The sequence below is a fragment of the Stegostoma tigrinum genome, unplaced genomic scaffold (genome assembly GCF_030684315.1).
Source record: "Stegostoma tigrinum isolate sSteTig4 unplaced genomic scaffold, sSteTig4.hap1 scaffold_70, whole genome shotgun sequence".
Taxonomy (NCBI): domain Eukaryota; kingdom Metazoa; phylum Chordata; class Chondrichthyes; order Orectolobiformes; family Stegostomatidae; genus Stegostoma; species Stegostoma tigrinum.
Window position 1 is genome coordinate 1,909,791 of NW_026728643.1, and position 57,414 is coordinate 1,967,204.

A 57,414-nucleotide genomic window follows, 5' to 3' on the forward strand; every position below is an offset into this window, starting at 1 on the left:
CAGAACCAACATTTGCAGAGTAGGCACCCTCCCTGGATTCAATCCCTCTCCCTTCCTTTGCTGCAAGTGAACAGTTTCCCGACCCTACCACCCAGAAAGACTAAAGAAATGGAAAGGGAGGAGACATTGCTTTGCTCCCAGATGTTGCACAGAGGAGGAGGTTTCACTGGAAAGACAACATCTGCATTGTGAGCCCAGGACTGAAGCAGCCAATAGGAATTGCTGTGCTCCGTGGTGATGCCTCAGGTTTCAGGCACGTGGACACGGGAGCGCCGCCCCCACCTATTGTTCCCCTCCTGCTGCCAGGGTTGCCGGGGCAACCAGCGGGCGGCTCGAATCAGAGCGAGAAGCTGCTCGGGATCTGCCCCTCCCCCTCCCTCCGGCGGCAATTGCTGAATCAGAAGGTGACCATGATCAGCCTCTGACTGTTCTGTCTGTTTATGGTTTGCCTGTTCTGTCTGTGGGGAAAGGTATGGACCATGTGGAAACAAAAAGGAAAGACCATGGAGGAATTTGAAAATAAGGATGGGTCTGAACAGCAGGCCTTAGATTGTTTGTTATGAAATGTTTGTTGGTGAGATGTGGCCAGTGCTGCCTGGAGCAGCATTTATTGCCCATCTCAGGTGCTGTGGAGAACGAGCTGCCATGGGCCATGTCTATAATCTTTGACTGCCTATTATGCTGGGGACCAGGCAAGTCAGCGTTTCGACTGGACCTGAAGCCTGTCAATTTCGGATGGGTAAATCATGTTAGACAAATCTACAAAAGTTTTTTTTTGAAAATGTAACTGATAGAACCCGGTGGATGGGGTCATTTGGATTTTCTCAAAGCTGCTGATCAAGTTCCGCTTAAGAGGTTAGTGTGCAAAATCAAAGTTCATAAGATTGTTGGGAATTTACTGGTGTAGATTGTGAATTGGTTGGCAGACAGGAAACAGTAGAAATAAATGATCTTTTTTCAGTGTCTAAGGCTTTGACAATTGGGACGCCACAAAGACCCTTGGACCTCATGTGTTCAAAGTGTACATCAATGATTTGTATGTGCGAATCCAATGTACTATTTCTAGGTTTGTTGACACAAAAGAAGAGGGATTGTGAGTGAACGGGACATAAAGAGACTTCAGAGTAATTTAGATGATTTGAGTGAGTAGCAAATGCATAGCAGATGCAGTATCAGTGTGAAGTTATCCACTTTGGTACCAAATTCAGAATGGCAGAGTATAATTCAAGTGGTGGTCGATTTGGAAATGTTCATGTACAAAGGGACCTGGGTGTGCTTGTACACCAGTCATTCAATACAAGCTTGTAGGTGCAGCAAGCAGTTAGGAAGGCAAATGGAACTTTCTCCTTCATTTCAAAAAGGTTTGAGTATGGCAGCAAGGTGCTCTTACAGCAGCTGTGTTGGGTTTTGTGAGGCCGCATTGAAATCTATGAGCAAGTTTGGTCTCCAAAACAAAGAAACATTATTCTTGCTGCAGGCAAACAGCAATTTCTTGTGTTGCTGAGTGAGGGACAAAAGTTATCACTGACCATGAATCAAGAAGAAGCTCCAGTTGTTGTCTTGGTTTCAAGTCAGATTTGGAGATGATGTCACTTGTTGACAACACTTTAAAGCATTTCCCAAAGCGGGAAGTGGGTGATGTTCCCTCACTTTTGCTTCATTTCCCTCTTGCAAAACAAGACAGAGTCTGAGGCACTGTTTGGTTTAGGCATACCCACTGCAGGGCCCTGCTCCCCACACCACCACCTCCCCCTGCTACACACACTAAGAAAGGAATGATGTGGATAAAGTAATCCAAAAGGTGTGGTGGGAAATACAAGACAAAATAGAGAGAGGTAGTGTTAGAGGAGCTGGAATCATTGAAAGTGGATGAGTCACCAGGCCCAGATAGATAGTTCCCTGGCGTGTTGAAGGAAATAGCAGATGTTGTGAGGATTAATTTTCAATCTTCACTTGACTCAGGTGAGGTGCCAAGGGGCTGGAGGAATGCAAATGTGCTGTTGTTGTTTAAAACAAGTACAAAGGAAATGCCATACAACTATAGGCCAGTCAATCTTACTTTGGTGGTGGGCAAACTGTAAGAATCAATCCTGAGAGATCAGAGAAAATGTCAATTAGAAATGCATGAACTTGTCCGGGATAGTCAGCATTGCTTTGATGAGGGAAGGTCATACTTAAGCAATTTGACTGAATTCTTTGAGAAATTGGTAAGGAGTCTCAGTGTGGGTAGTGAAGTGGATATTGTTTTCATAGATTTTGTTAGGATATTTGACAAAATCCCACACGGCAAACTGGTCAAAAGTAAAAACCCATGGATAACAGGGTAATGTGTTGAATTAGATCCTCTGTTTACAGTGCTCTGACATATTTCCAGTCGCAAGTTCCAGCAGGAGACTGTAATATAGGAAGCAGTGAAATTGTTTCAGAGCTGAGCATTATGGACTATTCAGCAAATTTTGAGCTGGTACTGCTGTGTTCTGTTATCTGTGAGAGATTGCATGGTCCAGGGCTGATGTGACTCCTTTAATCTGGCTCTGAATTCATGTTCACCATTGCTGTATTTCATCTCTACCCTCCTAGATCTTCTCTCTGCGATTGTATAACTTCTGTCCCTGCATTTTAGCTCTGTTTTGTGTTTTACTGTTACATCTGCTAATTGTGCCTAAATTAGACTTCCACCACTGCCTATCCCCTGACCGTGTGCTTTTGCTTTACCAACTTGATATTCTCACAGAATTGTTAACAGTCAGAAATTGTTTTTAGTGCTCTGCTATCAACTTCTACTCTGCAAATTACAAGATTCATCCAGTTCACATTTTATAACCTACCATTTTGATTTTTTGGTTTCTGTCTCACTCTCCTTGTTTCGTCCAAATCAGCTGAACACGGTTTTCAGAAGAGGAGATTTTGCAGTTAACAAACTGAAACCAACCGTCACTCAGGATCTGAGAGAGTTACCAAACGTATCACAACCTGAATACAACAGAATATTGGACATGGAAGGAGAAAGCACTGTTCCCAGTGGGGAGAAACTGGTTCTGTTTTTGGGTAAGGCTTCAATCAATCAGCTGGCTTATCAGAATGTAAACACACTCATAATGATTAGAAGCCATGGAGATGAGGGGATTGTGGTAAAGACTTCTTTCATCCATCAATACTGAAAAATCATCAGTGTAGTTACACCAGGAAGAGGCCATTCACCTGTTCTGAGTGTGGAGAGAGACTCACTCAAATCATCCACCCTGCTGACACACCAGAGTGTGGCAAGAGGCTGTTCACCCCCACAGAGTGTGGAAAGAGATTTATCAATTCTTCAAACCTGGTGACACACCGGCAAGTTCACACTGATGAGTGACCTTTTAAATGCCCAGTCTGCAGGAAGTGCTATGAAAGGTCTGGGGAACTAATGCTCCATCAATGTGCTCACACTGAAAGAGACTGTTTGGGTGTTCTGACTGTGGGACAGCATTTCAGTGATCATCTCGGCTCACTGTATACCATTATGTTCACATTAGGGAGAAGCCCTTTACCTGCTCTGACCGTGGGAGGGAAGTCAGTCAGTCACCCCATCTGCTGAGGCACCAGCACATTCACACTGTGCAGTGACCATTCACCTGCCCCAGCTGTGGAAAGGGAATCACACAGGTGTCATATCTGCTGAGTGACCAGAGAGTTCACAAGAAACTGCAGTGATTGGGCTTTACTATTAACCGCGTTCAGGAATTAACCAGGTTCATTGTGATCTGTTTCTGCTGATATTAATAACCACCTGTTCAGGTATATGTTAATGTAGATACGTATCAAATAAACCAGTTTTGTGTAAAACACAGTGTTTCATCTTCTTATTGTCTCTAACACAGGGGATTCCCTTTCAATTGCTGTCCCACTCCCCTCCATCCTCACCTTTAACAAGAAGTATGAAAGCTCCATTGTCACTGAGATGAAGACCATCTGATCAGTTGCCTCTGCCCAGACTGGGAAAATTGCTCTGGAAAATGGGTCTGATTTTCGGCCAATGTATTTACTCACAGAGGAAAGACCATTCAGGTGCTCTTATTGCAGGACTGGCCTCAGGCAATCGTCTGTCTCACTGTGCATCAGTGTGTTCACAGAATAGGGAAGCTGTTCACTTGGTCTGAGCATGAGAAGATTCACTCAGACCTTCCACCTTCTGAGGCGCCAGTGAGTTCATTAGTGACTACAGGAGTTGGATTTCCTGTTAATCAGATGCTAGACACGTTCATTTTCTCATTTTGTCTTTTTTCTACTGGTGTTAATAAATTCCAGAAGTTTTAAATGCAAATATTCAGAATAAAAACACACATGAATTAGCTTAGTGTTAAACCCAGTGTGTTGAGTCTTTTTCGTAGCTCAAACACAAGTGAGTCCCTTTTGAAGGCTCTCCCTCTTTCTCCTCATGACGCGGGTAAGATGTTCAAGGAGCTGAGACCCCAGTACATTTGAGACAATCTGATTGCTGCCTCTGCTGCTCCCCTCCCTTCCACGAGCTCATTGGATCAAACTGCTTGTCGAGTGCTTCTAGCTTGACCCCGGATTCCCAGCTTTCTCCAGTTTCTCTCCTGTCAGAGCTTGTCTTGCCCACAAGGCCCATGTTTGTTCCACTGACCTATTCTCACTAAATATATTTGCTAATAATGTTAAAGTTCACTGTCCCTTAAAATTTCATCTTCCCAATTTTTTTTTTGAAAAGCCTGGATTTCATGGTATTTGCAAAGACTTGAACTTGGTGTTCACCAAAGAGCTGTTCTTGGTCCCTCCTATTTCTCACCTACACGCTGCTACTTTTTAACATCATCCAGAAGCATTTTGTTAGTTTTCACATGGTCACTGACAACTACCCGTTCTAACTCATCACCAGCCCTGTCCATTCCTCTATTGTTATTCAATGATCCCATACCTGATACTGGAAAAGCTGAAATGTCCTCCAGGGAAACATTTGGAAGAACAATCCATTGTCTTCAGTTACTGCTACACATTCCATTCTCAAAATCTGAACCTGTAACTCTTTCCTGAGAGTAAGGCTGAACTACACTGCTCATAGTCTCAGTCACAGATTTGACATGAAGATGAATTTTCAATCACAAAACCATCCTTTCACTCACATCAGATATTCTAATTTCCATAAAGTCAGCCATCTCCACCTCAGCCCAGCTCATCTGATCCTGAAATCCTTGTCTGTGCCCATGTTAAACTTGATAATTGCAATGCATTCCTGATCACCTTCTCACGTTCACCCCAGACCCGTGTGGAAATGTGAGGTCTCCCAAAATCTGTGTTCTGCAATTCCTGTTGACATTCCCACTAAACTGTGTGAGTGCAGTCACTCCAACCTTAAGTGGTCTGACTGAGGCATTGACTTCCAGTTTTGGAAGTCATGAGCGTGCACCATCCCTGGAGGCCTGCACAACCAGAATGAAAATGAGAGGGAATTCTGGTCCTGTTCACCCAACGCCCTCTTTGTTCCCTGAGAGTGTTGCTGCTCATTTCCCTTGCTGTGTTGAACTCTCAGGTCTGCATGCAGCAGCAGCAGTGTTTGCTTGTGGGACCTTGGTGCTCTGCTGGATCTTTTTTAAACCTGTTCTTGTAGTGAATCTGTTAATCTTGGCCCTCGTTGGCTGAAATCTAAATATTAGAGCATTTATACAATTTCATTTCTCCACTCCAGTCTCTTCCTTCCCTCTCCCTTGTCTACTTTGAATTCTCCACACATTGTGTGCAGGAACAGACTGAAATCAATGAGATAATGTTTTTAGTGGGGTTATGGGAACTATGAAGAATGTCGAAGAATTAACTGAATTACTGTTCATTTTCAACCTATTTAAAATAACCTTTCTTCAGTTTAAATGTGTTGAATATGGAAGGAACGCTTTAAAGTTTCAAAATTTGTACATGTGAAGGAAGAAAAATTGAATAAGTCCTTTTGCACTCTTGAAATGTCAGAACTGTCTGTCTCCTTGTTTGTTTGTGGTGCTGTGTGACCAAGTTAATCCCATTCTACAATTATTTGGTGGATTTCCTCCCCTGGTTTAATTACACCCATAATAAATAAGAAGAACATAAGTAGATGCAGTAAATTTTACTTATTTTAAATAAAATAATTAGTTTTTAAAGCCCAATCAGGTGGTAGGGAAGGTGATGAGTTGTGACTTCAGGATGTGGGAACTCCTGGAGACTGGTGTGATCCCAGACTGATATATCTTCAATAAGTGTCTGTGGCTAGAGGAACCTCAGCCCATAATCATTGAATTAGATGTTATAATACAAACGCTGCAAAATATCAGGGAGAAAGTTACCTGGACAGTTTGTTCCAGGTGATAGTCACAGCTCATAGGTATTCTCATCTTATTTGGTCCATGGTTAGAGGCATGAAAATACATAAGGCAGGTTTGGGGATTTTCTTACATTTCTAAGAACAGCATTTGAAATCTAAATACAGGTAACTGTGACACTATGGAGAAACTGGGTTTGACTGTAGCAGTATACTGGCAGACCTTCAAGAAGACATTTACCAAATCTTAGCAACAATGTATCCCAGTCAGAAAGTGACTAAATAATGAAGTTAAGAATACTTCCAAATTTAAAGAAACACTGCACCCATTTACAAAGGTCAGTGGTAGGTCAGAAGATTGTACAAATTTGAGTGAACAAAGAATGATACTAAAGAACAGGAAGAAAGAGTGTTATTAAACTAGGGAGGGTTCAGAAGAGATTTACCAGGATGTTGCTAGCATGGAATGTCAGTTACAGAGGAAGACTGGATACGCTGGGACTGCTTTCTCTGGCGCATTGGATGTTGAGGGGTGACCTTATTGGCTTTATAAAATCAGGATTAATGGTAGGTGCTATTTTCCAAGGATGGGGGTTTCAAGACAAGCGGGCATATTTTTAAGGTGAGAGGAGACAAATTTTAAAAAAACACGTTTTCTAACATATGGAATGAACTTTCTGAGGAAGTAGTGGATGTCAGCACAGTTACACTGTTTAAAAGACACTTAGAAATGTATTTCCACAGGATGAGGGTGTCACTGACTAGGCAGCATTTATTGTCCATTCCGAAACAGTTCAGAGTCAACCACATTGCTGTGGGTTTGGAGTCATATGTAGGCCAGACCAGGAAGGATGGCAGTTTCCTTCCTAAAAGGACAGTAGTGAACCAGATGGGTTTTCCTGACAGTTGGCTATGGATTCACTGTCATCATTCGCTTTTTAATTTCAGATATTTATTGAATTCAAATTCCACCATGGGCCACAGTGGGAATCAAACCCAGGCCCCAGAACATTCTCAGAGTCACTGGGTTAACAGTCCAGCGATAATACCACTAGGCCATCACCTCCCCATTTGGGTGGTAGCGCACTGACTCTCAATCCCCAGGATTCCCTGGGTCACCACCGTCTAATCAGAGCACACAATATGCCTGATAGCAAAGTGTGGAGCTGGATGAACACAGCAGGCAAGCAGCATCTCAGGAGCACAAAAGCTGACATTTCGGGCCGAGACCCTTCATCAGACAATATGCCTGACTTTGCAGTCTGTTGAATGTAATTAACAGAAAATACAACCAAGTTCTGTCCTTAACAAGCTCTCCTGTATATTACAAATACGAGAACAGAGTTAGTTCTCATATCAGTTTTCTCACTATGCTCAAGCGAAGGTGAGATTTGAATTCCTGATATGCAGAAACAAGAATCCTTTCAATGTCTCAGATAAGTAAATATCATCAAGAATGCCAGAGTCAACGTCCCAGCAGCCTCAGAGAAAGGGAAGGTGAAATCAACTCATAAGCTGCTCATGTGCAACTTGCAATTCCCAACACCCAACTTCAGGACTCTGATGTTCTCAGTGGCATTTCCTGATGGGAAACCTGCAAACTGCACACAAGTCAGGTAGGTGTTGAACCTACAAACCTAAGATCTGCAGTCAGATGTGTTACTCATTACACCATTGACCTGCTAGTGTTCACATGCTGCAGAGTTGTGGTGTTAACAGGAACATCACCATCACTGCTGCTCTTCAGTGGCCCCCACTTTGAGATTAGGTGAATTTCACCGGCAAAAAAGAAACACATTTGTTCTCAGGTAGTTGCTTCAGTATGCCCTTCTATCTGTGCTGGAACTTTCTGTTATTTTACTCACGGTCAGCCACTCCAGTGAAATGTATTTTCAGGCTTTGAGTCATGGTTTACTCAAATAGATTATGGATGATCTGGTAATTCTCAACACCACTCTCCTGACTTTCCCCACTAGAGTCCCTTACTGATTAGAAATCTGACTTAATGTGCCAGTCTCGACAGCTCTCTGCAGTCAAGAATTCCACAGATTCATAACTCTCAGAGAGAAGAAATTCCTCCTCAGCTCTGTCTTAAGTGTGTGAACCTAGTTCTGAAATTCTATTTTCTGTTCTAAGATTGTCCCAGAAGGGGAAACAACTTTGACAAGAAGCTGTCAAGCTCCTAAGAGAAGCTTTCTAGTTATTAGTCTATTAGTCTTATTGTTTCAATAAGGAGCAGGGCTTATGTAGTCCTGTGGCCAGTATTTAGGAGCAGCTAAATACTCAGGAGTGGACAAATATGTGATTTGTTCCCGGTGTAGTGTGTTGATTTCATCTCTGAAGTAAAACCCGCAGTGATTCAGATAGAGTTACACTGTTTATGCTGTTGTCACTGTGAACAATTCCTGGGGTTTATCAGTTTGTACAAGAACAACAATTCTCTGAATGAGGACTGAGCCTGGGAAAGGCTGTGAGAGCACCAAATCCTAACCACTAGACGAGCAGGGAACACAACATTAATTCGCCTCTCAAGGCCATGGGGAATGGAATTGGGGCTGTGAAGGAAACAAAGAAACAAAATATGTGGCTGGGACAGGTATACAGCTGACAAAGAAACAAGTTGAAACAAACAAAGAGAACAGAATAGGGGGCAGCATTCACACACTGATTGTTAGTCTCGATGGTGAATCCAAAAAACTGTAAAGTGCTGAATTGAAAGGTGTGCTGCTTTCTTGGAGCTGACATTTAGCATCATTGGAAGAGTGCATTGAGCCGAAGACAGAAATATCAGTGTGACAGCAATATGGAGCATTAAAACGTAAAACTTTCTCCAACAGTTTATGGATACTAAGGACCAACTATACATTTTAAAACTGCAGTGTTAGATTTTTGTTAAAGTCTTCGAGCAATTTGGAATAAGCATCAGTCCTCTTTGCATTGAATGGTGGAGGGGTCGAAAGGGATTAAGTTCACTCTTTTTGCTGATGGAGATTCCAGTGAAAGGAAAGTTTAGGTAAGACTAATAACTAGAAAGCTTCTCTTGTAGATTTTTGTATCTTTTTCTATGAATATTTCAATAAAACTGCATTTGATAGCCTGGCCACTGCTTGAGGTATTGGGGCTAATAGGGGAAATAAGCAAATATCTTCAGATACCAATAAGATGGCTTGGGTAATGAATTTCAATCGAACTTGATCAAGAGCAGGGATGTGTTGTCACAGTTATACAGGCATTGGTGAGGCTACAGCTAGAATGTTCAGTGCAGTTTTGGTCTCCTTTTCTGAGGACGGGTGCTCTTGCTCTCAAGGGAGTGAAATGAAGGTTTACCAGGCCAATTCAAGTGATGGGAGGACTGACATATGAGGAGATATTGACTGGGTTAGGATTGTTTTCGCTGAAGCTTAGTTTGTTTGAGGGGCAATTTCATGGAGACTTATAAAATTCTAACAGGACGAGACAGGATAATTGCAGGGAGGGTGTTCCTGATGGTAGGTGTGTTCAATCAGGGGTCACAGCATGAGGATTCGGGGTAGATGATTTAGGATGGAGATGAGGAGACATTTCTGCACCCAAAGAGTGGTGAGTCTGCGGAATTCATTGCCACGGGAAGTAACTGATGCTAAAACAATGAATGTATTTAAGAGGCAGCTAGATATAGCACTTGGGGGAAATGAGATCAAAGGTTATGGGGAGAAAGCAAGTTTAGGCTATTGATTTGAATGATCAGCCATGATGTGATGAATGGTGGAGCAAGCTCAACGGGCCAAATGCCCTCCTGATCCTTCTATCTTCTCTGCTTCTATCTTCTGAACAGTTAAACTTATTTTGACTGAAGTAAGGTAATAAAATTAATTATGCACCTAACATTTAATTGAAGAGGACATCCTGCACTTCATCAAACATGTTAGTTACTCTCCAGTTAGAAACAGATGATTGAACAATGAGGCTTGCAAATTTGGCCTAAAACAGTCAAAGAACATGATGCATTTCCAAGTCAGGACAGTGTGTGGCTTGGAGGGGAAGTTGTAGACACCATTATTTCCCAAGTATCTGGTGCCCTTGACTTTCTGGGTGATCAAGTTATCATTTTGGAATGTGCTGTCTCAGGAGCCCTGGTCAGTTGCTTAAGCTGATAGTGTTTGTACTGCTGCTTCTGGGTACCAGGTGACAAAGTCATTCCTGCCAACCTGCAAATATACATACTGGGAAAAGTAGGCCATTCAGCCCCTTGAGCCTGCTCTGCCATTCAATCAGATCATGTCTGCTCCTGTATACTCCAAACAACCTTTGATTCCATTCACAAAAATCTCTGATCCCTGCATTTGACAATTCTAAGGTGACCTCAGATTACTTCTGCTTCACAGAGATGACAGTGATCAACATGGGATGATCAATGACATGGCTAAGGTTGTTTGTGGCCAGGAATGGAATCACACACTGTTGATCGCTGCATGGGTTTCACATACAGGACACATGATTACAGATTTCTTTAACCCAGTCTCTGAGTGTCTGATTAGTGTAGTTTGACCCCAGAAGGCTCTCACATTACTCACTGAGCCTGTGTCCTCAGACACGAACAGCCACTTACTCTGCCCACTCCAAGTTTGGTAGAAACTGTTTCCTCAATTGCAGTTTGAGCCATATCTCAGCCCTTTAATCAAGATGATTCTCCCAAACCTTCATTCCATTTTGTTTCTTGTGATACTGTCGACCCTATCAGTTCTGAGCTTCCACACATTCCCACCCAGTTCTTTCTGTATGCTCCATATTGAAGTGGTGAACTGTTCTCTAAGTGAACCAGGGATGTGCCAGGAGATGATGGGAGGCTCGTGCATTTCCAATGTCAACCTCAGAAGAAGGAAGATGCAGGAAATCACTGCACATGGAGCATGAACCCTGAAATGTTGGGGAACGCTGCCGAGATGGAGGATGCAGAAGCAGGCAAGAGTGACTGATTACCTGGTCAGACTTCCATGCTGGAAATCATCAGCACCAAGTTTCTCACTGCCACACGGGAGAATATCAAATTGCAAATAAATCAGGTGGGAATAGATAATAATGAGGTGTAAGTGCATGCAAACAGGAGTCTCACTACTTACCACCAAGCTCTTTGTCTCTGTTAAAATCTTGGGTGGAAAATTTGACTTTTCAGTCTTTGACATTGAGAATTTCATTTTTGAAGTCGCACCATATTTTCCCAACAGCTTTACATAATGTTTGCTGAGGGACACATATTAGATCTTGATGCTGAAAGTGACAGAAAGATTGGGTTTTGTTTTTAAGTGATCACAGGACCTTTGCTGGATACCAAGATGAAGGGAGACACTCTCTTGTCCATAGGAGTAACCGAAGTTTGGGAACAGAAAGAATCCCGAGTTAGAAAAGAGAAGGGCCCTAAACATGCAGCAGTCATCAACAGGACATCACTTATTCTCATCGTATCTTCCAGAAACTGAGGATACACTGTTTCAAATTACATTCATACATTTTGATTCAATAGAGTACGTAAGTTCCAGTCCAGATTTGGGATTAACAACATCAACAGAAATAAAACACAACTTTCAGCATGAACTCTGTTGTAATTAACAGCAGCAACAACACAATCCATCCCCTAAGGTCGCTTGTGAACTCACTGATATGTCTATAAGTGACATGACTGAGTGAGTTGCTTCCCACTCATGAAGCAAATGAACACTCTCTTCCCCGATGTGTCTTCACTGGTGTCTCAGCAGTGTCCTCTGCTTTTACATTCAGAATATATTCAGAACATTCAAAATGGCTGTTAGCCATATGAACAGGCTGATAGGAATTTAGGTCAGATTGGCGAGTGAATGCTTTCGTACGCAGGGAGCATGGAAGCGGCCTCTCCCCGGTGTGAATCTAATGATATTTAATGAGGATCCATGAGTGTCTAAATGACCTTTAGCAGTGAGAGCATGAAGCTGTTCCTCAGTGTGAACAAGCTGGTGTTTGACCCAGCTTATCTTTTAAAGCTGTTCTCACAATCAGAGCAGTTAAACAGCCTCTCGTCTATGTGAGACCTAAACCCCATCTCTTCTTCCGCGACATTGATGACTGTAACGGCACTGCCTTGTGCTCCCACGAGGAGCTCAAACAGTTCATCCACTTCACCAGCACCTTACACCCCAAACTTAAGCTCATCTGGACCATCTCTGACACCTTTCTCTCCTTCCTGGACCTCTTTGTTTTCATCTCTGGCAACCACCTGGAAACTGATTTCCATTTCAAGCCCACTGACTCCCACAGCTACCTAGAATATTCCTCCTCCCACCCACCCTCCCACAAAAACACCATCCCTAATTCCCAATTCCTTCGGCTCCAATGCTTCTGCTCCCAGGATGAGGCATTCCAGTCCCATACATCTCAGATGTCCTTGTTTTTCAAAGACCTCAACTTCCATCCTTCAGGGGTGGAGAATGCCCTCGACCGTGTCGCCCTCATTTCCCACAACTCATTCCTCACATCCCCTCCTGGCAATAGCAATCAAAAAAGAATCCCCCTCGTCCTCATGTACCACCCCACCAACCTCCAATCCAACGCATTATCCTCCGACACTTCTGCCATCTGCAATCTAACCCCACCACCGAAGACATATTTCCCTCCTCACCCTAATCTGCTTTCCGGAGGCACCACTCACTCCAGGACCCCCCTGTCCACTCCACACTACCCTCCAGCCCCACCACACCCAGCACTTTTCCCTGCAACAGCAGGAAGTGCTACCCCTGTCCTTACACTTCCCCCATCACCTCCATCCCAGGCCCAAAGAAGACTTTCCACCTCAGTCAGATGTTCACCTGCACATCTGCTAATGTGGTATACTGTATTCGCTGTTCCCGTTGTGGCCTCCTCTGCATCGGGGAAACCAAGCGGAGGCTTGGGGACCGCTTTGCAGAACACCTATGCTCGGTTCACACTAAACAACTGCACCTCCCAGTCGCGAACCATTTCAACTCCCCCTCCCGTTCCTCAGATGACACGTCCATCCTGGGCCTCCTGCAGTGCCAGAACGATGCCACTTGAAGGTTGCAGGAACAGCACTTCATATTCTGCTTGGGAACCCAGCAACCCAATGGTGTTAATTTGGATTTCACAAGCTTCAAAACCTCCCTTCCCCCTACTGCATCCCAAAACCAGCCCAGCTCTCTAACCTGTCCTTCCTCCCACCTGTCCCCTCCTCCCACCTCAAGCCGCACCTCCATTTCCTACCTACTAACCTCATCCTGCCCCCTTGACCTGTCTGTCCTCCCCGGACTGACCTATCTCCTCCCTACCTCCCCACCTACATTCACCGGCTCCATCCCGGCCTCTTTAACTATTTATTTCAGATCCCCCTTCCCCTCTTCCATTTCTGAAGAAGGGTCTAGGCCTGAAACATTAACCTTCCTGCTCCTCTGATGCTGCTTGGCCTGCTGTGTTCATCCAGCTCTTTGCCTTGTTATCTCTCATCAATGTGAACCAGCTCGTGCCCCAGCAGCTGAGACAGAGAATTAATCCCTTTCCCACTCACAGAGCAGGGTAATGGCATCACTCAGGGTTGAGGGAGGGCGAGTGGGGGCATTCGAATGGCAGCGGCAGAACTTCAGCCAGGACACATCCTTCAGGGTCTCACTGAGGGGGTCAGATGGCACCTTACTCTTTCACGTCTCTCTTCACTGACAGCCAAGCCACGGTATGGGTTAATCCTGCTGTGTCTAAGAAATGTGTCCCAGCTACTGTCTTCCATGGCTCACAGCTCCCAGACACGGAACAGAATTTCATTCGAACTGGGTTTAGAGTCAGAGGAAGAGTAAGGCCTTTGATGGGAATGTAACGTTGAATGTAATGTAAATCCCTTCCCAAACATGGGGCAGTGGAACAGCTTCTCCCTGGTGTGACTGAATGAGTGAATCTCCAATTGAGATGGGTAATTAAGTCCCTTCCCACATTTCCCACAATTCCAATGTTTCTCCAAGGTGACCATGTCCTTGTCTTTCTCCACGTTGAGCAATCACTTTACACCTTGTCTACACACAGAACACATCTGAGTTCACCGACTGCAGCACTGTCATTCAGGCACAGTGACTGCATAAAGCTCTTTTCATCATCAGTTTACTGTCTCCCATTCATGTTGCATCTGTCCTAGTGCTTTCTCAGTTATTTCGTTTTCCACATTCCACAGCTGATACGCAGGCCCTGATAAATTGAGAAATCCTTTCAGATTTTGAAGCGATGATTGGCTTGATTTGCCATTCAGAAATTTTCCTCAAAAAGTCTTCTTCAGAAAGAAAAGCCTTCCTGCAGCCAGCATAAACTCCTGTTACACCCCTTCCTGACCAATAAATGTTGCACATGGTTATTGAAAATGAAAATTAACATTTTTGAACCCTTCCTGTATACTCACTGTCGGTGAAGTATAATTTCTAACCCAGGCCCTTCTCTCACGTCACCCTGGCGCATTCTGTGTGGTTACAACAGAGGCAGTGACAGGCTGCTCATACCCCTGCTCCCATTGCTCATGTACTTTTGATCTCCATGTTATACATTTACCAAATACTGTTTTATCTTTACCAGTGCAGCAGAATTACAAACCTGCAGATTCACTTCCAGTCAGGAACAGGTCATTGATTTACGCTAACCTCTGATTTGAAGCACATTTCCAGCATTCACCGTTGTTCTTCCTCTGACTCTAAACCCAGTTGGAATGAAATTCTGTTCCGTGACTGGGAGCTGTGAGCCATGGAAGACAGTAGCTGGGACACATTTCTTAGACACAGCAGGATTAACCCATACCGTGGCTTGGCTGTCAGTGAATAGAGACGTGAAAGAGTAAAGTGCCATCTGACCCCCTCAGTGAGACCCTGAAGGATGTGTCCTGGCTGAAGTTCTGTCGCTGCCATTCGAATGCCCCCACTCGCCACCCACCTCCCCCCCAACCCTGAGATTGTCCTTTCTGAGCTCCGGGTGCTGTTCAACCCTCAGGACAAATACAACAAGCTACAGTGATGTGTTTGAAACAAAGCTGATTTATTTTACATTTCCCTAGAATGTTAAACTTTAGCCCAATTTGAGAGGTTATAAACATCGTCAGAAACAAACTCCAAATTTCAAAACAAAAGTATCAGAACATTCCAGCACAGACCAAGACCATTTTTAAAAATTTATTTGTGAGATGTGGGTGTCGCTGGCTGGCCAGTATTATTTGGCCCATCATGTTTGTGTTGGTTGAGATTGAAACACACAGGTTTGCAGCTTTCTGGATTCACCATTGAGAAGAGCAATTTCAGGCTGTGAACTCTGCCCCTATTTGTTTGCATTTCTCGTTTCAATTTGTTTCTGTGTCTTCTACACACCCAGCACAGGCACATCTTTTGTTGTTTTTTTTTGAGGCCTAACTCCAATCTTTGTGGCCATGAAAAACTAATAACATTTCTGCAATTTAATCTCTCCTGCCTTCCCCCGTGACAGACTGCCTTTTTGCCCCTCTCTCACCCCTACCTTGCTCAATACCTTTTACATTTCTGATGGGTGCCAGCCCTCTGTGACCTCACTGTGCCCCCGCGTCAGTGGCACGAGTTTTGAATTCTCTTCCTCCAGAGAAAATCTGAAATCTTTGTGGCGCAGCTTTCCCTAGATTTTATTTTTAAAACAAAAACTGTGAAATTGTTTCAACATTGAGTTTTTTTTATTCTTCATTCAAAAATTTGCGTCATTATAGCTAAGCTGTGATCCTTTCAGAGTCCAAAAATGTGCAGGTTAGGTGGACAAGCCATGCTAGGTTGCCCCCTAGTGTGCAGGTTAAGTGGTTGGGTTAACCCTGGTAAATGCTGAGTTATGGGAGTAGAGGGTCAGTATAGTGATGGGCCGAATGACCTCTTTCTGCACTGTAGGGATGTGATTCTAACCAGTTGTGCTCATGGTCATGTTTTCCTCATGACAGCTCACACATCACCAGGTTCATTCAGCTCAGGCTGTCATGCTGCCTTCGTGTTTTTGTGGGTTTGTGCTCAGACCTTTTATGGTTTACACAGTCTATTTGAGGATAAGAGTGAATTTGTAAATAGAGATTTCCCAACCAAAATCACTTGCAGATTAGGAAATATTTCTGCTGCTGGCATCACTCACAAGGATTGGGAAAATAAAGGGTCATTCACAAATCTTACACAATGCAGGTTGTAATTGCCAGTAAAGACTGAATAGCATCAAACTCTTTTCTAAAGAAAAGAGTAGGCCAGAGTTAACCTGGTACAAATTGGAAGCTTTGTCCCTGTGGAATGAAGTCATTGGATCTGAAACAAAAAATGGGAATCAGTCCTGAGGAAGAGCAACATGACCTGAAACATTAAACATTAATTAATGTGCTGAAATATCCCTTTACCCAAATTCAATCAAATTCACTCATTAATCAATCCATCCAGGATTTTCCCATTTCAGCAAATTTACAGAAATGTGAACCTTAGGTCAGTAGTTGGGAAATTATTGGAGAATGTTCTTTGGGACAGAATTTACTTATTTTTGGAAAACATATTCTGTAATTGTTGGACTAAAAAAGAACAAAACGTGAACAGTTTTTGGTATCACTTATGAATTACTTGACATTCATTTTACATATGTATAGAGCTAAAAAGTGTAATGTAATTACATCAGTGAAATTAATGTGATCATACAGTGAAAAAAAACATTAGAAACTAACTACAATTAATGAGCTGAATAATATGCGATTATTTGTACCAGTTTTTGCATTGACAATTCAATCTTAATTGATGCCTGTAATATTTTATGCTATTAAGCGTAACTCAACAACAAAGTAATGAAAGGATATCAGAAAAAGAGCTTTAGTTTCAGCTTTATGGACCTAAGGGATACTTGTACACAGAGTTGGATGATGGCACTGGAAACTGTTAAATACACAATGTCAGTGCGGACATGAAAAATAATTTCCTTTGCAAGGTGTTCCTCGCTCAGAATAATTAGAAATTTATTGTGATTATGAATCTACCATTTAAAAGATAGTTACTGTGATTGACTGAAAAAGGTTATATTTTACTTAGAAAATTAGACTAAGCAATATCCAGGTTGTAAATGTGTTTATTCAACAGAATATCTAGATTGTCCCAGGAGCTAATTATACATACACAACTCATAATAGCTTGAAAAATACATAGAAACAGTGATTATTGAATTGAGAAAGACATGACAGTTGTATTGGGCAGTTCAAATGTCTCACTACATTGGCAACATGTTTATGTTGTTCAAACAGGCAGCATGCTTGTCAAAGCAGCAGATTTTCATTTTGGTATGTACGTCTGTTTAACTAGAATCCGTTCTGTTCTCAGTGTAAGAAACTCTTGTTGTTGTGTGCGATGGACTGTCACTAACAGTGTAATTTACCCGATCAGCTTTCCTTTGTCTGTCAATCAGGTGGCCAGTAAACTATACACCTGCTTTTCATAGATGATGCACAGAATCATTTCTGAGCAAATAAGTGGCAGATCACGAAGTTATTTCACTGAGAAAAATTTCTAGCACACATCGTCATCAGCATGTTCTGGTAAGATTTTCTGTACAATTCTGATCTCTACCTGTAAAGCTGATAATACCTGTGTTGCTTGTCAGTGAGGATTCAGTGCCTTTGTCATGAGCTGTTTTTATTCAGGCGGTTGTTTCAATATGAATCTGCCAAGTTCACAATCTCCTTTGACTGTAATTCTGTGAGATTACTGATTCACAGAATATTTTAATCTGCAGAAAGTAATGTTCAGTCACATGCCTCTCCATAATCCCGAAATGCAATTGTGAATCTTTCTCGATCTCACTTGAAATGTGTGATGATCTCTCTCTATTCTTGTCTATCTGTGACTCTGTCTCTGTCACTGTGTCTATCTGTCTCTCTTTGTCTGTCTGTCCCTGTGACGATCTGCATCTCTCTCTTTCTCTGTCACAGAGTCACAGATAGACAAGGACAGAGAGAGAGATCATCACATATGTAAAGTGAGATCGAGAAAGATTCACAACTGCATTTAGGGATTATGGAGACGCATACACAGGAACACACGGCGACAGAGAGCACGGGCGGGTGCACAGAGAATACAGAAGGACAGCGCAAGAACAAGAGATAGAGACAGTGTCACAAATGTAGGATGAACACAATGACAGCCTTAGACAGGGAGAAATGGAGAATAAGACTAACACTGTGTGTAACACCTTTATAACTCCACCCCTCCACCATCTGTTCAGAGGGACAGAGCCGTGCATTGTTTCCAATATTCCCATCAGAGATCACTCAGCACTGTTTTCATAGAATTCAGAGTATTCCTACAGTATGGAAACAGGGCCTTCGGCCCAAGAACGCCACTCCGACCCTCAGAGCACCTCACCCAGACACATCTCCCTGCAACCCACCTAATCTACACATCCCTGAACACTATGGGCAACTTATCTTGTCCCATCCACCCAGCCAGCACATGGGAGGAAACAAGAGCACCCGGAGGAAACCCACGCAGCCACAGGGAGAACATGCCAACTCCACACAGACAGTGTCTGTCTCTTTCTCTCTCTGTCTCTATGTGTATCTGTCTCTATCTTGATTGTTGTGTCCATCTGAGACTCTATCTCTCTCTGTTTCTGTACCTGTGTTTATCTGTCACTCTTTGCCTGTCTCCATGTGACGATATCTCCCCCCACACTCCCGGCCCTGTGTCTGTGTTGGTCCTGATGTTAATCTGTGACTGTCTGTCTCTGTCCCTGTGCCTATGTGTGTCTCTGTCTCTCTTTGTCTACTTGTGATTCTGCATGTGTCTGTCTGTCTGACTATCTGCCTCTCTCTCTCTCTGTGTTTCTCCCATTTGCTATGTGTGTATCTCTATCTCTATCCCTGGGTCTGAGTCTTCCTCTCACCCTGTGACTATCTGTGTGTGTCTCTCCCTCCGTCACTACATAAACGGCCTCATTGATGTGACATTTACAAGTGTAATCATCCTCTCTTTCTCTCTCTCTTCCTTCAGAGCAGAGGGTCAGACATGTGTCCCACAGCAACAACAATGGAAGCCACTCTACAAAACTCATTCCCAGCAACAATGTGACCCTGCCCTGCCCGCCCTACACACCCCGAGAATGACCAGGGCAACAGGAGCGCAGAGATCGGACCCACCTCACAACTAAATGTGCCCCGCAAGAGGCACAACATGCTACCTGTGAGCAAGATGGATCGCTCCTTTCCTGGCACTGTGACCCTTCCAGGAACTACCTCCTAAATCACACTGTGGCATTCCCTCAAATAGATGGACTGCACTGGCTCAGCAAAGCAGAGTGTCATCACCTTCTCGAGGGCAGGTGGGAAAGGGAAATGATAGCTGGCTCATCGAGTGTCTCTTAGATCCCATGGAGCAACTTCAGACCCATTCTGTCCTTCGCTCCCTCGCTCGCGCTCTCCGTCTCTGTGTGTATCTTTGAACCTCCCCTTGACTTTGTGTATTTGTCTCTCCCTCTCTATGTCTCTCTCCCCCTCTTCCAGTGTCTAATATTCTTCCAGTTCCTTCATGGGATGTGAGTGGCCATAAGCCAGTGATTGAACCCTTTGCAGCCCATGCAGTGTAGCTCACCCACAGCATTTAGAGGGTGGCACTTCCTGGACTCAGACAAGTGACAGTGTCAGAATGGGAATATTATTCGGGCCAGTGTGCACTGTGTCTGGGAGCAGAGATTGGAGATGGTCATGTTCCAGGCATGGACTGCTCTTGTCCACTCAGGAATAGTGGGTGCTGTTTTGGAGGACCATTTCTGGAAGGGGATGCTGAATAATCCAAAGTGATCTCTGTAGGTCCTTGGAAATGAAGCACAGCTCTGTCCCTCTGTATTGATGGTGAAGGGTATTGCTCTCATTCTCCATTTGTCCCTGTGTAAATCTGTCATTCTCTTCATCTTACATTTGTGACTCTTGCTTTCTACCTTGTGCTCTCTTTCTCTGTCCCTCTGTGTTCTCTGTGAATCTTTTTGGTCTCTCTCTGTCCCTGTGTGTTCCTGTACATTTCTCTCCATATCCCTGAATGCAGCTGTGAATCTGTCTCTGTCTCAGTTCATGTGTGATGATCTCTCTCTGTCACTGTGTCTATCAATATCTCTCTGTCTCTCACTCAATCGTTTTGCGTATGTGTGTGTGTGTGTGTGTGTGTGTGTGTGTGTGTGTGTGTGTGTGTTTCTCTCTTTCTGTCCCTATCTCTCTCTCTCACCACACCCCCCCCCCCAAACATCTACAACTATCTCTCCCTCCTTCACTACATAAACTCTCTAACTGATGTGACATTTACAAGTATATTCATCCTCTCTCTCTCTCCTTCAATGCAGAGGGTCAGGCATGTGTCCCACAGCAACAACAATGGAAGCAACATTCCAACACTCGTTCACAGCAACTATATGACCCCTCACCACTGAGAATGACCAGGGTGACAGAAGCACTTGGAGTTCATCTGCCACCCACCTGCATGTGTCCCTGCAAGAGGCACAATGTCCTGGCTGTGATCAAGATGGTTGCTCCTTCCCTGGCACTGTGTCTCACCCAGGAACTCCCTCCTAAATCACACTCTGGCCTTCCCTAAACCAGATGGATTGCTTTGGGTCAGCGAAACCAATCACCATCACCTTTGTGAGGGCAGGTAGTGAAGGGGAATTACAGCTGGCCCATCGAGTATCCCTCAGATCCCACAGAGCAACTTCAGACCAAATCTGTGCTAATTTCCCTGCTCTGTCTCTGGGTGTATCTTTGAGCCTCCCTTTGTTCCTGCATGCTTCTATTTCTCTCCTTCTTCCAGTTTCTTCATAGGATATGAGTGTCTATCGGTCGGTGAGTGATCCCTCTGCAATCCATGCGGTGTAGCTCACACACAGTGTTGTGAAGATGGGATTCGAGCCCAGTGACAGGGTCAGAATGGGGATATCATTTGAGTTCATTGCGCTCTGTGCCTGGAAGCAGAGATTGGACATGGGGATGTTCCAGGCATGGATTGCTGTTGTCCATTTGGGGATAGTGGTTGCTGTTTGGGGAGGTCATTTTTGGAAGGAGGTGCTGAATAACCCTGAATGATACTTGCAGAGGCTGTTGCAAATGATGCATAGGTCTGTCCGTCTGAACTGATGGTAAAGGGCTAGAGTAATTAAGGTTTTACATACTCTCTCTCTTATTCTCCATCTTCCCCTGAGTAGAGCTGTCATTGTCTTCATCTTACGTTTGTGAGCCCCTATTTGTTTCTTGTGCTCTCTCTCTCTGTCACTCCGTGTTCTTTGTGAATCTCTCCGTAACTCTCTGTCCCTGTGTATTCCTGTAAATCTCTCTCTGTGGCCCAGAATGTAGCTGTGTCTCATTTCATATCCGTAATAATTTCTCAGCCCCGTGTCTATCTGTCACACTCTGTCTCCCCCGTGTCTAAATGTGAGTCTCTCTCACTGTGCCAGTCTCTCTCTCCCTCTCTCTCCCTCTCTCTCTCTCTCGCTGTGTGTCATGGTGTCTATCTATGACTATCTCTGTCATCCCTGTGTTGATCTATTTGTGTCTCTTTCTCTCTGCCTGTGTCTACCTCTAGGTCTCTCTCATCCCTGTGTTGATCTCTGTGTGCCTTTCTATGTGTGCATGTCCATCTCTAGCTCTCTCTCTCTCTTCCTAAGTAGAGCTGTGTCTCTCTCTGTCCTTGTGTGCATTTGTGATCCTCAGTTTCTGACATGGCCTGTACTGTGTTTCTCTCTTTCTATCCCCATGTATATATTTCTCTTGTCTCTCTCACTACCGTGTCTCTGATTCTCTCTGCCCCGGTGTTTATTTATTTTAATCACATCTGGGATGGAAACATTTCTGGCCAGGCCTGCATTTCTTGCCCATCACTGACTGTGCAGAGAGCTGTGGGCCTGGACTCCATGACAGGCCAAACCAGACAACGAGCATTACTGAATCAAGTGTTTTCTTTTTCCCAAACAGTGACAATGGGTTCAACATCATTGTTGCATTCTCAGCTCTGAATTCTTTATTGAACTTAAATTCCACCCTCAGTCGTAGCTGGATTTGAACCTGGGTGCCCCTGGACTTGGGCTGAGTTTGTGTGTTAGTGGCATTGATAATACGATGAGGCCTATTTCTCTGTCCTTTCGGATTTCATGGTTTGCCTCTTATGTACCTGTGTGTTTCTGTGACTGTCTCTGTCCCTGTGATTATAATGTTGTGATTGTGTTGAAGGATCTGCTGGAGACTGGGTGCTGAGAGTTCCCCTACGATTATCCAGGATTGCAGTAAATGAGCTCTTTCACTGGAATGAGGCTGCACTTGCTATTCTGACTATTCCCCAGCATTCCTGAAAAGTGGGAACTGGGCACAGTGAGACTGTGGGGAAGATGCACTCAGATGGCGTAGCAGTGAGTCATTGGTAAGGTTTCGGCATCTGTGTCTCCTTGTCTTTGTGTCTAAATAAGGGGTCGGCCATTTAGAACAGAGTTGAGGAGAAACTTCTTCACCCAGAGAGTGGTGGATATATGGAATGGTCTGCCCCAGAAGGCAGTGGAGGCCAACTCTCTGGATACTTTCAAGAAAGAGATGCACAGAGCTCTTAAAGATAGTGGAATCAAAGGTTATGGGGAGAAGGCAGGAACAGGATACTGATTGTGGATGCTCAGCCATGATCATAATGAATGGTGGTGCTGGCTTGAAGGGCCGAATGGCCTACTCCAGCACCTGTTGTCAATTGTCTATTGTCTATTGTCCTTCTCCAGCTTCCAATGTTCTTCTACTTCCTTCATGGGATATGAGTGACAATCAGTCAGGGTGTGAATGCTTCACAGTCCATGAGATGTAGCTCACCCACAGTGTTGTGAGGGTGGCACTTCATGGATTCAGACCCACTGACAGCATTGCAATGGGAATATCGTTCGGAGTCAGTGTGCACTGTGTCTGGGAGCAGAGAATGGGGATGGGGATGTTCCCAAAAGGATGAAAGCAGTCAATCCTGGAATAGTGGGTGCTGTTGTGAAAGATCATTTTTGCTGAATAATCCTGAGTGATCCCTGCAGGGACCTTTAGATGATGTACAACTCTGTGCCACTGTACTCATAGTAAAGGGGAGAGAGTGTCTGTCTCATTCTCCATTTCTCCTTGTGATAACAGTGTCATCGTTTTCATCTTAGCTTTGTCTCTTTCTCTATCTGTCTCATGCCATTTCTTTGTGAATCTGTTTGTCTGTCTCTGTTTCTGTGAATCTCACTCCATGTTGCTGAATGTAGCTGCGATGTCTCTGTGATCAGTTCATAAGTGTGATAATCTCTCTCTGCTCCATGTGTCTATCTGTGGTTCTGTTTGTGTCCCTATATATATCAGCAATCTCTCTATGTCCCTGTGAATATCTGTTTCTTTCATTCATGGATTCCCTACAGTGTGGAAACAGGCCATTCGGCCCAATAAGGCGATACTATCCTTCAGAGCCTCCCACCACAACCCCATAACCCACTTGTTATACACATTGCTGAACAAGTTAGCATGGTCAATCCACTTAGCCTGTACACCTTTGGACCGTGGAAGGAAAACTGAGCACCCGGAGGAAAGTCACACAGACTTGGAGACCATGTGCAAACTTCACACAGTCACTCAAGGATGGGAGACAACTTGGGTCCCTGGTGCTGTGAGGCAGCAGTGCTAGCCACTGAGCCATGGTGCCTATCTATCTATCTCTCTGACCCTGTCTCTATCTGTTTCTCTCGCTCTTTCTGAGTCTGTGTCTGTCGATGGTTCTCCCCCCTCTCTCTCTTTCTCTTTCTGTCTTTCTTTCTCTCTCTCTCTCCCTCTCTCCATGCGTCTATCAGTTATTCTCTCTGCCCTGTCACTGTGTCTATTTGTGATTCTCTCTGTCATTGCACCTATCTGTGTCATCCTCTCTCTCTGTCTCCCTCAAAACCTGTGAAAATCTGTGTCTCTCCCAACTCACTGTATAAATTGTCGAATTGCTGATACACTTACAAGTGTAATCATTCTCTCTCTCTCCATCTCTGTGTCTTTCTGTGTGTGTCTCTCTCTTTCTTTTTGTCCCTGTGAATAAATGTGAGTGTGTGTATGTACAAGACTGTATGTGAGAGCGTCTGCACACACGAGAGAGTGTGTGATTGAGAGTAAGGGACTGAGTATGTTTGAGACCCTTTACTGGGGCAGGGGAAGAAACACATGATTTATAGACAGCCACATAATGAAATTACAGGATGGAATCATTGACACAAACTTTGCAGTCCAATGGACACACTCACATGCATGGTCTTTCTTTCTGATGCACGCACACACACAGAGCCTCTCTTTGGGTCTCTCTCTCTCTCTCACATGCGCAAACACACGGAGACACGTGCGTGCAGACACACAGATGCACAGAGACACACACGCGCGCAGGTACACAGAGACACACACAGACACACACGCGCAGACACACGCGTGCGCATACACACGGAGACACACATGCACATGCACATGCTCTTTACCTGGATGTTGCTGATTATGGTCGATTTGAGATACAAAGAAAGGCCGGATATATTGGAATATTTTTCACTGAAGCGTAGGAGGTTTAAAGGTGACCTGATAAGGAGTTTATAAAATAATGAGGGGTATAGATAGAGGTAATGGTAGCTGTCATTTCCCTAGGATGGGACATTTCAAGACTAGGGTACACAATTTTAAAGGCGAAAGGAGAAAGATTCAGAGAAGGCATAAGGGGCAAAGTATTTACACAGAGGGTGGTAAGTGTGTGGAATAAATATCCTGAGTAAGAGGTGTGTGTGAGTACAATTACATCACTTAAAATACATTTGGGCCAGGAGCAGGCAGGTCATACTAGTTTAGTTTGGGATTATGTTCGGCATGCACTAGTTGGACCGAAGAATCTGTTGTTGTGCTGTCGGACTGTATGACATGCAGATACGCACATGCACATGCACACACTCACACACACACACACACACACACACACACACACACACACACGCTCACACACACACACACGCTCACACACACACACTCACACACACACACACACACACTCACACATACACACGCTGACACAAACGCACATGCTCACACATGCAAACACTCACACACATGCACATGCACATACTCACATACACACACACACATACATGCACTCACACACACACACATGCACGCGCACTCACACACATATGTGCGCTCACACACACACAAATGTGCATGCTCACACACACACTTACACACACACACACATGTGCTCATACACAAATGCGTGCGCTCTCAAACACATGCACACACACACGCACCCACATGCGCGCTCACACATGCACACAAACACACACATGCACATGCACACAGGTACATGCACATACGTGCACACTCACACAAACACACACTCACACGTACATGCACATACTTGCATGCTCACACACACATACACACACACACACACACACACACACACACACACATACACACACACACACACACACACGCTGACCCCTTGAGCTCAGAGCCTCACTGATTACAGCCCCTGATAAAACCTGTATAAAGTGCTCCCATGTTCTCCACAGTCCTGTGCTGGGAGCAAAGTGGGAGCGGAGATGGGGAAATGTGGGTGTTTGAGGGGCAGTGATATGATCAATGCTTTAAATTCTCAAACTCTACTGACATTTTCAGGAGGAGGAGAAGAAACAAAGTTTTGAATGTCAAGTTTGAAATGGCTGTATGTTGTGCAGACCAGGTAGAGACAGGGGCAGAAGAGAGAGAGAGAGAGAGTGAGAAAGAGATAACAAAGTGTGAAGCTGGATGAGCACAGCAGGCCAAGCAGCATCTCAGGAGTTTGATTCTGGGAGCCACACTGACAGCAGGAAAATCCCGACAGATCCTCAGCAAATATCCCCATTATCTTTCTATTCCTGTCTCTTGGGGCATCTGCAGTCCGGCTCTTAGGTGCTATTATGAGACCAATGTTAAATATTTTCAAGCTGCACTGACAGAGATAACATGGCTTTAAAAAGGTTTCAAAGAACAAGGAATGGTAAATCTTTGCTGCGAGAGAATTAACATTTCAATGGCCAGGAAAATCCAACAAAGGACTCCAATCCTGGGAATTACCATCTCTATCACACAGAGGCCTCCTTAATGAGCAGACTGAGGGACATTGCAATGTGTCAGAGGTGGAGTCTGCAAACCACTCACTGAGAAATGTGTCAGATTTATCCTGACATAATGCGTAGTGAGCAGCTCTCCCTGTTTGATTGAGATGGTGTGTGAGTATGTGTGTTTATTATTATTTTAAACCTCTGTTATATTGCCAGCTTATGATTTATTTGGTAGTTTGATGTTGCTATGATGTTTTGTAATGCTGTGGAGGTGGTGTAGTGCACATAAGACTGACCTCTTGTTGTGTAATTTTGCTGCAAAATGCTGTAGCTCCCCCTTTCAAGTAATCTTTTCTGTTTTATCCCCTGAAATTTCTGGTTTGGAAAGTGACAATGTGAAGATCCAAAATGTCTGGGGCCAGGAAAGCTTTGAAAAAAAAACTTCCAGAGGGGGACAATATTGGCCTGATGCCTGTTCCCACTGCATACCATGAGGGGCCCATATGAGTCCTCTCTCTTTCTGACCCTGAAGTTTATATGGGTTATGGAGGAGGGCAGTGTGATTAGATGTGACAGTGAGAGAAAGATTTGAAGAACTGAGAGAGCAGGACAAACAGGAGAGCCAGAGAGAGTATTTGAGATTGTGAATTAACTGTAATGTCAGATTCTGGGGTCACAGGAAATAATTAAACTGAGCCAGCATCACAGATGGGGAAAAAAATCAGATTATCTGGCTGCTGGGACACTGCTGCATGTGGGATCTTGCTGTGTATTAATTGTCCCAGTGCCATTGTTACAGGCTGTGACTGTTTTAATCAGCTCACCCATCATTTCAAAGCTTTACGAAGGGACTGGCATGGAAACTAAACGCACCACCCGATATGTTTGTGTTCAGATGTTGCCAAGAGATTGTCCATGTGACAGAGAGGAAATCCCAGGATCTTGCTGCACTGTCTCTGCTTTGCCTTTCAACTAATGCTGTCTCTTTTTTTTCTCCAAAGGGATCAGTTATTTTTTGAAGAACCAAAGGGGAGGTTTTTGGGGCCCACAACGCATAGAACAACGGCTTTCTCCGAAGGGGGATATCATCCTGAGACTTATTGGACAGGCTGCACCCCAGGGTTTGAAGCTTGGGGTTAAAGTAATCGGGGCCATGGGATTTGGCACAAACATGTGTCAGGACTCCCCAAGGAGGAAATCAAAATTGTAAATGTGAAATCTCACAAAAGACATGTTCTGAAGTCAGAGTAATAATGTGAGAATGTGAAGTCGACATTGGGATTGAGAGACAGACTTGCAACATGGAGAGAGGCAGAAGAAAATGGAGAGGGACGGAGTGAGAGGCATTTGAGATTCTTAAGTACCTGTCACGATAGTGCCTGGGGAATACAGAAAATATTTACCATTTAACCAACATTGGGTTTATCTTGTTCCTGACACATTGCTGGCAGTGGGATCTTGCTGTGCCTCATTGTCCTGCAGCAATGCGACTGTCTCGATAATCTCCTCCTTTTAACCTTGCCTGATGGGTCTGGGATTGAAATTTCCCAAAGTTTTCCCCAATTCAATCAGAGCCTGGCATTGATGAGGGATGGCTTGTGTGAAGGGGAGACATCAAACCCTAGCCTCTTGCTGGGCGATTTCTTTAACAATGTCCTTCCTTTCCAGTTCCAATAACTTTCCTCCCTTTCTCTGTCTATTTATTTTGAAACTACAAGGGGATAAGAAATCCTTCCCTTGGACACAAGTTTCCTTCAGAGCGAGGAGGGGTGGGGTTCAGGCATTGGCCTGAGGCCTGTTCAAAAGGCTGCAGACTGCGGGGCCCATGTCAGTTGTATTTGATTATTACCTCAAGATTTGAATTCCTCTGGTGTACCCTGGTTTTCTTTTAGGAGCCTCCAGGTAACTTTTAAGAACAGGTTTGAAGTCTGGGGTTAAAGTAACCAGGGCTTTGGGATTTGACACAAACATGTTAATTCTCCTCCCAGTGAGTGTCTGACAGACAGGACTCCCCACGGAGGAAATTAAAACCATAAATGTGAAACTCTCTTCAAAGACTCATTCTCACTTCAGTGTAATGTGTGACATGTGCAGGCCAGGATGAAAAAAAATTGATAATCACATAAATAAAATATTTTTTGGCCATTTTACTTCAATCCCCTGAGTAACTGCGAGGGCATCTCTGTCTTTCTCACTCTGTCTCCTCTCCTGAACCCTCTCCAGCTTCCTTTCACTTTTTTTTTCAAACAGAAACAGAGGGGGAGTTAGAAATAGTTTGCAATACAAAGTTTTTTTACCAAAAAAAAACAGATGTAGACAAAAAGTGTGAGTGGGAGGGTGTGAGGGATAAAGGGACAAGATATGTCTTTGTATCTGTGCTGGGAAAGGGAGACAGGATCTGGGGGAGGTGGCATATTGTTGGTGAGAGAACTGGGGTCTCCAATATCTCTTCACTGCCCAACTCCAATCACTTTGTTCTAGAAAGTGCCACCCACCAACTCAAATCCTGGGATGGAGGGGGTGTTTTTTGTCCCAAAGAAACTGATAGCCTCTTCCCTGAATGGAAATTGTGATTTCAACACATTTTGGAGCAGGAAGGGGCGACCTGTAGGATCGCAATGTGTATCAATGACCTGCAGCATTACTGGCACAGAATGCTGGGAAACAGTGCCCTGGCTTATCAAACAGAATATCCTCCAACATCAATGTCACAGTCTTTTTAAATGATAACGATTACAATGCACAGGATTTAATCTGGGAGAGAGAGAGAAAAAAAATCAGAAATGGGGAGGTGGGGAGGGAACAAGTGAGAGAGGAAGAAAGATCGAAAGATTAGAGATTTAGAAGGGAAAGAGAGAGAGCCTGGAAAAGAGAGAGTGACATATCAGAGGTGAAGGGGAGAGAAGGAAGTATTTTGAATTTCGCAAGCAGCAGGATTGGTCCCTCTCTGTCAGCCTGGAGCCAGAATTGAGCCCTTAACCAGCATCAGTGAAACCCACAATCTATCTGCAGTCACACTGTTGCTTGTGGGATCTTGCTGTGTGTCAAATTACCTGCAGTGTGGCCTACATTGCAACAAGATGCCCAGTGTCCAAATGTTGTTTACAGAGCCTTTGATATTACATTTTCTTTGTCTCTCTGTCTCACTCTGTCCATCTCCTTCTCCACGCACCTTCCTCAGACTGGGATCTTCCTCACTTTCTCTCTGACCATACTCTGGCTCTTTCTTTCTCTCTTACTTTATCTCTTCCCCATTTCCCTCTCTCCATTGCCATTCCTCAGTTTAGGCCTTCCCCACTCCCACCACTCTCTCCAGACCGTCCCACCGTTTTAGACAGTCAATGCCGCAGTGTGACAGGTCAGGGTTACTAAATGGCAGGGGTGACAACATTTCAGTCACAGAGGTATAATTCAGAGACAGTGTTGGGGGGAAAGGGAGATGGAGACAGAGAGGAAAAGCTTAGAAAGGCGGGGATGGGAGTGAGATCGGAGGGCTGTGGGAGTGGGGAGGTGGGGATGTATGGGAGGCGGGGAATAGATACAAGGGCTGTGGTGGGGGATCAGTAGTCATTGGGATCTTGCTGTGCAGTTGTTTGTTTATTCAAAATTTAGCCCCTTCTGGGTGTTGTATATGGGACGGGGAGAGGGGAGAGTTGGGGGAGATCAGGAATCCTAACCATATGTGAAGCTTTGGAAGTCATATCTGTGTTTCAGATGGGGCCACATGGCAGCAAGCAATCAATGGAAGATGCAGGTGTCAGGTTCGTTTTCGGAGACCCTCATGGACTTGCTGCAATAACAAGACACTGACCTGTTTAGAAAAACACAAATCCTTTTATAACCAAGCAAGTACAAGCTGTGGAGAATTATTGTACTCAACACGGCACAGAGCGCAGAGTCTCACAAGTAATTCTCCCCGAGCAGTGGACAGTCCCCGCTTTTTATACTTTACAAAGACATGATACATAAAACAGATGTAATGGGAGCTGCTTGGCCTGCTGTGTTCATCCAGCTTCACACTTTGTTACCCTGATACATAAAACAGTTTCACATTTTACAATGACATGATGCATGAAACAATTACTACAACAGACAAAAACAGGATACCAAACAATGATTACATCAACAACATAAAAGACCAGGATATAGTATCGATTGCCAGTGAAGTAGCTGCTAATGGCAGGAGGCGATTTCGAGTTGTTGTCCAGGACAGATTCTGATTTCAAGTTGCCAGTGTTTCTGGCTGGAACAAAGTCAGTGCCCTGGCCCCTTTGTCAGCGACAGAAGTTACATGCTTCAGAGGTCTCACACCTTTACAAATGTTCCTTACTTAACCTTATTTGAAACAGTTTGATTCTTGTTTTATTCAGTCAGGAAGCTGAAGACAGTGTTTGCATAATGATGAGTGGGAAGATAAGGAGTTACAAAAGTTTTACACTGAATTCCTAGCTGGGCAGGAAGCTTCAGGGTAGTGCCTGCATACCGATGTGTAGGTAAATAAAAGACTTTAATTTATAGAAGTATAGACATCAATGGGATGTTATCCCAATAACATCTCACAGGCACCACCCGAATGAAGTGTATTGGCGAGCTGAAGGCCATAGGAGATTGGAAGGGAGGGGTGAGCTGGATACTCCTGTCGATCCATCAAACTGTTTTCTCTCCTGCATTTCATCTTGGAATATCTGGGAGAAATTCCGCTGGGACTTATTGTCATTTTAATGGAGAGGTAGGTGGGTAGGATGGGTTGCCAGGATCTGGGAAAGGAAGACTACAATCCCTCCTCCTCCCCCCACCACCCCATGTCCCAATGCCACCTCTTGGCCCCTCTTGGCCTGTCTGTGAGGTTTTGGGGTGAATGGAGGGAATTGTTCCCATTGACTGGGACCTTATTCTGATCTCTGGGAGGGCTGTGGGTGAGGGAGTGGGGGTGTCAGTGCAGGATCTGGAACGGGGAGGGGCTCAGTATTACAAAGGGGCAGAAACTGCAGGGACTGACATCACACCCACCCCCCACTCCCTCTACGCCAGTGTTCAGGATGAGTTAAGATTCTCCATCAACGTGTGGCCATTTTCACATTTTGCTGTTTATGCAACCACACACAGCGCGGAGAGTGGAGGTGGGGTTGGGGTGAAGATGGGAGTGTTGGGGGGAAAAGGAATACAGCTGAAACAGGTAGAGGTGGACACGTTTAGCGAGGCTAGGTACAGAATCTTGGGAGGTGGTGGTGAGAGGCTAACTCACGTGTTCAGTCCGACTCTGCTCAAAAGTTGAAATGGGGGAGTGTAATATTTGCAGGCGGGTTCAGTGGGGGAGAGGCCTGTTTTCACATTGCAGCCTGTAGAGGGGGTGGGCCAGGCTCCGACAAGGTGTTGAGGGAATCCCTCAGCAGTACCGCACACAGCTGCCGGTGGGATCTTACTGTGCACCAATGCAGCCTGCAGGTCACCCTCACGTCGACATGAGGCTGTCTGCAGGGCCCTGGGCTGAGACTGCTGATGGCCTGATAGTGCGTGCACTGAGTTGTATGTCACCCCTTCTTTCCCCAACCCTACCGCAGCCCAGAACCACCCCACATTCCCTCACCCCTGCAACCTCCAAAATGCGACAATGATGTTGCAAATGTCCACGAGACACAGCGGGGAGATGGGAACACATGGCAAACGTGAGGCAGAAGAGGGCATTGCTATTGAAACTTGAAGGAAATGGAGAGAGTGAGGGACATTGATCGATTCTCGAGCAGGAGAAAGTCAACAGAGATCGATCCATGGATAGGGGCAGAGACAGAGATGGGGAGGGAGAGAGACAGGCGACTGGACACTTTGAAAGGTTCATCATTAATATTTCATGTAGAAACAGCACCAATCCCAGGTGGAGTGGGCAAGAGGTTTGTGCCTGGTGAATGGGAGTGGGCAGAGGGGAACATTGGTCATTTCTTTGTGTTTTTTTAACCGCATCGCCAGAGTGACAGAGAACAAGCTGTGGGGGGGACAGGTTAAACACTGAGTGGGGAGATGGAGAGGGACAGAGACACAGGCCCTGTTGGGTGACTCTCCACCACTGAGTCACTGCCCAGCCTCTCAGGAAATAAACCTTTTTTGAGTGCGAGCAGCAGCGGAGGCAAGACGGACCCGGAAGACCGCAGCTAAGGTAAAGCAGTTTATTTTTAAAATTACTTACCAGTAGCGGGCAGCGGTGTTTTTCCTCTTTCAGAGAAGGAGCGGGAGCAGCGGAGGAAGTGACGAGGACCAGAGGGGCAGCCGGGAAGGAAAGCAGTGAGTATAAATACTCACCCTTCGACGCCAACGGCCATTTTGAGTGCGAGCAGCAGCGGAGGCAAGACGGACCCGGAAGACTGCAGCTAAGGTAAAGCAGTTTATTTTTAAAATTACTTACCGGTAGCGGGCAGCAGTGTTTTTCCTCTTTCAGAGAAGGAGCGGGAGCAGCGGAGGAAGTGACGAGGACCAGAGGGGCAGCCGGGAAGGAAAGCAGTGACCATATATATCAGCAAGGCGGCTAAACCCGAGACTCTACAACTGTAGAGTCTCCCACCCGCCCTCCTCCTCTAACCTAGTTAGTAAGGTAAGGTTCATTCTAAACTTTCTCTATTGAATATAAGTTTGTTATTAATTTGTTATTATTATTTGACGTAAGCTTTCTACTTTAGTATTGAGTGGGTGTTCAGATAAGTGGGGTATGGATGCTAGGGCAGTTGCTTGTTCCTCCTGCAGAATGTGGCAGTTGGGAGATGTGGCACACGTCTCCACTGGCTACATCTGCGGGAAGTGCACCCAGCTACAGCTCCTTGAAAACCGTGTTAGGGAAATGGAGCTGGAGCTGGATGAACTACGGATCATTCGGGAGGCAGAGGGGGTAATTGAGAGGAGTTATCGGGAGTTGGTCACTCCTAAGGCTCAGGGCGAGGATAGATGGGTTACAGTTAGGGGGAGGAAAGGGGACAGACAGACAGTGCAGAGATCCCCTGTGGGCATTCCCCTCAGCAATAAGTATACCGTTTTGGATACTGCTGGGGGGGATGACCTACCAGAGGAAAGCCATAGTAGTCAGTTCTCTGGCACTGAGCCTGACACTGTGGCAAAGAAGGGAAGGGGGCAGAATAGAAAAGTACTCGTGGTAGGGGACTCGATAGTTAGGGGAATCGACAGGAGATTTTGTGGGCAAGATCGGGATTCCCGGAAGGTAAGTTGCCTCCCTGGTGCCAGGGTCCGGGACGTCTCCGATCGGGTGTATAAAGTGCTAAAAGGGGAGGGCGACCAGCCAGAAATCGTGTTACATATTGGCACAAATGATATAGCCAGAAATAGGTTTGAGGGTATAAAAAGTGATTTCAGGGAGTTAGGATGGAAGCTGCAGAGCAGGACGAACAGAGTAGTGTTCTCTGGTTTACTACCGGTGCCACGAGATAGCGAGGTGAGGAACAGGGAGCGGGCGCAGCTGAACACGTGGCTACGCAGCTGGTGTAGGAGGGAGGGCTTCAGATATGTTGATAATTGGGATGCCTTCTGGGGAAGGTGGGACCTGTACAAGAAGGACGGGTTGCATCTGAACTGGAAGGGGTCCAATGTCCTGGGTAGAAGGTTTGCTCGAGTAGTTCGAGAGGGTTTAAACTAGTATGGCAGGGGGGTGCGAACCTGAGCTGTATACCAGAGGTGAGCGTTGATGCAGGTGAGGCAGTAGCAAGAGGTAGACCAGCTAGTGGGAAGGATTTTCCTGGGAAGGAACCAAGGGATCGGTTAAAGTGTGTTTGCTTTAATGCAAGGAGTATCAGGAATAAAAGTGATGAACTTCGAGCATGGATCAGTACCTGGTGCTATGATGTTGTGGCCATAACAGAGACATGGGTTTCTCAGGGGCAGGAATGGTTGCTGGATGTTCCAGGGTTTAGAACATTTAAAAAGAATAGGGAAGGGGAAAAAGAGGAGGGGGTGTAGCACTACTAATCAGAGAGAGTATCACAGCTACAGAAGCTTCCATTGTCGAGGAAGATCCGCCTACCGAGTCAGTATGGGTGGGAATTGGGAACAGCAAGGGAGTAGTCACCTCGTTAGGGGTTTACTACAGGCCCCCCAGTAGCAGCAGGGAGATTGAAGAAAGCATAGGTCGGCAGATTTTGGAAAAGTGTGCACGCAGTAGGGTTGTTGTAATGGGTGACTTTAACTTTCCTAATATTGATTGGAACCTCCTTCGAGCAGAAGATTTGAATGCAGCTGTTTTTGTAAGGTGTGTTCAGGAGGGTTTCCTAACGCAGTACATTGACAGGCCGACGAAGGGAGAGGCCATTCTTGACTTGGTGCTCGGAAACGAGCCGGGGCAGGTATCAGATCTTGTGGTGGGAGAGCATTTTGGTGATAGTGACCATAACTGCCTCACATTCCACATAGCTATGGAGAAGGAGAGGATTAGGCAATATGGGAGGATATTTAATTGGGGAAGAGGAAACTATGATGCGATTAGACATGAGTTAGGAAGCATGGACTGGGAGCAGTTGTTCCATGGTAAGGGAACTATAGACATGTGGAGACGGTTTAAGGAACAGTTGTTGGGAGTGATGAGTAAATATGTCCCTCTGAGACAGGCAAGAAGGGATAAGATTAAGGAACCTTGGATGACGAGAGCGGTGGAGCTTCTTGTGAAAAGGAAGAAGGTAGCTTACATAAGGTGGAGGAAGCTAGGGTCAAGTTCAGCTAGAGAGGATTACATGCAGGCAAGGAAGGAGCTCAAAAATGGTCTGAGGAGAGCCAGGAGGGGGCACGAGAAAGGCTTGGCAGAAGGAATCGGGGAAAACGCAAAGGCATTTTACACTTACGTGAGGAATAAGAGAATGGTCAAAGAAAGAGTAGGGCCGATCAGGGATAGCATAGGGAACTTGTGTGTGGAGCCTGAGGAGGTAGGGGAAGCCCTAAATGAGTTTTTTGCTTCTGTCTTTACGAAAGAAACCAACTTTGTAGTGAATGAAACCTTTGAAGAGCAGGTGTGCATGCTGGAATGGATAGAGATAGACGAAGCTGATGTGCTGAAAATTTTGTCAAACATTAAGATTGACAAGTCGCCAGGCCCGGATCAGATTTGTCCTCGGCTGCTTTGGGAAGCGAGAAATGCAATTGCTTCGCCACTTGCGAAGATCTTTGCATCCTCGCTCTCCACTGGAGTCGTACTTGAGGACTGGAGAGAGGCAAATGTAATTCCTCTCTTCAAGAAAGGAAATAGGGAAATCCCTGGCAATTATAGACCGGTAAGTCTCACGTCTGTCGTCTGCAAGGTGTTAGAAAGGATTCTGAGGGATAAGATTTATGACCATCTGGAAGAGCATGGCTTGATCAAATACAGTCAACACGGCTTTGTGAGGGGTAGGTCATGCCTTACAAACCTTATCGAGTTTTTTGAGGATGTGACTAGAAAAGTTGATGAGGGTCGAGCTGTGGATGTGGTGTATATGGACTTCAGTAAGGCATTTGATAAGGTTCCCCATGGTAGGCTCATTCAGAAGGTCAGGAGGAATGGGATACAGGGGAACTTAGCTGCTTGGATACAGAATTGGCTGGCCAACAGAAGACAGCGAGTGGTAGTAGAAGGAAAATATTCTGCCTGGAAGTCAGTGGTGAGTGGAGTTCCACAGGGCTCTGTCCTTGGGCCTCTACTGTTTGTAATTTTTATTAATGACTTGGACGAGGGGATTGAAGGATGGGTCAGCAAGTTTGCAGACGACACAAAGGTCGGAGGTGTCGTTGACAGTGTAGAGGGCTGTTGTAGGCTGCAGCGGGACATTGACAGGATGCAGAGATGGGCTGAGAGGTGGCAGATGGAGTTCAACCTGGATAAATGCGAGGTGATGCATTTTGGAAGGTCGAATTTGAAAGCTGAGTACAGGATTAAGGATAAGATTCTTGGCAGCGTGGAGGAACAGAGGGATCTTGGTGTGCAGATACATAGATCCCTTAAAATGGCCACCCAAGTGGACAGGGTTGTTAAGAAAGCATATGGTGTTTTGGCTTTCATTAACAGGGGGATTGAGTTGAAGAGTTGTGAGATCTTGTTGCAGCTCTATAAAACTTTGGTTAGACCGCACTTGGAATACTGCGTCCAGTTCTGGGCGCCCTATTATAGGAAAGATGTGGATGCTTTGGAGAGAGTTCAGAGGAGGTTTACCAGGATGCTGCCTGGACTGGAGGGCTTATCTTATGAAGAGAGGTTGACTGAGCTTGGTCTCTTTTCATTGTAGAAAAGGAGGAGGAGAGGGGACCTAATTGAGGTATACAAGATAATGAGAGGCATAGATAGAGTTGATAGCCAGAGACTATTTCCCAGGGCAGAAATGGCTAGCACGAGGGGTCATAGTTTTAAGCTCGTTGGTGGAAAGTATAGAGGGGATGTCAGAGGCAGGTTCTTTACGCAGAGAGTTGTGAGAGCATGGAATGCATTGCCAGCAGCAGTTGTGGAAGCAAGGTCATTGGGGTCATTTAAGAGACTGCTGGACATGTATATGGTCACAGAAATTTGAGGGTGCATACATGAGGATCAATGGTCGGCACAACATTGTGCGCTGAAGGGCCTGTTCTGTGCTGTACTGTTCTATGTTCTATGTTCTAAACCCTGGGGACAGTCAGAAAGCATCTGCCCCTTGATCCCTGTTGAAATCTCTTCCATTTCTCTGGGTTCAAAACCAGGGGAAAGTGCTGATAAAATGGGGAAATGTTGGAGGTCAGTCAGTGGCAGGATTGCCTTTGTTTCTGTTTATTTTTTCTTCAAAATATCCTGGCTTTGATTTGGTCAATTTCTGTCTGTTTATTTTCTCTCTCTTTCTCTCTCTCTCTCTCTCTCTGTTTCCCCCGCTCACCCCTCACCCCACCATCTCATTCTCTGTCTCTCTCTCTCTGTGCTGGGGCAGGGGGGGAGATATCTGACACTGAAGCTTGTAGACAGTGAGACACACAGATTCTGGGAGTGGGGGTGTGGGATGTGTGAGGGGGGTGTGAATCCCAGCTCTGGAGTAAATATCTCTCCTGCCCTTCCCCTCAAACAGAAACACTGGGACAGTGAGGCAGTTTGAGATATCTTCCTGTTCCCCACTCTCTGTGTTTAAAATCAGGAGCTGTGCTGGTGTTTGGGTGGAGGGCGGGGTGGGGTGGGGTGAGGAGAGTGTGAGATTGTGGATACTCAGGCATGTTCAGCAGTGGGATCTTGCTGTGCTGGGTGGGGAATGTCTCAGATTGCTGAAGGCAGCAAGCGGTGAGATTTTGCTGAGCTTTCGGTGCTTTTTAAAAAAAAAATCCATTTTCATTTCTCTCTGTCTTACCTCCACCCCCAAGGAGATTTTATTCGGGAGCTGAAACTCGGGATGATGCAGAGTCAGAGAGAATCAAATCATTCTGCAGTGAGGAATCGTCAGACAGGAGCTGGGACCAGAGAGAGCGAGACAGAGAGAATCACAATAAACCATCCAGTGTCCTTGTCGTTCAATTCCACACTCACATGCTCACAGGAAAAATGAATTATGGGGCTCAGGCAGTCTCTGGAGTTTGGACCACAAGGGCGTGAGACCTGGGCTGGGGCTTGGGGGAGACGAAGGGGAAAAATGGGGCTGCTGCACAGTCTGATCCCACAGATTTCACTGCCTTCCTCTGACTCCATATTCCCAGCTTCTTGTCTCTCTCACAGCTTTCCATAAGTCTCCATCTCCCCCACATCCCCAAATCTCCCCCATCCACTCTCCCCTGATCCTCTGATATCCTTCCTTCGAATCACTTGGCTCCCTTCCTGGGATTTTCAGGAACTGTTCCAGCGTACAATCTTTCTGAAATCTGGCCTTCCCCATTCACCTCTCTCTGCACTTTCACTCTCTCACTGTCCTGTGGGATCTTGCTGTTCCTGCCTGACAGTCATTCTATTTGCATGCTCCCTCACTGTCTCCCTATTCCCTACTCTCGATGGTATCTCTCTGTCTGCTCTTCTTTCACTCGATTTCTCTCTGTCTCTCTCTCTCTCTATCCTTTCCTATTTTCTCCCTGGGATTTCTCTCTCTCTCTCTCTCTGTCCTTTCGTGTTCTCTCCCTCGGATTTCTCCCTCTCTACCTGTCCTTTTCCATTCTATCCCTGGGTTTGCTCTCACTCTAAGTTGCTTTCTGTTTCTCTACCTGAGTTTATAGCGGGTTTTGAGAAAATTTGTAGCTCAGGTTGAGTTTCTGGATGTAAGTTTGCTCGCTGAGCTGGAAGGTTCATTTTCAGACGTTTCATCACCATTCTAGGTAACACCATCAGTGAGCCTCCGACGAAGCGCTGGTGTTATGTCCTGCTGAGTTTACATTAACCTCAGTTTATTTTCCCCCTCTTTCCCACTCTTTCTATCTGCCCTTTTTCTTGTTCTCAATGGGATTTCTCTCTGCCCTGTCTGTCTGCCCTTCTGACTCTCCCAGTGGTACTCTTTTGCTCCGCCTCTGCCCCTGGGTTTCCTCATTATGTCTCTCTTGCTGAGATCATTCTCTCTCCCCTCCCTCTGCCTCTCTCCCTTTCTGTTTCTCTGTCTCTCTCCTCAATCTTTCTCTGTCTATCGTCTGTTTTCCAGCCTCAAGTTTCACACTCTCTCGGTCCGTGTGTCTCTCTCGCTTGTCTATCCTTCTATCGCTCTCTGGGGTCTTTCTGTCCCTTTCTATCTGACCCTCTGTTTCTCTCTCCCTATCTTTTCATCTCCCTCTGTCTCTGTCCTACACCTTTTCACTCCCTGGGATCTTTCTCTGTCTCTCTCTCCTTCCCCCTCTCCCCCCTCTCACTTTCCCTCCCTCCCTGGGATTATCTGCCTGCCTGCCCATTGCTCTCTCTCCCTCCCTGGGGCTGTGTCACTCTGTCTGCCTGTATCTCTCTGTCTCTCTCCCTAGAGTGGGTTTGGGCTTTGTGCCAGAGTGGAGAGGGGTGTATATTTATTGGAGTGAGATCGCCCCTGTTTTCTTCTCTCCCTCTCTTTCTTTGTCTGTCCCTCTCTCTTTATCTGTTCCCCTCTCCACATCACTTCACTATTCTTCTGTCTCTCTATACCTCTTTTCTCCTGTTGGATTTTCTTTCTCTCTCTCTCTCACCCCTCTCCCTCCTTCTGTGTGTTTCCACTTCTTACTCCCCATAGCTTGTCTATCCCTTGGCATGTCTGTGCCTCTTTTCTCCTCGTGGGTTCTCTCCCTCCCTCTCTGTCTATGACTCTCTCTCCCCATTGCTTGCCTCACCCTCCCTGAGCCCCTGCCCCACCTGAGTTTCACCCTTGCCTGCTCTCTCTAAACTGAAAGGGGGGTGGGGGGTTACCTGTCTCATTGAGGGGGGCAGGGTCTGCCTGGGGACCAGGGTCTTGCTGTTATGTCAGGCAGTCAGTGAAAAGGCCTCTGAGTCTCTCGCCCTATGCCCTGTGACCTCTGCCCCCAGGGTGAGGCAATGACTTGGTGAGGTGGAGGGGGGATTGTCCACAGAAGGAAATGCAGAGGGCCATTTATATACAGTGGAGTTGCGGTCACGGAGGAACTGGGAGGGGAGAGGAGCTCTATGTGGGGGGGGTGGTAATTATAAACTGAGAGTTGAAACTTTTTGTGAGGGACAAAATATTTGTGTGGTAAAACTCAAGTTGGGGAATTTTGAAAGGTGTTGCAAACATTTATTGAGGGGGCAATATCAGGGGAAATGCAAAGTGGGGGAGTCCCAAAATGGGGAAGGAGGGCAAGCTTTGGGGGCAATATTGTGGAGAGTAACTGAAATTGGGGAAGCAGCAATATAAGGGAAAAATATTTGACAGGGAGGGTCAAATTACTTATGGGGGGGTGCAATATTGTTTTGGGGAGGCACAGGATTTGGAGATGGGGTACAATATTGTGATGGTCGGGAAAAAGTGGAGGACACATTTCTGGGGAGGTAAAAAGGGGCAAAACGTGGAGACAGTGAAACATGCTGGACAGAAGATTTGGGCAGGAGGCAGAAAATGGCTCAAAATTGCATGCCACAAAATTCTAGGGCTCATTTTGGCAGGGGTCATTTCAGGGGAGCACATTGGGAAGCATACATTTAAGGAAGGCATTTGATAAGGTTCCCCATGGTAGTCTCATGCCGAAAGTAAGGGGACATGGGATGGGGGGAAATGTTGCAGATTGGATTCAGAATTGGCTGACTCTTAGAAGACAAAGGGTGGTAGTGGATGGAAAATATTCAACATGGTGCTCAGTTACAAGTGGTGTACCTCAAGGATCTGTTCTGGGTCCTCTTCTATTTGTGATTGTTGTGAATGGTTTGGATGAAGGAGTGGAAGGGTGGATTATTAAGTTCGCAGGCGATATGAAGGTGGGTCGAGTTGTGGATAGTGTGGAGGGCTGTTCTAGGTTACAAAGGGATGCAGAGCTGGGCAGAGAAATGGCAGATGGAGTATAATCCTGAAAAGTGTGAGGTGATTTATTTTGGAAGGACAAATTTGAAAGCAGAGTACAGGGTTAACGGAAAGATACTTGGCAGTGTGGAGGAGCAGAGGGATCTTGGGGTGCATGTCCACAGTTCCCTGAGAGCTGCCACCCAGGTGGATAGAGTTGTTAAGAAGGCACTTGGTGTGTTAGCTTTCATTAATAGAGGGATTGCGTTCAAGAGCTGTGAATTTATGCTCCAGCTGTACAAAAGCATGGTTCGGCCACATCTGGAGTATTGTGTCCAGTTTTGCTTGCCTCATTACAGGAAAGATGTGGAATCATTGGAAAAGATTTAGAGGAGATTTACCAGGATGTTGCCTGGAACAGAAGGAAGGTCTTGCGAGCAAAGGTTGAGAGAGCCAGGGCTTTTCTCTTTAGAACGAAGGAGAATGAGAGGTGACTTGATAGAGGTGTACAAAATGATGAGCGATATAGATAGAGTGGACAGCCAGAGACTTGTTCCTAGGGAGGAGGTAGCTATTATGACGGGGCATAGTTTTAAAGTGAGTGGCAGTAGATATAGGGGAGACGTCAGAGGTAGGTTCTTTACTCAGAGAGTGGTTGGGGAGTGGAATGCATTGCTGGAGCAGATAGTGGAGTCGGCCTCATTAGGGGCATTTGAGTGGCTATTAGATCGGCATGTGGATGACAATCTCAGGTGGGGGTGGAGGTTAGATAGGCCTTGGATTTAGGGTAAACGTTTGGCACAACATCATGGGCCGAAGGGCCTGGACTGTGCTATGTTCTATGTATATGTGATGGGAGCTACTTGTGGGATCTCACCGAGCTGAGTAGGGTAAGGGGTGGATGGTGATGCAGGAGGGAAAAAGGGAGACAGCTGAAAGAGGGAGAGGTGGGTGTGGTGGGGGGGGGGTGATAGGTACAGGATCTGGGGTGGGGGGGATAGGGGAGAGGAGGTTACTCCAGTGTTCAGGCCGAGCCCAGCTCCAAGTTGAAATGGGAGAGTTCAGTGTTTGCTGGTGGGGGAGGCCCTTTTTGCAATTTGCAGCCTGTGGGATCTTGCTGTGTGGGGACAGCCTGTAGCCGTTCCCTTTACAGTAGCGAGGCTACACTTTCCAAATTCAGATGTGGTGGGGCGGGTGAGGAGGGAGGGCTTCCGAAAGTGGGTGGAAATGATGCAGAAACGTTCAGGCTTCTTCAGTGTGGGGTAAGGGCATTGCAGGGGACAGCAGGTGGGATCCTGCTGTGCAGAATGTCCTTCATTCCTATGTCAGCTCCTCTCCTTGTGGGGGCGCTGTGGGGGTGGGAGGATGGGCTCCAACAGGTCGTTAAGGGAATCCATTGGAGGTCCTGCATACTGTAGTCTGTGGGATCTCGCTGTGTATCCCCTTTGGCAGCATGTCACCCTCAGGCTGTCTGAAGGGACCCAGGCTGAGTTTTCTGACAGTCTGATAGTGGGTGGGGTGTAAAATCCCTCCCTTTTGCTGTGCGCCCCCCCACCCCAGTCAGACACGCCCCTCTCCACCACCTCTCGTCACCCCCTCACCCACCAAAATGTGACAGTGTCATGCCTCCCAGACACAGTGGGGAGAAGGGAACACGTGGCAAATGTGAGGCAGGAGAGGGCACTGCTGTCAAATGGAGAGGGAAGAGAGAGAGAGAGTGAGGCATTGAGCCATTATCGGGCAAGAGAAAGCTCAACAGAGATGAAGACTTTGATAGGGACAGAGAGAGAGGGAGAAAGGGGAAGGGGTGGAAAGGAAAGAAAGAGAGAGAGAGGTGACTGCACCAGTGGAAGATCCACGTCTAATATTTAATGTAGAATCAGAACCAATCCCAGACAGAATGGACACGGGGGCTGAGCCCGGTGAATGGGAGTGGACCGGGGGGAGGAGGGCACTGGTTTTGTTTTTCAACATCCCCCACCCCATAATGTCAGAGAACCAGCTTGAGGGGGCAGGTTAAACACGGAGGGAGGGAGAGACACAGGCCCTGTGGTGTCACTCCTACCACTGAGTCATTGCCCAGCCTCTCAGAAAATAAACCCTGGGGGCAGTCAGAAAGCATTTGCCCCTCGAATCCAGATGAAATCTGTTCCCATTCTCTGGATTTAAAAGTCAGGGGAAAGTGCTGAGAAATTGGGTTGATTTTGGAAGTCAGTCAGTGATGGGACCTCGTTTTGATCCTCGTTATTTTGTTTCAAAATATATTGGCTTTGATGTGATCAATTTCCATCTCTCTCTCTCCCTGGGGGATTTCTGAGAGACTGAAACTTGGGCACAGACAGAGGGAGACAAACAGAGTCTGGGAGTGGGGATGGGTGTGTGAATCCCAGCCTCTGGAGTAAACATTTCTCCTGCCCCCCTCCCCTCAAACAGAAACACTGGGACAGGCCTGAGACAGGTTGAGACACCTTCCTGTTTGGCGTTCTCTCAGTTTAACATCAGGGGCTCTGCTGGGGGAATGGGAAGCTGTCAGGTTGTGAAGTCCAAGCAGCAATGGGATCTTGCTGTGCTTTAGATGCTATAATTTATTTATTCAATTTTCATTTCTCTGTCTTTCCACACCTGCCCCCGAGGAGATTTGACTTGGGAGCTGAAACCCCAGATGATGTGGGGCTGCTGCACAGTCTGATCCCACAGATTTCACTGCCTCCCTCTCTCTCTGCCTCCAAATCTCAGCTTCCTGTACCTCCCACTGCTTTCTATAAATCTCTGTCTCCCCCACATCCTTCACATCTCCCCGTTCACCAATACCCCACCTCAAGTCTCTCCCGCAACTCTCTCACCCCTTTCCCCAGATTTTGCAGGAACTGTTTTAACGTCCAGCTTTTCCCATTTCTGAACTTCCCAGTCCACCTCTCTCGACACCTTTCTCTCCGCCTGATGGTCATCCTATCTGTGACCACCCCACTCTGTATCTCCATCACTCACTCTCCATGGTATCTATTTGCTCTCCTCTCCTTTGATTTCTCTCTGTACCTGTCCTTTCTCGTTCTCTCCCTGGGATTTCTCTCCCTCTCTCTGTCAGTCCTTCTCTCTGTATGCTGGATTTATTCCCCACTCCCACCTCTCTGCCCTTTTCCTTGCTCTGAATGGCATTTCTCTCTCTTCTCTCTCTCACCCCGTGGCTTTATTGTTCTCTCTCTGCTCCTTTCCTTGGGTTTTGTCTTGTCTCTCTCGCTGGTTTCTTTTGCTCTCTACTCCCTCTCTGTCTCTGTCCCAGGCCCGTGCCTCAATCCCTTCTGTCCTCCCAGATCCCAGTTCTTCCAGTCAGTTCCCAGCTCTCCCTACCTGACATACACCTCCCTCAGGTACAGAGCAGAGTAAGAGGCTTCTTTGTGAGATTAAAGCAGGATGTGAGGTGGTGTGAGAAAAAGCAACAACTCAAAAGTTCTGTCCAGTGGCTCCTGTCTGTCTCTCCCTTCTCCCCCTTAAACAGTCACTCCCTTTCTCTCACACTCCTTCACACTCTCTCTCTCTCTCTCTCTCTTTCTCTCTCACACACACACACACACACACACACACACACACACACACACACACACACCAGGCCTGAAATCCACACAGATACAAAACTGCAGTTTAAAACTAGCTACAACACCCTTTCATTCTGAAAAGGGAACAGAGTTTTCTGCAGCCAGGGAACCCACATTTATCCCACAGGGGAACACAATACTTTCACTCAAACACAAGATGTGAGTGGGATTGAACTGAACCAGTACAGTTGGCGAGTTTACTTTTAATGATTTTCTGAGAATGAACATCAATCAGTTTCACAGATGGACATCAAGTGATGCCATGGATCTGTTGCACCATTGGGCGTATGTACATTGCACAAATGATCATGTGTTTCTTAAACACATTCACCTTCTCCCTGACAGTAGCCAAGGGGCATCACAGCACTGTCCCACTTTCTCATCGGCATTTCATTTGTAAAAGCTGGGAATTACCTGATTGACAAGAACTGTCTTAAAGCTGGTTAATGTCAGGGCTGTGCCTGCGACTGCACATGGAATCTGTATGTGTCATTTTGTTTCTTTGTGTCTGTGTTTCTGTGTGTTTGTGGTGTGTGCTTCTGCGTTTGTGTGTGGCTGTGTCTATCTGTGTGCTTCTGTCTTTGCATGACTGGGTCTGCATGTACATATGTGTGTAAAAATGTATCTGTGTGTCTCCATGTCTGTGCCTATATGTGTGTGTGTTTGTGTCTGTGTGTGTGTGTGTGTGTGTGTGTGTGTGTGTGTGTCTGTGCCTGTGTGTATTGACGCTGCTGTGTGCTGCTCTCTCTCTCTTTGACTGAGCCCCTGCTGGCTTTCACCATCGATCATCCTTGTGCAGTGGCGTGAGGAGGCCAGCAGAGGGGGATATTGTTTCACTTTAAACACAAGGGAGCAATCGGGATCGGAGATAACAAAGTGTGGAGCTGGATGGACACAGCAGGACAAGCAGCATCTCAGGAGCACAAAAGCTGACGTTTCGGGCCTAGACCCTTCATCAGAAAAGTGGGATGGGGAGAGGGTTCTGGAATAAATAGGGAGAGGGGGGAGGCGGACCGAAGATGGTTTGCAGTGGGAGAGAGATCACCTGAGGTTGGTCCGGAGGGAGGAGGGTAACTTCTTCAGGTTAGAAAAGGCTTCACAGTGAGGTTAACATTGTATCAGAGATCATGGGAACTGCAGATTCTGGAGCAATCGGGAGTGAGACATAGATCCCCCTCTCTCTCTCTCTCTATATATATATATATATCCCCCACCTCATTCTGTCTTTGCCCCCCCTCTCTCTGCCTCTCCTGCTCTCTCACTCCATCTCTCTCCTCCCTCCCTTTCTCTCTGCCTCTCTCTCTCTCTGTCTGATCCTTCGAGTTTGGCCCACCATGAGGAAAGCTCATGTTTGATGTGATGGTGAGTGAACGGAAGGAAGGTGATAAATCTCATGTGAGAAGCAAAATGGGACGATGGACAAACTAAGACAGCGAACATTAGAAGATATTGAGTGTCTGTGAGCAGCTTATTGTTGAGAATGTGATGCCTGAGAGCCCTGTCCGCTTCCCTTCCATCACTTCACTGAACATTGAAGATAACTCACTCAGAGGCAGTAGGAACTGCTGATGCTGGAGTCTGAGATAACACAGTGTGGAGCAAGAGGGACACAGCTGGCCGGCAGCATCAGAGGAGCAGGAAAGCTGATGCTTCGGGTCAGGAGCCTTCTCCAGAAATGGGGGAGGGGGAATTAGGCTGAAAAATAAATAGAGGGGCGGCGGTGATAGAAGGTACATAGTGGAGGGATACGGTGGGAGAGAAGACGGACAGGTCAAAGAGGCGTGGATGAAGCCGGGGAGGTGAGTGTGGTTGGTGGGGATGGTCAGTGAGGTGGAGGGAGTGGATAGCTGTGAGGAGCGGGTAGGTGGGAGGAGCGGATATGTGGGAGGGAAGATGGACCGGTCAAGGAGACAGGGATTGGGGGTTGATGCTGGTCTTGGGATGAGATCTGGTGAGGAGTGTGGAGGATATGAGGGTTATACTTCCCTCTCCACCCCATCTGCCTTTTGAGGAACTGCTGTCTCCGCGATTCCTTCGTGCGCTCCACACCCCCCATTAACCCCACCAACTCCGGCATCTTTCCCTGCAACCGCAGGAGGTGCTAAATCTGCCCCTGCACCTCCCTCCTCACCCCCATCCCAGGCCCCAAAATACCGTCCACGTTAAACAGATGTTCACCTGCACATCCCCAAATGTGGTCGATTTTATCCGCTGTTCCCAATGTTTGCTCCTCAATGTCAGGGAAACCAAACGGAGGCCCAGAGAACGCTTTTTGTGAAACACCCACGCTCGGTTTGTGACAAACGACTGCACGTCCCAGTAGCGAACGAGTTCAACATTCCCTCCCACTCCTTGGACGACATGCCCATCCTGGGCCTCCTCCAGTGTCACATTGATGGCACCTGGAAACTGGAGGAACAGCAACAATAATACAGTTCACTCTGCTGCTTGGCTCTCTTTAATATACATATTTATCAATTACAAATTGAAGTGATAGGTACAGTCAGTGGGATGGTGCCTTTTCTCACTGGCCCACTGAGTTGAGAGAAACATCAAAATGTTTCCCTGTAACCCCCTGCAAGATGAGTTTGGACCAGCGCTACCTCCAGTCTGTTACCATAGCGACAGGCTGCTTCATTGCTGAAACATTGAACTGAAATGAGAAAATCCTGGATGGATTGATTAATGAGTGAATTTGATTGATTGATGAATTTGGGTAAAGGGATATTTCAGCACATTCTTCAGCTGCTGCCTGAACTTAGTCTGGGTCACGGCATAAATCGCGGTGTTTGTGCAGCAACTGAGGAGCTGCAGCATGAAGCCCAATTCCTGCACAAAGTCATGTAGATGCACAGATTCATACCCAATCATCCACATCCGGGACCATATAGAATACACCATTAACATTGACCATAACAGGATGAAATTGGCCGAGATCACAAACAGTAAAATGATGGATTTTTTTCGATTTCTCATTTCTGTGTCACACTGACCGTCCCCATTGGTGTGAGCCCGGAGTCTCCTGCGGGCTCTGCTGGTCACTAAAATGTGTCTGACGGTGAAAACATTGAGCAGCAGAATCAGGAGAAATGGGAGAGTCGGGGTTAGAATGTGGTGGAGGAACTCGATTGTGGTCCAGGCGCGAGAGGCATAAACACCGATTGTTCCCACACAAAACCAGGGGCCGTTCCCCAGCGAATAGTGAGGTGTGAGCATAAAATACCAGAAAATGTCCTTTAAACAGCTCAGCACAGTCACTGTTCCCAGAACCACAGCCGCCGTTTTCTCACTGCAATATTTACTTTTCAGCTTCTGGCAACAAATGGCCACAAATCGATCAAAGGTGAAAGTGACGGTGAGCCAGACAGAGCAGTCAGTGGCTGCATAAAGCAGGACGGCGTGGATATTACAGACGGGGATGTAGAACAGGAAATAAAACTGTTCCTCAAAAACGATGGGAATATGTCTCAATATCAGGTCGAGGATAATGACCAGTAGATCCGCCACTGCCATTGCCCCCAGGTAACGTCTGACACATGGAGACAATCCACAATCTTTATAAAGCAGGACGTAGATTGTCACCACGTTAACTGTGAGGAAGGAAAACAAACAAATCATAAACCAGCCTGGAAGCAAAGTTACCAGTTTGATTGAGGACCGAGTGACATTTTCAAATGTGTCGCTGATTTATTGCGGGGAAAAAAAGCTGATATAACAAATAGTAATTTCTCAATTTTGTTTGTGAAAAACGCAACATGAAACACAAGAAGCACTCCCACCCGAAACACACAGACACACATCCATAAGAACGGATGTTTTCTGGAACATTCCCACCTGCGCAGTCACAGGTCACTTCTTCACAGTTCCTGATACAGAGGGTGAAGACATTGCATTCCTGAAGGATTCTTTCCCAGTTCCTTGAAGACAAACAGAGTATAAAAAATTCTGTCTGTTTGTCTAAATTGTGGTCAATTTTCAGATGTGAAGAAACATGAACACAGGGAAAATGTATTCACCCCTTTAACTCCCTGAGGAAATTTTGAAACAGTATCTCCTTCTCCCTGGAAAGGGATCATTTCCCTCAGGATCTTATCTTTTGTTCAATTAACTGACATCCAAACATTCACAAATAAATTCGGTTACAGAATGTTCCGGGGAAAGTCGGTGACAGAATGTTCCGGGGAATGTCGGTTACAGAATGTGATGGAGTCATAAAGATCCACATCACAAAGGCCCTTCTGTCCATCAGTTTTGTTGAGAAACACAGCCTCGCGGTGGAAATCTCTCCCCAAACTCAACACAACTGGCAAACACAAACTGAAGGCATTGCCAGATCAGCTGAAGTGGTCAGTTATCTCACATTCTCAATTCACCTCACGGAACCAGCCCAGACACCACAAACCCAGATGGAATATCTGTTCAGCATGGAGCACTGTGCAGACCAGGCTAGTGTCCTGCTCAATGCAACCCGGCAATTTGCCCAGAGTGGGACACTGTGCAGGCCTCACCAGTCACATAGATATCAGTCCAGCACGGGGAGCTGTGCAGACCACACCAGTGCATCGATCTATAACCCTGGATCAGGTACCTCTCCAGCACGGGGGGCTGTGAAGTGAACACCACTGAACTGATCTCTAAACCCGGAGCAGTTACCCTCCCAGCGTGTAGATCTGTACAGACCACTCCAGTGCGGTGCTCGGTTAACGCTGCGTTAAATCGCTGCCCAGTTTGGGGAAACTTGCAGCCCATGCTGGAAGTGACAGGATGTGCTGCTCCCATCCATTTACAGCTCCATATCTCCAATGTGCCATGACAAGGGGTGCCATGGGTGTGAAAATCACTGCCAGAGAGAGATGGTGGGGAATCAGTTTAAATACGAACAAATGGGATGGATTGGATTTCTAGACAGAGACGGGGAGATTGAGAGACTGTGTCATGGAAGGATGTGCTCACAAGTTTTAGAATACTGACATGTAGACATTTTGATAGCATCTTGCAACATGGGTCAGTGTTTCAGGAATGATGTGTGAATAGGATATTGCTGTGAGTTCAGATGATGGAGAGTTTTGAATGAGCATTTGTTCTGCATTTGTGACAGACAGTGTGGTGAGCACAGTTTTTGACTCATTGGGCTGAATCTAACAATAATTTGTCTCAGTGACATTTCAATTGAGTTTGACAGAAGGATAGTCTGCAGGAGGCCGAGCTAGTTTTTTGATGCTATGTTATCAAACTCCCCTCATTTTCTCCCTCACCCAGCACATGCCATTCCTCTCATTCAATGCCAGCCTGACTCTCCCACCCATCATGGCTGGTAATAGTTCCCATCGCCTGGATGGCCCAGGTATTCCATCCCTGGTGCAGGTGCCATTCTTTAAAAGGCCAATGGGCACACATTAGAACTTTCTTAGTTTGGTGCCAGCCTACACGGTTTACCCCGAGCCTGGCAGATCAGGAGCAATTGCACCAAGATTGATCGAAAGGGACACGGAGATCCTGGTGCATGGGCGAGTACAAAGGAGGACCATTCTTTTAGCAGAGGAAACCACACCACCAGACCCACCGAGTATGGCCTGAGCTCACCACACAGCCCAGTGCAGTACCTGCAGTCTGAAGAAATGTCCAGCAACACAGGGCAACAATAGCCTTCCCCGCTCCGTCAGGATAAACAACACTGTATTCTCACTGCTCCATCTCTCCTTCTCTCTCTCTCTCTGCCTCTGTGTCTCTCTCACTCTCTCTCTCTGTCTCTCTCACACACACACACACCACCTCCGCTACTCCCCTACACTGAAAACATTGCATGGAATCAACATTGTCAACTGATTCAATCCGGACACCTCACCAATTCCCCCTCACCTACACCATCACTAACAGCAGGGCCATGCACATTCACCTTCATTCCAACCCTCCCTTTCCCTCATTCCAGGAGGAACAGCCTGGGATAGGACAGAAAAGGCCAAGCAGGGCGGTGGTGTTCCCCACATCAGTTCCCTCACCCACCTTCCCCCGCCGCATGGGGTGGACCCTGGAATGAGCTGGAGAGAACCAGGACGACCCGTGTGGAGATTCCAAAATATACATGTCCCACCGACCGAGTAAGCAGCAATGTTCAGTGAAGGGTAATTCTCACTTTAACCCCACTGTCAGTTCCATTTCCACCTGGCACAGCTTAGAAACTGTGTCCCTGATGCCATCTCCCTTTTATATCGAGCCGGTATAAATGGAATCCCCACGGTCTCGGTGGGCAGGAGGGTGGGCTCACAACACATCGTCTCCACCAGCTCCCAGGAAGGGAGCACGGAGTCTCCCTCCTACACCTCCTCCTTCAGACAGGTCAGATACTGAATCTAACCTGTAATATTTACTAGTCTCCCAACTTGTCCCTACATCTTCAATAATCAAGCATTGAAAATCTCACAGAGTCACAGTCCCCATGGAACAACTGAAAGACTGTCACACTCACTGGAGAGAGCAAATACTGATGTACTCTCATGGAGTGACTCAAATAATGAAATGCTGTCCACGGAATAACAGGAATCCTGACACACACCAGATGGAATGAATGAAATATTGACAAACCACAGAGCCAGAGAAATTCTGATAGTCTCCCCTTATTTGTGTAAGTATCGGTGTATTTGTGTACGTATCTGTGTGTCTCTGTGTGGGTCAGGTCTGACAGTCTCTGTGCTGTTTGGTGTGATGCAATGCCACCCTCTGCTGGTCTCCACACGCCACTGCACAGGCAGCAGCAGAGGATGAGGACCATCTGGGATTTATTCAGAGAGGGCCTGGGAAGGCAGCAGCTCACAACACCATCCAAACTGATTTCTTCCTCATGTACTTATCTAAATGTCTTTTAAACATGGTAACTGTCGGCACTTTCACCATTTTGTCTGGAAGTTTGTTCCATACACGAACAACTCTGTAAAATAATTGTTCCTCATGTCTTTTCAGATATTTGTTCCTCAAAAAATTAAATATCCCCATCATCTTGAAATCCTCCACCCCCAAGAAAAGATGACTAACTTTCAACTTATCTGTGCCCCTCAAGCTTTGTAAACCTCAATCAGGTCTCTCCGCAATCTCCAAAGCACAACTGAGAAAAGTCCCAGCCTGTCCAGCCTCTCTTTATAACTCAAACCATCAATTCCCACCGACATCCTGGTAAATCTCTGCTGTTCTCTCTCCAGATTAATACTATCCTTCCTATAACAGTGCGACCAGAAGTGGACACAGTTCTTCAGAAGATGCCTCACCAACGTACTGTACAATCTGAAAATGGCATCCCAACTCCCAAACTCAAAGGCCTGAGCGATGAAGACAGTAAACTGAGCACCTTCTTAACCAGCCTGTCTATATGTGACAAAGACTTCACAGAATTATACCTGACAGTCTAGTCTCTGTTCTGCAACACTACCAAAGGCCCTAATTTAAATTGTATCAGTCCTGCCCTTGTTTGTTTCACCAAAAACAATGTCTCGCATTTATGCAAATTAAACACAATCTGCCCCACCAAAGCCCAGTGAGTGATATTCCCACCACCACCCCCACACAACACTGACATGTTTTGAAAGACCCTCCCATCTCCAGAATCTCTACAAACTCCAGTCTGCATTTTCCCAAAGACCCTGAGCTTGGTTTGCCTTGTGTGGGCAGGAGGAGATGGGTGGAGGGTGGATTGCTGACCAAATGAGGAGACTAATTTTCTTCAGGAAAGAGGGGTTGCCATGGGTACCTGGATGGGCCCAAGTTTTGCCTGTCTCTTCATGGGGTACGTGGAACATTCCGTTTTCCAGTCCTATTCTAGCCTCCACCCACTAATCTTTCTCCAATGCATCAATGATATCATCGGTACTGCTTCTCTCTCTCATCTGGAATTAGAAAACTTCAGATATTTTGCTTCCAATTTCCACCCTGCCCTCACTTTCACCTGGTCTATCTCTGACCCCTCCTTTCCCTTCTTTAACATTTCTGTTTCCATTCCTGGGGAGAGATTGGCCACTAACGTCCATTACAAACCCACAGACTCCCACAGCTACCTGGACTATACCTCCTCAATCCCACTTCCTGTAAAGACTCCATCCCATGCTGTCAGTGCCCCCGTCTCGGTCGCATATGTTCAGATGAAGCCAACTTCAAAAAGGGATCGTCTGACATGTCCACCTCCTTCCTCAATCGAGGATTCCCCAGCTCCGTTGTCGACAGGGCCCTCAGCCAGGTCTGACCCATCTCCCACACTTCTGCCCTCATCCCTTCTCTTCCCTCCCGCAACAGCGATAGAGTTTCCCTTATTCTCAACGACCATCCCACCAGCATCCACATCCAGAAGATCGTCAGAAACCATTTCCGCCACTTTCTGCGAGCTGCCAGCATCAAACTCAGATCCCCCTCCCTTTCCTTGTCTGCCTTCTACAGGGCCATTCCCTCTGGGACACCCTGGTCCAAACCGCCAACCTCCCCACAGCCCTACGGCACCTTCCGCTGTAACCGGTGAAGGTGCAACACCTGCCCATTTACCCCCTCCCTCCCCAGTATCCAAGGACACAAACATACCTTCCAGGTGAAGCAACACTTCACTTGCACTTCCCAGAATCGTGTCTACTGCATTTGCTGCTCACAATGTGGTCTCCTCTACACTGGGGAAACAAAGTGTAGACTTGGAGACTGCTTTGTAGAACATCTACATTTTGCTCCCAAGAAAAGTCCCTGAATTACCTGAGATAATGGGAACTGCAGATGCTGGAGAATTCCAAGATAATAAAATGTGAGGCTGGGTGAACACAGCAGGCCAAGCAGCATCTCAGGAGCACAAAAGCTGACGTTTCGGGCCTAGACCCTTCATCAGAGATCTCTGATGAAGGGTCTAGGCCCGAAACGTCAGCTTTTGTGCTCCTGAGATGCTGCTTGGCCTGCTGTGTTCATCCAGCCTCACATTTTATTATCCCTGAATTACCTGTTGCCTGCCACATCAATGCACCATCCAGCTCCCTGGCCAACATCTCTGTCTCTGGCTTGCTGCACTGTTCCAGCAAAGTCCAATGCAAGCTGGAGGAACAACACCTCATTTTCCACTTGGGGACCCTGCAGCCCTCCGGACTCAGTATTGAGTTCAATAATTTTAGGGCCTAAACTCTCCCATGTCCCACACCCCACTGCACACACCAGGCCTTGTTACCACATACCCTGCCATTACACACTCCCTGTTGTCAGTCACTAACAGTCCCTATTAGCAACTACTCACCCTCCCAGCCTGATCGTTATTAACTCCTTTGTCTGTCCAACTTCTTTCTCGCTCTTTGCGCCCTATCCTATTGTTTACTCCCTACCCGACCCACCTCCCTATTTTCGGCAGACAAACTGACATTTTCCCAGCAGCCATAACTTCTGGGGAAGGGTCACTGGACCCCAAACATTAGCTCTGTTTTCTTTGGCCTTCACAGATGCTGCCAGACCTGCTGAGCTTTTCCAGCAACTTTGCTTTTGTTCCTCGAATATAGTTTGTTGCCTTGTAACATTTAATGGTTTTAGGGTAGGGCAGCCACACATTAGAGACAGGAAATCGTGATCTGCAATATGCTCTTTCGGGGTTGGAAATTATGCTCTTTGGTCATGTCTGGTGTTCAGTAATGTCTAATCGAGATTCTCTATAGTGCAGAATATGTCTGCAGAGTTTGTTTCGCTAACATTGAAGTTTACAGACAGAGTCGGAACTGCCAATGCTGGAGAATCGGAGATAATAAGGTTTAGAGCCGGATGGACACAGCAGGCCAAGCAGCATCAGAGGAGCAGGAAAGCTGACGTTTCAGGTCTGGGCCCTTCTTCAGAAATGGGAGAGGGGAACGGGATTCTAGAATAAATAGAGAGAGAGGGGAAGTCACATGGAAGATGGATAAAGGATCAGATAGATGCAGAGGAGAAGGACAGCTCAAGGAGACAGTGATGAGGCCGGTAGGTATGAGGTGGGGGTAGGAGTTGAGGTGGGAGGAGTGGATGGGTGGGAGAAAGAGCAGACAGGTTACAGGGGCAGGGACAAGCTGGGCTGGTTTTGGGATGCAGTAGCGTGAGGGGAGATTTTGAAGCTTGTGAAGTCCACATTGATGCCATTAGGCTGCAGGGTTCCCAAGCGAAATATGAGGTGCTGTTCCTGCAGCCTTCAGATGGCATCGTGTGGCACTGGAGGAGGCCCATGATGGACATGTCGTCCAAAGAGTGGGAGGGTAAGTTGAAGTGGTTTGCAACTGGGAGGTGTAATTGTTTGTTGCAGACCAAGCGTAGGTGATCCACAAAGTGGTCTCCAAGCCTCCGCTTGGTTTCCCAACGTAGAGGATGCCCCATCAGGAACAGGGGATACAATATACCACATTAGCAGATGTGCAGGTGATCATCTATTTGATGTGGAAGGTTTCCATGAGGCCTGGGATGGGGGTGAGGGAGGAGGTGTGGGGGCAGCTGTTGCACTTCTTGCGGTTGCAGGGAAAAGTGCCGGGGATGGTGGGGCTGGTGGGGAGTGTGGAGCGGACAAGGGAGTCAGGGGGAAGAGTGGTCCCTCTGGAAAGCAGATTTGGTAGTGGGGTCCGATTGCAGGTGGCGGAAGTGCCGGAGGATGATGCAATGGGTCCGGATGTTCGTGGTGTGGTACGTGAGGAGAAGGGGGATTCTGTTTTTGTTGTTATTGCGTGGAGGGGGTGTGAGGGATGAGTTGTGGGAAACACAGGAGGTCCGGTCGACAGGGTTTTTGACCACTTGGAGGGGAAGTTGCAGCCCTTGAAAAACGAGGACATCTGAGATGTACGGGAGTGGAATGCCTCATCTCGGGAGCAGATGCGGCGGAGGCGAAGGAATTGGGAATAGGGGATGGCATTTTTGCAAGGAAGGTGGGTGGGAGGAGGTGTATTCTAGGTAGCTGTGGGAGTCAGTAGGCTTGAAATGGATATTGGTTTCCAGGTGGTTGCCAGAGATGGAAACAGAGAGGTCCTGGATGGAGAGAGAGGTGTCAGAGGTGGTCCAGATAATTTTAAGGTTGGAGTGGAAGGAGTTGTTGAAGTGGATGAACTGTTCGAGTTCCTCGTGGGAGCATGAGGCGGCACCGATACAGTCATCAATGTACCGGAGGAAGAGGTGGGGGATAGGGCCGGTGTAGCTTCAGAAGAGGGACTGTTCCACGTACCCTACACAGAGGCAGGCATAGCTGGGGCCCATGCGGCTACCCATGGCCACCCCCTTTGTCTGTAGGAAGTGGGAGAAATTGAAAGAGAAGTTGTTAAGGTTGAGGATGAGTTCAGCTAAACAGACAAGGCTGTCAGTGGAGGGGGACTGGTCGGGCCTGCGGGACATGAAGGAGCAGAGGGTCTGCAGGCCGTCTGCATGGGGACTGCAAGTATGTAGGAATCGGGCGTCCATTCTGAAGATGAGGTGTTGGGGACCAGGGAGTTGGAAGTTTTGGAGGCAGTGGAAGGCGTGGGTGGTGTCACAGACGTTGGTAGGGAGTTCCCAGACCAAGGGGGAGAAAGTTGAGTCTACAAGGGTGGAGACAACGTCGGTGGGGCTGGAGCAGGCAGAGACAATTGGTCGACTAGGTCAGTCCGGTTTGTGGATTTTGGGAAGGAGATAGAAGCGGGTGGTGCGGGGTTGGGGAACCATGAAGTTGGAGGCTGTGGGTGGGAGGCCACCTGAAGCGATGAGGTTGTGGATGGTCTGGGGGATGATGTTTTGGTGGTCGGGGGTGGCGTCATGATCCAGGGGGCGGTAGGAGGAGATTTCAGAGAGCTGGTCCTGGCCTCGGTGATGGAGAGGTCAGTGCGCCATATTACAACGGCACCTCCCTTGTCCGTGGGTTTTATACTGAGGTTAGGATTGGAGCGGAGGGTGCAAAGGGCTGAATGCTCTGTGGGGGAGACGTTGGAGTGGGTGAGAGGCTGGAGAGGTTGAGGTGTTTGATGTCTCAATGGCAGTTGGAAATGAAGAGGTCAAGGGAGAGTAAGAGGCCTTGGGGTGGTGTCCAGGAGGAGAGAGAGAAGGGGTCAGTGGAGGGAGGGTTTCAGATAATAACCATGAAAGTTGGAAATCATAGCCAAGCAATTCAAGATGTTATTAGTTGATCTCAATGGCACAGAAATGCACTCAACATGCTAATAGTTGAGGCAAGTACCTTGCATTTGGTCAACACTGAAAAATCTTCCCTGTGTACTTCAGAAAAGTTAACCAGGATTTGATAAACCAAAACTCAGTTGACAGCTGGCAGGCAAAATGTGACTCAAAATCTGAACATGACTTAGGCCTTGTGTAATGGGTAGTGCCAATGCCTCTGTGCTACAGCTCTGGATTCGATTTCCGTCCTTGAACCTGTGGCAATGTCACTAGCCCCGGAGCAAAAGTTCTGGATTCAAGTGCTGCCAGTCACAGAGGTGTGTCACAGCCTGTCAGAACAGGCTGATGAGCAAATTTACAGGAGAGTAATGTTGCAGATTCAGGGGCCTTTGCAGTGTGGTGGCAGTGTCTCCACCTTTGGGCCCAAAGGTCTGGGTTCAATTCCCACAGCAGTGTTTCATAAAATGTCTGAACAAATTGGTTCAACTTTTTTCCAGAATTGTGACTTGATTGAGAAGGATCAGTGTTGAATTACAGAATTCAGGCCCGGGATAACAGAAAGCACAGCCATTCGTGTGGACTGGAGTAAAATGTGCACCTTATATATGTTTATAAAATCATGAAGGGCATGGATAGGGTGAATAGTCAGGGTCTTTTTCCCAGAGTATGGGGAGTCAAACATTAGAAGGCACAGGTTTAAGGTGCGAGGGGAAAGATTTTAAAAACATTTGATTGAACTGCCAGATGACATGCTAGAGGCTTGTTGAAACACCATTTTAAAGGTATCTGGATAGGTATATGAATTGGAATGGTTCAGAGGAATATAGGCCAAACACTGGAAAATGGGACTAGATTAATTTCAGATACCTGGTCAGCATGGACATGTTGGGCCAAAGGATTTGTTCCCATACTGTACATCTTTATGATTCATTCATTCAATTAATCAAGTTCACTTTGTAATCTTGGAAAGCCTTCCCTGTTGACAGTTGAAATAATCTCA

At 46.5% G+C, this 57,414-nt stretch overlaps 1 long non-coding RNA gene across 1 annotated transcript; it reads right to left on the bottom strand.

Annotated features, from left to right (window-relative positions):
• Window positions 1–15,294: 15,294 nt before the first annotated feature.
• LOC132209189 (uncharacterized) lies at window positions 15,295–46,692 on the bottom strand. The gene is made up of 3 exons (XR_009445281.1): window positions 46,503–46,692; window positions 32,565–32,745; window positions 15,295–16,575 (listed from the first exon to the last, which is right to left on the bottom strand). It is a non-coding gene; the product is annotated as an uncharacterized LOC132209189 (long non-coding RNA).
• Between the last annotated feature and the right edge of the window lie 10,722 nt (window positions 46,693–57,414).